General features: G+C 37.1%; 2 protein-coding genes across 3 annotated transcripts in view; both read right to left on the bottom strand.

Annotated features, from left to right (window-relative positions):
• Positions 1-27,001: 27,001 nt before the first annotated feature.
• IFI44 (interferon induced protein 44) lies at positions 27,002-54,579 on the bottom strand. The gene is given in 10 exon segments (XM_024565587.3): positions 27,002-27,075; positions 40,367-40,388; positions 40,390-40,545; positions 42,138-42,238; positions 43,358-43,529; positions 47,894-48,040; positions 48,202-48,397; positions 49,788-49,824; positions 53,777-54,243; positions 54,474-54,579. Coding segments are annotated over 9 exon segments (1,347 nt in total). The 5' UTR covers positions 54,234-54,243; positions 54,474-54,579; the 3' UTR covers positions 27,002-27,016.
• An 11,993-nt stretch (positions 54,580-66,572) lies between these two features.
• IFI44L (interferon induced protein 44 like) overlaps positions 66,573-72,089 on the bottom strand; it is a 15,392-nt gene continuing 9,875 nt past the window's right edge. For both annotated transcript variants that reach the window (XM_024565589.3, XM_053920905.1), the window contains exons 7-9: positions 68,093-68,193; positions 67,635-67,809; positions 66,573-67,471 (exon numbers count right to left, since the gene is read on the bottom strand). In XM_024565589.3, coding sequence (XP_024421357.2) covers positions 67,431-67,471; positions 67,635-67,809; positions 68,093-68,193 — 317 coding nt within the window. In that variant the 3' untranslated portion in view covers positions 66,573-67,430. The remainder of the gene's footprint in view (positions 67,472-67,634; positions 67,810-68,092; positions 68,194-72,089) is intronic.

Genomic DNA, 72,089 nt, shown 5'->3' with positions numbered 1-72,089 from the left:
ATGTCCCAATGAAAATCATTGACAGAATCACAGAACCGGAATCTCTGGATTTTTTCACCTGGGATTATTTTATTATTCATCCAAAATCATTGATTAAATACAAATACCTGATATTATGTATAAGACACTACACTGAGGTCTAGAAATACCACTATGCTGCCTTTTATCTTATTGTTAGTTACATATAAATACATCAACATGTAATGTAGAAATATTACATATATAAATTAAAATACATTACCACACCAAGTCAAAATAATTTAAATGAAACTGAAACTAGCAAGGTTATCAACCCATTTTCATTATTATTTATCATTATTATTGAATAAATTTACCAATATAATTAATTCAATTTTAATTATACTTCTAGATTGTCAGCTCCAGCTTCTCAAAAAATGTGCAGCAAATAGCAGGCACTTAAATAATTAATTTCAAGAGCATAAAGTAATAGCTTTTCTTTAATCACTACAAACTTGTTCATTTGTACACCAAATGAACTGTTCCAATCAGAGCTGACACTCAGCACAATGAGAAAATAGACAAAAACGCCTGGCCGCACAGCTCAGTTGGTTGGGCACCGTCCCACAGATCGAAGGTTCTCAGGTTTGATTCCCCATCGGGGCACGTGCCTGGATTGCAGGCCTGGTCTCTGGTTGGGGGCATGTTGCAAGAGGCAACTGATGAATGTTTCTCTCACACCAATGTTTGTCTCCCTTTTCTTTCTCTCTACCTTCCCCTCTCTCTAAAATAAATAAATAAAATTTTTTAAAAATAGGTAAAAGTTGTCACTGGCATCATCCTTCTCCAACATCTCACTCAGCCCCTTCAGGTTCTACACCAAGCCCTGTGTTTATAAGATCCATTTCCTAAGACAAGTCTTAAATGATACATACTAGTGTTTATAGTACAGGATTATTTACATTGTGTTTTATTGTGTGACTCTTAAAAAGTTCCAAGATTGGTGAAGTAAATCCCTACATTAAGTATTTCAAACAGAATTTGAGAATAAATGTCTGAGAAAAGAACACCCCTCCTCCCCATTAAATTCAAATCACAATTTACAAGATACTGTCTCTTCGTGAACCTGACTTTGGTCCTCATTTGGAAATCAATGCTGCACTTACTCAAAAATTAAATACTCCCATAAAAAAATAAGAAAGACTTTTAAAAGAAAAAATCCTTTCAAAATACATGGTAACTTAGAAGTCTTCATCAGATTGTTTTATATTTTTAAAAAGTCATAAATGTAAGAACTTAACAAATTTGCTTGAAATGAAAAGCCATCACTTCAGCATCTATAAAGGCTGTTTTCAAACAGAAAAATTTAAAGGATAATCAGAGATTGAAGTTTTCCTCCCACTGCGCAGGGCTGTTACTGGGAAATGCCACCCAACAAACAGCCTTTCCCAGCCCCCTTGGGTGTCACCAAAACTGTGGGATGGGTCCTGCCAGCAGTGTCAGCAGAATTAATGTGCAACGCTTACTAGCCAGAGTGGTGAAGAAGTGAGGGGGCCTTCTCCGCCCTCTCCTTACCAATCTGTGAATGACACTCAAGGGGGATCCATGCCTCTGAAGGAGGACAGAACCCAAGAAGAAAGAAACTCAAGTCTTTAAATGTGGGAAGCTGTGTGCCAATCAGGAACACCAAATTTGGATTTTATGTGAGAGAAAAATAAACTTCTATTTTTTAATCCACTGAGATTTTGATCCAATCCACTACAGCAGGTAGCCTTAAGTGATAAAATGTTCCACTATAAAACAAAATCGAGAAAGACATTCACTTGTTCATTATGTCTCTTAGTCTCTTCAGGCTGCTGTAATATAACATCATAGGCTAGGTGGCAGAAATCTATTTTTCTCAGTTCTGGTGGCTGGGTGAGGGCTTCTTTCTGGTTCGTAGGTATTCATCTTTTTGCTGTCTTCACTTAGCTGAAGAAGGGAGGGACTCTCTGGCATCAATTTTATAGCAGCATTAATCCCATTCATATCAGCTACCCAATGCTCCCTCCTCCTAATGCCATCACACTAGGGAAAGAATTTTAACATATGAATTTGCAGGGGAGGTGACACAAAAATTCAGCCTATGCCACTAGTGTTACTGAGCAAGGAGGTTCACCCACTTGATGCACAGCAGAGCCAGACACTGAACACTGAGTTATGCAGTGAAAAAAATCAAAGCAATTCATTGGCAGAGTGCCAAGCCAGAAGAAGGGTGAGCGAGGCTTCGAAATCTAACTTCCCCAGTGGTTTTGATCAAGGGTTTTTAAATACAGGGATTGAGAGTTAAGGGTTAGAGGTCAGGTGTAGAGCTGATTGGTTAGTTCTTAGGTAAGTTTCACTGGTTTTCCTTACCTGATTCACTCAGTTCCTAACATCATCTTGTCTGGTTCTTCTTCACAGGTTGGATGATATCTAAGCAGGTTGAAGGGCCAAGATTCTACAAAATATCTCATCATTGTGTGTCAGCAATGTTATCTTTAAAGTACAAGGCAGACATTAACATGTGACCATTGTTGCTGCTTAAGCTATCACTGTTTTGTGCTTAACAAGCCAACATTTTTATTATCTCAAACAAAGTATATTTTCAAACATTCTTGAGGGAACTTGCTTTACAGGCAGGCTTTCAGGACATGACTAACCTACTTTATAGCCTTTGACTCTAAGTGGCTAACATATTTTCTTAATCTTTGACTATAAACTATGTGAAAACCAAGGCAATTAAAACATAAAGCCTATGTCTTAGAGGCTATGATCTAATACCAAAACATGTTCACTATGAACTGCTGTTTTCACTAGGGAAGCAGGTAGAGTAGGGGTCAGTGTATGGTATATTTTTTCATCTGTGTTGTCCTTTGTAACTTTAACAATGCTCAGTCTGTTCTTTGAACATGAATATAACAGGAAATGTTACAGAGAAAATACATAAATGGAATTCTCCGAGAAACCATGTTGTGGTAGTCTGAAGTAGCTCCAGGATGTCAAATCGAGCACCAAAAGTTTTGTGGAGATGCCTGCATTAGTTTGTCTCCTAGTTTCTTTGGGTTCCGAGGAGTTAAAAACCCAAGTCATAAATGATGCTTTCAGGGAATCTAGAATTTTCAAATACATTGACCGTCCTCAAGAATGAAGATAAGCCACATTGTCACTGGACCTCTCCCTTTGTGCCTCCAAAATGGGCTACACTTTTAAGCCGTCATCTCTACAGAACATTCATTGCATGAGGTCAAATGAGCTTTAGTTGTTAAAAATGTACTGGCCATAAAGGCACAATGAAAACAAGGCTAGTGTACACGATGCAGGCCAAAAGGTGTTTGAAATGTCAATAACCTTCCTGGACTGAATCACGAAGAACTGGAAGATCTAAATAGACAAACCAGCAGTGGAGAAATTGAAACAACCATGAAAAACCTCCTAAAAAATAGAAGTCCAGGACCAGATGGCTTCACTAGTGAATTCTACCAAACATTCAAAGACAATTTTAAACTGCCCCTTCTCAAATTCTCCCAAAAGACTAAAGAAGAAGCAATACTCCCTAACACATTTTATGAGGCTAACATAATCCTGATACAAAAACCTGGCAAGGATAACACACAATAAAAGGAAATTGCAGACCAATATCTCATGAATACAGATTAAAAATCTTGAAAAGTTACTAGCAAATCGCATACAATACACTAAAAATAATACATTATGATCAAGTGGGGTTCATTCCAGGGCACGAGGATGGTTCACCATCCACAAATTAATCAATGGCACATACCACATTAACAAAAGAAAGGATAAAATATATGAGTTTATTAATAGATGCTGAAAAAGCATTGAATAAGATACAATATCCGTTTATGATTAAAATACTCAATAAAGTAAGTATAGGAGGAAAGGATCTCAAAACATAGTAAAGCCCATGTATTACAACCCCTCAGTCATTATCATATTCAATGGTGAAAAACTAAAAACTTTTCTTCTAAAATTAGGAACAAGACAAGGATGTCCACTCTCACCACTCATATTCAATATAGTTCTGGAAGTCCTAGCCAGAGCAGTTAAATAAGAGAAAGAAAGAAAAAGCATTTAAATTGGGAATGAGATCCTGGCTGGTGTGGCTCAGTGGACTAAGAAAAAGAAGGTGGTCAAAAATATGAACAATAGAATGACAACAAGCTCACAACTATCAACAACCGAACCTACAAAAACAAAAACAAAAATGTACTAAGCAAACAACTAGAACAGAAACAGATTCACAGAAATGGAGATCACAGGGAGGGTTATCAGTGGGGAGGGAGAGTGGGGAGAATTGGGGGAAAGGTACAGGGAATAAGAAGTTTAATTGGTAGGTACAAAATAGACAGGGAGAGGTTAAGAATAGTATAGGAAATGGAGAAGCCAAAGAACTTATATGTACGACCCATGGACATGAACTAGGGTGGGGGAATGCTGGTGGGAGGGGGTGCAGGGCATAGGGGAATAAAGGGGAGAAAAAAGTGGGACAACCATAATAGCATAATCAATAAAATATATTTTTAAAAATAAATAAATAAATTGGGAGTGAAGAAGTAAAAGTGTCACTTCTGCAGATGATGTGCTTCTGTATATTGAAAACTCTAAAAACTCCACCAAAAAAACTTAGAAACAATTAAAAAATACAGTAAAGTCGCAAGATCTGAAACAATAAAGTACATAGAATAAAACATAGGCACTAAACTATGGACCCTGTTCAAAGAGGACATTTGAGGAATTTGACCCCAAAGGCAAAGTAAGTAAAGGCAAAACTAAATAAATGGGACTAAAAACCGTCTCAAACTAAAAACTAAAAACCTTCTTCACAGCAAAAAAAAAAAATGGACAACAAAACAAAAAGCTAACTGACTGAATGGGAGATAATAATTGCAAACAACAGCCCAGCAAAGGGTTAATATCCAAAATATAAAAGAACTCATAAAACTCAACACCAAACAAACAAGTTAATTAAAAATGGGCAGAGGACCTGAACACACACTCTCCCAAGAAGACATACAAATGGCCAACAGATATATAAAAAGATGTTCAACTCCAATTAAAACATTCAAGTCTCATTTAATGAGATGTTCAAGTCTCATTAAAACTGCAATGAGCTCCTTCTTTCTCTTTGTTGTTGTTCCTCCAGTTCCATATGATCTCACCTTTCACTGGAACATAATCAATAGAAGAAAAAAGCAAACAAAATGTAACCAGAGACATTGAAGTTAAGAACAATCTAACAATAGCCAGGGCGGGGACAGTGGGAAGAGGGGATTACAGGAACTACTATAAAGAACACATGGACAGAACCAGGGGGGAGGGTGGAGGTGGGTGAGGGAGGTGGGTTCATCTGGGGTGGGGTGGAGGGATGGGTGGAGAGGGCATACAACTGTAATTGAATAACAATAAAAATTAAAAAAAAAAAAAGACCTCCAAAAAAAAACCCTGCAATGAGATACAACCTCACATCTGTTAGAATGGCCACTCTCAACACAACAAATAATTAGTAAGTGTTGGAGAGGTTATGGAGAAAAGAGAACCCTTATTCACTGCTGGTGGGAATGGGGACTGGTACAGCCACTATAGAAAACAGTCTGGCAGTTCCTCAAAAAATTAAGAATAGCATTACCATATGATCCCGCAATCCCTCTCCTGGGTATCTACCCAAAAAACTTGAAAACATGTCTTAGCAAAGACATGCAAATGTTTATTGCAGCATTAGTCAGGGTGGCCAAGACATGGAGGCAACCAAAGTGTCCCTCCATAAAAAATTAGATGAAGAAGATGTAGTAGGTATACACAATGGAATACAACTCAGCCATAAGAAAAGATACAGTGCTGCCATTTGAGACATGGATAAACCTTGAGAATATTATGAACCATATGATTAAAGTTAAGAACCATATGATTTTACTCATATGTGGGATATAAAACTGAAACTCATGGACACAGACAAAAGTGTGGTGATTGCCAGAGGGGCGGGGGTGAGAGAGTGATAGGGGGTGGAGGGAGTCTAATATACGTTGATAGAAGATGGTTTGACTTTGGATGGTGGCCGCATAGTGCAACACAGGTCTTGTATCATAGAAATGCACACCTGGTCCTATTAATGAATGCCACCCCAATAAATTTAATAATAAAAAAGAAAATCAAGTTATAATTCACAAGACAACTCCAGGATTAAAGTGAATTCAGCTAAAGATTTAGCAGAATCACAACAAACCTCTAAATGTGGACCTAGAATTTGGATTTGAGTTGCAAATATGAGTTAATATTTCTTCGATCTAGGAGAAGCAATGAGCTGTATTTCTTTTAATTATGTACTATAAAATATGAAACAAATTTTGTAGATAATACGACGGTGGTATATAAAATGTAAAATGTTGTGAAAGTGTTATATGCATAAATATACTTTTTTAAATAAACAAGCTCTTGTATACTGCTTAATATACACTGAACTCTGTTCTATTCATCTTTACAAATATTAATTCATTTAAGTCCTGTTTTACAGATGAGGAAACTGAGTCAGAGAGGTCACACAGAATTAGTAAGTAGTTGAGCTGGAATTTAAATCCAAAAAGCCTGATTTCAGAAACTGTGCTAACCTAAATTTGCATATGGTCTTTGAGCACAGAAAAGTCAGCTTTGTTGACAAGCACCTAGACCTTTTGGCTTGCATTTAGGAATGACTTTCTTGAGTTATTATTTTGCTTTAGCATGGTCTAAGTATGCCATCACTGTACTAGGAAGGGATGGAAGAGAAAGGGAAATACACAGGAACCAAAGTCTGGAGTCAAATTATTGTGAACTCAGTTTTAAAACATAGTATTTACCAGGTCCATCCATGCTGATGCAAAGGGTAAAATTTTCTTCTTCTTTACTACCAAGTAGTATTCCACTGTGTAAATGTCCCACAGCTGTTTTATCTACTCATCTACTGATGGAAACTTGGGCTGCTTCCAAATCTTGGCTATTGTAAATAATGCTGCAATGAACATAGGGTTGTATATATGTTTTGAATTAGAAATGTCCATCAGAGAAAAACAAATGCCATATGGTTTCACTCATATTTGGACTATAATGAATAAACTTAACTAACAAATGATACAGAGGCAGACTCAGAGAGGGAGAGCAGGCTGACAGCTCTGGAGTTGGGGGGCTGGTTGGGAATGGAGGGATTGAACAACAAAAAAAAGAACTCATGGACACGGACAACAGTGTGGTGACTGTGGCGGGGGAGTTGATGGGTGAAGGTGGAAGAGGGTATAAGCAAGATAATGGTAATGGAAAAATATGATAAAAATAAACTACTAAAAATAAAAAATAAAAAGGTAGCATTTATAATGGATTACTTGGATACCATGCAGACATCTATTACAATAAATTAATAATTTGCAAAGTTTGTCCTGAGGTCCATTGTTGGCTACAGTGGCCTTCTGAAGAGCCACAGATTGATGTAAACATCCAAGTCCTTTCTTTAATTGTCAGTAGTGAAAGACAAAAAGTTCCAAAGTTTCTAAATTTGGGATTTGTAAACCAAATTAAGTATATTTTTAAATTTATTAAGCATTATTATTTTATGGTTTTAGTAAGAAATCTGAGTAAACTCTTATTGTGCCTACACCCATGCTCATATTTAGAATCCCACAGGCCATTAAGACTGGGCAAGATACATGGGCTCCAGGGTCTTTTGCGCCATTGAACTATGTCATGATTAGAAAGTTTGAGATCCAGACATTTCAAACTAGGATATATAAAAATCTCTACAGAGTAACATGCATAGAAAGATTGAAGTGAATCAATTTTACATCTTTAATTTCTATATACATTGTTCCCTCCTAAAAATGATCTTCCTGAGTTTTGGCCCAAATTTTTCTTTCTTTTCCCCCTTTCACAATTGTCCTCCTTTCATTTTATAAAAGAACAGGATATCTTTCACTCATAATAATTGGGAAAAAGCCCCACTCAACTTATTAAGAAATGTATTTTATGTTTATGCTTAATTATGCATATTATTTGTTACATGGAAGGCTCCCATGTACATACAAAAATTTAATAAAACTTGTATGCTTTTCTCCTATTAATCTGTTTGTCATTTCAATTCTTAGACCTGGCCACAGACACGAAGAGGGTCAAGGAAAACTGTTTCTTTCCTTACAATACAAATGCTAAAACTCTCTGTTGATCCGGTACCCTCCTTGTATCTAGCCTCATTCTAACAGAAATTACAAGAGAATACTTTGATTTGACAAGAAAGGCATCAATTCCCTGTGGTAAACTTCATTCATACTGTTCCAGTGGTCTCATCTCCAGGTGCCTACACTCATACCTCTGCCTGTGCTGTGCCCATTGCCATGAATGGCCTCTGCCCCCTGCTTAGATAGCCTCATCTCTTGGGACACGCAAAGCAGTATCCTTTTTACCTTCCAGCCAGTCTGGTCAATAGCAACACACTCTGTAGGATCCAGCTTAAATATCATCTCCTTGTCAGATCTTCACCTTTCTGAGGCAGGGTTGTTAAATATTGCTGTTGTTAAATTCTTTGTATTTTTTAAACTCCTCAAGCTACTAATCCTTTAGTTTCTTAAAGAAGGAGTCTACAACTTACTCATACCTTATCATTAGGGCTTGAAAATTTTAGAAAATTATTCATTTGTTGAGAGATTAAAATATGAGTGAAAGAAACAGTAGGAAAACAACTAGGTTTAAAACAGAGGGCCCAATATACCTATTTATTGATTAATCATAAATGTTAAGCTAGTTTAATCATGGTAAAAAACGTACTTGTCAATGACCATAAACTTACTTTTATTACCAGAGCTGCAAAATTCATAACATGAACACAAGCATATATAATAGTAGAATGCAAATCAACCGTGTTGCACCAATCAGAAGCTAAAGACTCAGTTTTGCATTAGTGAGCTATAATACTTTATTTGTTACTTTTTGAGTTAATTATAAGGGGTAAGTTTGGTTCTATATCATGTGGCCTATACACTGGACCAGTTCCTGAAAACTGTAGAATACTTTCATCAGAATATTGATTTTATTCAGTATCTTGACTATAAAAGTAAGCCCACTTACAAAATGTTTCTAAATATTAAAAGTATAATTACAGCTATTTAATTTGTTGAGAATATTACTGTCTATGAACTAAAATTAGATCTTCTTCTCATTCCAGAAAATAAGAATATATTTTGCATCATTAAATCACTCTTTAACTTTCAATGTTGCACTAATATTTCAGATGATTCTGAATATGATAGTTTATGTATTTTATTATTTCTTCTATAAAAAAGGACTTTGAATCCAGCTATTTTTTTACTATGTACTTGAATATTAACAATGAAAATAGAAAAATAGTAGAGATTTCAACATGGATTCTGAGGAGTGATCAGACAGGCATGCTTTTACGTCATTTCCTCATTTTGAATTTTATTTTATTTTTATTGTATTAAATTTATTGGGGTGACATTGGCTAAAAAGATGCTACAGGTTTCGAGTGTACGTTTCTATGGCACATGCTCTGTGTATTGCCTTGTGTGCCCACCATGCACAGTCAGATCTCCGTCACATGTTCCCCTTCACCCCACTAGCTAATCAAACCGTGCACTACTGTAATTTGTAAGAGTGAGATTCTCTTAGAATATTATAGCTTTATTTTTTATAAAATACTTTTCTCTTGAAGATGAAAGTTCACTTTTAATCTGTAATAGTTTATTTTCAAGTGCGTTTTCACACATTAACCTGCACAACGCCATATGTAATGCTGTGAAACTCAAGAGACTTTTTCCTTAGGATACATCAGCTTCCTATTAACATGTTAATGTGTAATAAAAGGACAGTATCTGTCCCTATCAACCTGAATTATAGTACCAGATAATATCTATTTAAAATTTTAATGCACCTTAAGCTTCTCAAGTGTATCTATTCTAACTGGCACTGTTCATCTGTTTGTTCATCAATGTCAAAAAAAGAAAAATCTAAATTTTTTTATGACTCTGATTTTTAACCATCTGCTAAATCTCAAGAAGAAAAAACAAGTAGGGATAAGCTCTATAAATAAGGTGGGAAAAGCTATTGTAGCTCAGTTGTTCTTAACAAGGGGAAATCATGAGGAGAATCTCTGACCTTTTTTAAAAAAAATACAGATGTCTGCGTCAACCTCTGAAATTTAGACACAGTTACTCAGATGTGAGCTCACAGTTGAGAGTAAGTTTCATGCAGAGATAATGGCAAATGCTAACATAGGTATGAAAAAATAAAGTATGACTATAAATATGCAAAAGTAATCACAAAAAATATATATTACTTACACAATGTCAACTACTTAAGATGTAAAGTGATACACAAATAAATAATTATTTAAAATTTACTTCTTCCTGATATTTATGTTACTCTTATGTATCCTTAGTGTTTATGCAAATGAATTTTATCTTTAATTCAACAAGAACACATTAGGTTCTGGGGATGTAAGGAAAAATAAGACAAGGCTCCTCTATCAATAGGAGACATAATTTTTACTTGAAAAACATACATAAAAATCATTCTTATTTTAAACTCCATACTTGTATGATGTAACTGACATAATAATTTGTCCAAAGTCTCTGTAGTTTTGAAATTCATGTATTTTTCTTAACAAACTCGTAGACATTAGGCCCCATCCATTACAATTGTCTCAGCTTCCTAATCTCTACTGTCTTTTCTTACCTCTCAGCACCATTCATCAGATAGCTCTCTATTCTAGTTTTGACTTTAATGTTGCCATTTCACTTTTTTCATCCTTTGTTATGGTTCTGGCCATAATGCCATGGGATTTATTTCATCTCACTTTACATAATACCTTAGCTTGCAAAGAAACTAACCTCCTCCTTGCAGTAGTAATTGTGATGGTGTCTGTTATTGTTTCTCCTTTTTTTGGCGGGGGGGGGGTGGTTTCTGGAAATTTAACTTGTCAAGAATCTAAGAGGTGAGTCCTCGGGAAAACGAGACAAAGTGAACAAGCTGAGTTTCTGTTCATCAGCACAGGATCTCAGTAAACCCCAGACCCAGGACTGGACAAAAGTGAAAATCTCTGACAAAATGCAGTAACAGTTGTGATTGCTCCGGCACTGTGCATATACAGATTAGTAAATATTCATTATCTAAGTAGCCAACATTTATTTTTAAATGGGTTGCTATAAGGAAAGTTCTTAACACAGTACCTGGCACAAAATAAGTGGCCAAAAAATGTTAGCTGAAAGGGAAAGGAAGGAAAGATGGGGGGACAGAGGAAGGGAGGAAAGGAGCAAGGGGGGGGAGAAAGGAGGGAGGGAGGGAAGAAGGGAGGAAGAAAAGGAAGCAGGCAGGCTGAACAGCACTGGGAAAGGTAGAGAATAAAATTCTCTTGGGACAGAACTTAACTTCTATTACGCCTTGAAATGGAATACTGTGAACCCTCCTCACCATCTTCACTTCACCAAACCAAAGCCCTGCTACCTTGGAAAACAATTCTTTCTGGCTCTTGTCGGGTTTCATGTCCCACCAAAGAGTCTTGTCAAAGTAATGTATTTCCTTCATCTACATTGACTGTCTTTATGAGAAATACATATAAATGCAGTTTTCTTATTTTTATTTTACTTCAACTAAGGTTCTAGCCCCTTCGCTATGTTTGTGAATCTCTTCCAGATCAGAACCTGTGAGCTTCCTTTCTGGCCTGCTCATTAACAAACAATCCTTTCATCTACTCATCTAGCCATCTATTCAGCTAGTCTGAAAATCAGGTTCACAAGAGGTCGATCATTTGCCCGGCTTGCAGAGTTGGTGGTTTGACAGGGGCTTAAGCTTAACTTTCTGCCATAAATTGAGTATCTTTGCCTTTTGTGTTAATTTCTTACTTCAAATTCAATTTGGAGAACTTTTTATACTTTATATCTCAAATGTGAAAATTAAAATTGATTAAAAATGAACCTTCTAAAACTATAAAAACTTACAGAAAATACATAGGCAGCCTTTAAAAATGTTTTTTTTTTACTTTACTGCTGTGAGTGTCATTGGACTCATTATGAACATTATATGATCTTCTGTGAGGAGCACATGAGTTTAACAAATGTTGTTTACATTAAGACCTGACAGATGCTAGTCTAAACTCTATAGTCGAGGTAAAGAAGTTGTTTTTCTCACCAGAGACAATAGAACAGGATTTGAGCTGTATAAAGCCCAAGAGTTTTTATAAAGCCCGTAGCTAGTAATAAGACATACTAGCTATGACATATTTTCAAGGATTGGGCTGAAACTCAGTTATAATATGTTTCTGAAGTTTGCCATCAAATGTTCTTCAGATAATATTGTACTTCATGTTCTTCAGAAAATAAGAAAGTAGATTGAGAATGCTTTTGTTCCATTGTCTCTACTCTTAGAAATACTGGAATTTACCAAAAATTACATATTAAAAATTTTCACATTAGTAAAATGGAAATCATTTTGCATCTTTCTAGAAACATAAAATGAGGAATTCACATTGAACAATGTCCTGATGGTCTTGAGAATATAATATCATAATTCACTAAATCTTTTCATTTTTAGAAAAAGGGATATGTGAATTCCTGATTAAGAATCTTCTTGTACTCTTCATGTAAAATAGCACAAGGTTGAGCACTGTAACAGATAATATTTTACAACAATTCCTGCATCCCTGTGTAACCCGTTCCACATGGCAGTCTTACAATATGGTGTTCACACCCCTCCATCAAGAGGTGAGATCTGTGTGTCTTTCCCTTTACCTGGGTGCACTTTGTAACTAGCTTCACCAACAGACAGTAGAAATGATGCTATGTAACTTCCCAAGCCAAGCTACAAATGACAATTCAACTTTATCTTTTTGAGAGGTACCTATTTGAAACTCCAAGCCACTCCATAAGAGTCTAGCTATAATGAAGCTTTGATTCAGCAGAGACGATATTGAGAGAGAGAGAGAGAGAGAGAGAGAGAGAGAGAGAGAGAGAGAGAGAAATGCCCAATCAAGGAGCCCCAGTTGTTTTAGCCCTGAGCGGTCTGAGTCTTTTCAGCACAGCCTTCAGTCACGTGAGTAGAAGTCTTTGGATGAACTCAGCCCCAACACTGGATTGCTGCAGCCATGCTGAGTAGAAAGGAAATGAGTTGTCCTCACGGGGCCCTGCTCAGACTGCTAATTCTTGTCATGGAAGCAAACTCAATGTTGTTTTAAATCACTAAGCTTTGGGTTTGTTACATAATCATAGTAACTGCAACAGAGATGTTCTCTCTATGCAGTTACCTTGAGTGGAACAAATATGGCAAAGAACAGCTGAATAGTTCATTCACTTACTCATGCATTTCCATAAACACATTTTAAGTACCTAACATGTGCCAGTCCCTGGGCCACCTGCTAAGCTATGTCGTGGCAAGCCAAATAGGCAGCGTTGGCCTCATGGAATTAAAAGTACTGGAGGTGTGCTGACCACAGGCAGGTTTATGAACTATCTTATGTCCCATCACAGTGGGCATTATTAGAAGGATCTAGAAAGAAACAAGCATTACAGAAATGGTAATGGAAATTGTTGATATCTTTCCTTTCTCAGTGGTGACATGTACTCCCCTACAATCAATTCTCTCTGTGTACAGGAAGAACTTACACCAAAGGAGAACGGGGACAAAGAGCAGATGAATGAGAAAACTCAGAATCTTGCAGTCAGATCTAGTGTTTTCTAGACATCTCTTTCTTTATGTTTAATTGTGTGATAACAGACACTATAATGGGATAATAGGGCATTTTATGGTGTTTTGAAATCTTTGGGTCATATTGGTCAGAAAAGTGTAATTCTACATTCTTACTATTGCCTGATTCAGTAAATAGATGATAGATACTGAGAGTCCCAACTCAAGTCTACAGTGTAATTTGGATTGTTTTAAACTTTCTTCATATGCAATATGCTTCTCATAAATAACAAAGCCAGGAAAAAAATTAGGGAAGCTTTGCACGGTCTAGTTATGCAAACTTAATCCAAATGAAAGCCTTAATACTCATCTCTATACCATGATAAACCTCCAAACAGCTGAGAATTTTTATTGAGAGAATGAATCACATTATTCCATTTAGATTATTTCAGCATTAAAGGATATGGCTTATCCACGCTGCAGATGATAAAGTCGTGCGATCGGGTTAATGCTAAAACTGACAAATGCTATGCCATATTTGCGAATATATGAGAAATTTTAATTAGAATCTTATAAAACTCAGAAAAATCTCCAAAGGGTTTATCCTTATGAATGAACTTAAAACAAATTTGGAGCTAATATATTAGCTAATATGCAGACAGTGATTAAGGGAAAACAGGTGGCTGGTGCGGAATTTCCACAATGGTCTCCTTCTTGAGAATGGCTGTGCGAGCCAACTCTCTTTGCCTGCAGGAGAGAACAATTAGGAGTTTGCTTCACTTTGTCAGAGAACATGACACACTCTCAATCTTTATGCTACTTTTCTCAGACTGAGCCATTTGACTCAGTCTGAGAAAAGAGATGTTTTTAGACATGTTTATTTCTCCTATTAATTTAGAATTGTTCTTTCATCACAGATTTGTCAGTGAACTTGACTCACTAGAAGATTACAGGAGAAAAAATAGCATTGGTCAAAGAAAAGGAGGAAATGTGAATGAACACTGGAGAGATGTTGATTGTTTGTGTGCATGCCTGTGTGACCTTTCTTCCCTTGAATAGCACTTACAAGATGCTCTAAGATGCTAAACCATTATTACCGTGGAGTAACACCCCAATTTTGAAGGGATGATAATAGATGCAGTAAAATATTTTTAAATATGCTCTAAAAGAAAGATAAATCCAATGTAATTCAAATACAGCTTAATTCATTATATACACCCTGTGCTTAATAAATGCATTACTCATAAAATATACATTCACATGTCCTCCTTTCTTTATTGATAAATTAAGCAATCAATCTGAGTATAAGATTACCCAGAAATTCTACTCCCTCCTATACACACTACAACCACAATGTCTCCTTTTTAAGCCATGCTCAGATTAAAAGAAACAAGAAATGGCTCCCTTTAATATTTCATCATATAAAGTATTTCATATTTAGCCTACAAAAATACTGCATGCATTTTTGTCATTCCTGTTTCAGAGAAGAGGAAAAAAATGCAGTTATTATATTAGCTGCATATTAGCTAACATATTAGCTCCAAATTTGTTGTAAGTTCATTCATAAGGATAAACCCTTTGGAGATTTTTCTGAGTTTTATAAAATTCTAATTAAAATTTCTCATATATTTGCAAATATGGCACAGCATTTGTCAGTTTTTTCTCAATCTTAAAGTATAATACAGATCAGTAATTGACACTGGTTAGAGTTACCCTGAAGCATTTATAGACTTTCTGTGCTACAAAAGCCATATATTGGTTATCAGTAAATGGACATAATGCTAGTTCCTGATTTCTAAAGGAATTTGACTTTGTTTCTTTTAATATTATTCTCCAATTGTCAGATTGAACAATGCATATCAACTATTTGCAATATTCAGTATCCAAATCACATTTCTCCAACAGTTTGCCCAGAGCATTTCTTAAACTAAGATCAAGACTCCATCTTCAGAATGAGGATTAAATTGGGTGTTGAAAATGTGGTCCCTTCTGCTCTACTATTTTTCATCTGGACAAATGACCCCTTAATTGCTGGGTATCTTCATACACCTGTATTCTCAAAGCCTCCTTCTATTAGGAATGATAATAATTGATAACCAATTAATTATCACATTAATTTGGCTGTGGTTCATTCCAGTATATAGGGAGACAGATTCCCCAGAATGCCTGAAATGTTGGTAGCATTCTCACAGTCAAAATTATGGTTGATTATATGGTAATCAGGGAGTCTTTAGAAGGACAAAACAATGCACAACAGCTTGTACTTCCTCCAGCCCCCAAATTCAGGCTTTTTTATGAGTACTTGCAGCACACCAGAAGACCTTACAGCTCTCTGCTACGTGCTAATGCATCTTTGTATACTTTACTAGAAAACATGTCATTTGGAAAGGCAAGTATCAGTTTACATGAGGCAAAACTTTGTATATCTTTCACATTCCTTTTTCTCCCTGACAGGCAAGAAACCATAGGCCTCATTTTCCAATCCTTATTAAAAAGTGTGATTCTGGTTGTTTGGAAGACTCATTAGAACCATTGCTGTGTAACGGACTGCACATCTTTATAAGAAAGACAGATTGCATGAATGCATCAGTACACGGGCCAGAGTGAAACCCAAGTGCATCCCCCACAAGGCTCAGAATTTAGATCTTCATTTGCTTTTGGGAAAATGAGAGCCAAGACCATGAACATTTGAAAACACAGCTAGAATCTTGTCTTCCCAGGAATAGGAGTGCCCCACTATTGCACATATGACCCTCAGGGAAAGCAAAAGAAGAAGCAGTTAGCCGTGTGATGCTTTGCAACTGGAGTGCAAGACCAGACAAGAAGCGTGCTCAGCAGAAGGTCATCAGCAATGGTTTGAGAATGTATACAGGACTAAGTTCAGAGACTTACTGTCTCATTCTTGGTGAAGCACCGGTCTCTTAGGTGATGGTGTCAAAGGCTTTTAATTTTCTTTAGTCTTTGACATCCCTTTCCAAAAAGATTCATCATATGGTGTTTTTATCTAGGTCACAAATTGTCTAAAGTAAAATTAAATAAAAGATTATTTTTTCAAAATAATGAAAATAAAAGCCAGAGATATCATACTCCCAGACTTCAAATTACACTACAAAGTGACAATAATCAAAATAATGGAAATAACCTTATCAACAATAGAACAATTACAGTAGTTCTGAGCTTGAGACAAATGAAGCAAGCTAGGTGTTGCTATGGAGTGAGTGACCAAGGCTCTTCTGATTTTTTCAATTAATGTGTTTCTGTACCTCTAATGAGGTATGTGTGGTTGTTTCCCATTCCTAGAGTCCCTCCCCAGGGAGGACTCCATGGGGTGAAAGCACACTGGTCCTGTAGTCCTAAACCCTTATTTTGCCTCAGAGTCCGTCATTTACTCACTGGATGAACCATTTAACCCCGCTAGGACACAGGCCTTACCTGTCCTGCCTCATGGAGTTGCTACTTAAAATACATATACCAAACTCAATCATAGGTAGGGAATTTCTGGAATTAATTGTACCTGTGAGACCATCCAAATCAATCTCTTTATTTTTGTGACAAATTTAAGCAACAAAAAATTTAAGCCACTTTACCAAGGTCACCCAGTATTTAAGTACCAAAAATTAAATTAATGCCAAGTTATGATCTTATAAAATCATTTATATATTATTTGTAGTATTCATGACCTTAGGTAAATATAAATAACAGTAGCATTTATCCCAATTACTGAAACCCAAACACTGAAATAACCATATATAATTTATATCATATCTATCTGAAAGTTACCTTAAATGATCCTGGCTTAGAACTTGTCAAAGGTCAGGGCCAAGCAATAGACACACTACTTTGTAATTAATCCTTTCCTCTTATTGTTTTATCCTATTCTATTTTTCTGTCTCTGCCACTCCTGCCAATGGGTTTGAAGACATTTCTTTCTCAGAGCTGCCTGCTCTACCTCATACCAGCTAATGCAAAACCAAGCCAAGCAGTCATGGGCCAACATGTCAGCTATCCAGTAAATCCCAGTCGAGGTTTATGCTAAGCTGTGACACCCACCCCACTTTGTAAGCTAATACTATGGTGGGCAAGCATAAAGTAAAAAAAACCCTTAAACCTGAAAACTTAAATAGCTATACCTTTAATGCTGAATCCTTGAATTGTTCTGTGAGGCTAAATATCCATGAATAGAACCATCTTTTTGTACATCTGGCAGAGCCTCAACAAATATCTACCGTTATTTAGCAATGTCAAATTTACAAATAAAAAAGCAATTATGTTTATGTTAGAAAAGGTGCAGCATTCTCCCCAAGGTGGTTCCAGCTGCATGGATACCTGCATTTTCTAACCCTGCTAAAAAGCAACAGTCTCAGGAGACACAGCTCATTAAGTGATAAAATATATCCACACTTCCACAGCTGCAAATGAGCTCAACCCCAGAGGGCCGTTGTGAGAATTAAATGAGATGATGCTGTGAAAATATTTGAAAACACTGAGGACGCTTACCATTGTAAACCATTATTGTTCTTAAAGTATGATTTTCTCATCTCCTAAAACTGCTGAGATAGGATGATATGATGAGATATTAACTGGCATATTTTTCTTTTCCTTCCTTTTTGCTCTGTGGTCATTTTTCCTTGGAGTCACTCATCACCACTTGGCAAGTAGTATATTAAAGAAGAGAGCTGTTAAGTTCTTGGCTTCATAGATCAAAAACCTCATTCCTTTGGTAAATCCATGGGTAAGAGTATAAGTATTTAATATAATAGAAGGAAACACTTTTTCATCTCTTTTTATGGTCCACTTAATAAAGATCATTCAAACTTCAAAGAAAGAATTGGAGAGGAAAGGGCCTTAGTCACTGTTCCAAGTGGCCTATGCCATGCCTACAGCCTAAGAGCCCTTGGGGAGAATAAATTGAGGGAACCTTTGGACAGAAGGGTATGTGCCTCATTACCCTTCTGGAGTCATGGGGGAGTACAATGGGGGAGACCAGCAACAGAGAAATGCCCAAGAAGAACGCCCAAGGCATTCTTACAGAGCTTCAGCATGCCCCAACAAGATGCTGAGAATTGCCCCAAAATTTTTGATTGCCCTTCTTTTTCCCTGTATGGCATGCTGTTTGTGGAAATGAGCTGCACCACCCCGAGGGTCCTCAGAGTTGAGATGAGAGAATTTACCTGAAGACCAACATTGCGTGCTCAAGTTCCGAGCTCAGGGGCTGTAAAGGGATGCCATCATCTGAAGACTGTTGGGACACCTTACGTGTGCCAGCACAGGGTGGGTGCCTCTGCCCAGTGACACCGCAGCAGTGGGCCACGAGCCCAGGACTGAGAGTTGTGGTCAAAGAAAAGAAAGAGCAGGGGGAAAGTCTTGATTTCCCTTTAGTTTAAACTTGATATCCCTCTAAGCACCCCCCAAAAATCCCTGAAATTGACTGAATTTACCTGAAAGTATAAGAGGGGAAAAAAAAATCCTTCTTGCCTTCAGTTGGGAATACTGGTTTGAAAGAAAAATTAAGATCAGTTATAGGAAAAGGCAGTTACTTTTCACACAAATAATTATATATTCTGTGAAAATTATTATCTGCTATGCTTCTATTTCTGATAAGACAACACCACATAAAATAAGAGAGTAATGTTTTGCTCAGAGGTTCTACTCCAAAATTCTTGCACACATTTACCTGCTCTGGACCCCAACAGCACTGCTTGTAATGTTTAACCGAGTCTGTAAAGATTATCAATCAAGTGAGGAAATTAAAAAAACAATTAAAATCAATGTAGGAAATTTTTCCATAGTGTTTCCTTAACTAATATTTTGAAAGCTTGTTTTTCCTTTATTCCCAGAACCTCATCTCCACAATTTTAAAAAGTTGTCAAAGATATATTTTATTGAAGCCCTCCTTTCTGGAGTCACCAAAATGTAAGATGGAAACAAATATCTAGAAAAAAATTAATTCTGATTTTAATCTTAGTTTTTCACAAGTAATTTCTCTTCTTCTGTTCCCCACCTCGATGGAAGAGTGGAAGAGATATACTTCCCCTCTACACCATCACTTCAGGATAAGTCACACTACTGTTTTGACCAAGGAAATGCTAGCAGATGTGATGCAAAGTGAAGCTTGGCAGATGCTTGGGAAGTTGTTTGACTCTCTTATGCCTAGACCTGGAATAATACACCTGGAACAGGTCTGAGCTCAACTCTCAAAGAGGAGCCAATGCCAGCTGGACGGCCGTTCAAGGCAGAGCCTCCCAGATGCACTCACCCTAGATCTGCTTACCCCCAGGCTACCCGTGGGCACATAGGCAGAAATTAGTTATTGTTTGACACATACATTTTGTACTTTTTTAAAAAGAAGCAGCAATGATGATGCAGGACCTTAGTGTCACTTGATGGCTAACTCTCAGCTTGTAATAGTAACTTTGCTCACAGTGGTTGGGGAACTAACTTGTCCACATGTACCTGGTGAGAGTGGCAGAGCTGAACTTCCTATGCACATGAAGATTGGTGCTTGCTCGTGAAACCACGTTTATCTTGAACTGCTTGGTCATGTTTTTCTCTAGAAAATTATCAGCAAGGGAGAACCATGGTTTTTTTCCCCCAACATAGGACAAGGCTTGGAGCCAGCTCCACTCCTAGAGGTGGAATCCACAGCCAACCATAATCCCCAGGATTTTCTTACACAGTGCTCAGTAAGTACTTGGAATTGTGTGCTCCCTTCCACAATAAAGATTACTCATGCCTTTGCTTTAACAAGATGGGAATGTCCAATCCTCTCAACAGAGAGGATCATTCTTTGGGGGGGCGGGGGAGAGAGAGGATGAAGAGGAGGAGGAGAGGAAGGGAGGGAAGGAGAGAGGGAGAGTGAAAGATGTAAGGAGGGAGGGAGGAAATGAGGAATACTCACAAGAGATCAAGTTACCGTTCTCCAGCTCTGCTCCTTTGATGGCAAGTAAAAAAGACCAAAAGCATGATGGTCATTATGATATTTTTGGTACCATGCTTTCTTGAAAATACCTGTGGCTGTGCCTGTGTAACAGAAGGCATCTAGGTGTAAAGGTCTGTGTTTGGAAGGGGAATATGGATGTGCAGAGTGTGGAAGAATTATGTGATATGTGGCTGGAATGGTAAGTGGATGGTTGGAAGGAGAATAGAATTTGCTTCCTTTCCAGCACATGTCATATCTCATGTGAACATATTCCAGAGAGTTCACAGGCTTCAGACATTATTAAAACACACATACATAAACAAACAAAGCAACAATAAAACAGTGCAAATGTGGCATGAAATGTGAGAAAAGGGGTTCTGTAGATTCCACAAAGATTGTTCTTTTGAACTTAAATTTATCTTCAAGCAGACACAATCTGTGTTATAGTTCTCTTGGGAATATGATTCTATAACAACCTTTTACAAAAACAATAAACATTCTAAGCAGAATTACAGTAACTTTATATATGTTTTCTAACAAAAAAACAAAACTTAAGGAATAAAATAAAATTTGAGTGCTATAGTACCCAAGCATACTGTAAGGAATACAAGTTTAAATGTTTTAGAAACATTCAAGAAAATATCAAAGGCCATATTTTCCTTACTAAAAATAAGGAATTTCCATTAAAATCAAGCTTTTGCATAAAAATCAATGGCAAATTATGGCCCTTAATGAGAGAGGAAATTATAATTATAGCACGGCTGGTAGCTTCACTACAGTTAAGGCTGTGCAGTCTTTTCCATTATCATTTATCAGGATTTAATAACTCAGCTGTTTTGAGTCCTACTTGGCTGAAATGTGATATACAACCCTTCAAGCTGCATTGTAATTAGTTATTATTGTTATTACATAAACAAATGTTTTCATCAGTAAAGCATTTTTAATTATGAACCTTAAAGAGACTATTTTTTTCTATTAAGAGGCACAGAGATGGGGAAGGAGAAATAAGGAGACATGCTTCAAAGAAGGAAAATTGAATGTGGCAGCTCTTGCAGTTGGAATAGCTGCCATTCCTCTGACTGCGGGTGCCAGTGTGGCTGGCTCGGACACAAAATCTCCTGGGGGAACAACAGTGTAGAAGATGCAGGGAAGGCCACTCACTGGCTCCTCACAAACCTTTTTATGGAGATAAGTGCATGCGCAAAGCAAATAGGAACACACTGGAGGGTTTCTAGAAGTTGTCAGCACTCACTTCGCAATGCCAATCATGCTTTCCTGTGTGAAAGTGCGTCATCCTTGGATTATACATGTTCTACTGTCACTCACAGTCTAGAGCAGTGTAGATCTTAGAGGTGGATGGACCTTAGATCAAAACTTGTCATATATTCCAAGGAGAATTTTCAGGACAGACTGCAAATATCCTTTTGTTGCCCATGGGGTGGCCTCCAGAGATCAAGATACAGGCTTTTATGCTTATTCCGTATGGTTCACAGATGAAGAAACTAGAACAGCAAAGTCTTTTTTTAAGCAGTTTTTATAGTCACAACGCCAGAGTTTCCTGGCCCTTGGACCGGCCACAGTAAAGGTTCACTACCTGGAGCAGGGGATGCATCGAGCGAATAGAATGTGAGAAGAAAAAGTAAATGATACTTGCAAAGTGTCCATTATGCTCATTTTGCACTTTACATACACCATTTAATTTACTTCTCATAACAACCCTTGTGTGTGGTATTTTATTCTCAATTTACAGAGAAGAACATGAGGTTCAAAGAAATTAAGTGATTTTCCCAGAAAGTTCAGTTAGTAAGTGGCAGAGATCAACTTTAGTCTCAGGCGTTATGAAGTAAGTTCAGTGCGCATCCTATTTTCCTTCTTAACCTCCAAACTCATACCTTCAATCTCTCCTCCACGCTGTCCATTAGAGTTTCTATCCCCTTCTATTAGAGAATCTTCTCTTGTCAAGTCCACTGAGAACCTCCATTGCCAAATCCAATAGTCGTGGCTCCACTTTCATCCTTCGCAATCTCTCAGCGAAGTGGTTCAAAATAATTGTCCAAAATAATTGGCCTCTTTTTTTTTCTGGAAATGGTAGCTGCTCTTCATTGTCATAATTACTACCATCCTGAGGTAAGTGTTCTTCCTATGTCCCTGGAATCCTCTTGGTACCATTCGATGGCCCTCTTCCTTCTCTTCTTTCTCCTCCCCCTGCTCCTCCTCCTCTCAGCCTCTGAATGTCCCAAATCTACTCAATCTTGGGCCCTCTCTTTCCTTTCCTTTTCCTTTTCCTTTTATTTTTTCTTTTCTTTTCTTTTCTTTTTCTTTTTTCTCTGTTCACTCTTGCCCTAGGGAATCCATTCAGTCCATTGGCTTTTTTCCCATCTCTATGCTGAAGACCAGACACCAACCCACATTTTCTACTGAGATGTGAACTTGTACCTATAACTACCTATTTAGTATTTCCATGGATTTTTAATAGGCATCTTATATGCAACATTCCCAAAATAAACACTTGCTTCCTTGTCCTTAGAAAAAAACTCTATTCTTTCCCTTTTCCCTATCTTAGTGAATTGTACCATCCCTCTTATAGTTGTTGAAACCCAAAATGATGTGTTATCACTATGTTTCTCTTGCTTTCCAGTTACAATCCATCAACAAATCCTGGTGGTTCTGAATCCAAATAATACCTGAAATCTACCCATTCTTTCCAGCATCAGTGATCCGGGTTTACAATTGCCTCCTATCTGGGCTGCCAGCTTCTACTTCATTTGGTAACCAAAGTGACTTAAATGATAAAAAAACACAAATCATATCAAGTTACTTCCGGCTTTAAAGTGATCCAAAACATAAAAAGTTAAACACACACACATGCACACACACACAATCCAAATTCTTCCCAGTATTTAGGATAAATGAAGATTTCTTTTATATTCTCACCCTAACCTCGCCTTCCTCAGTCTCCATCCATATTCCCTGTGCCTCACACTCTCACACTCTCAGTCAGACACATCTGGCCCATTGTCGCCCTGAGCATCTCCCCCTCCCTCCCACCCCCACGAGCTGGATGCCACATTTACCACCTTGAGGCCTTTGCACTTTCTGTTTCCTCTCCCAGGAACACCTTGAGTTTTGCATAATTGGATCCCACTGGTGATTGATTTCTCAGCCAAACTGTCACCTTCTTATAAAGACTTTCCAAAATAATCCTGTTAATGCTGGTCCTAAACCGTGTACTATCCAGGACTTTGCATTAGTCAGCCCAGGCTACCATAGCAAAATACCGTGGACTGGGTGGCTTAAACAACAGAAGGTTATTATCTCACAGTTCTGGAGGCTGCAAGTATGATGTCAGGGTGGTGGCAGACCAGTTCTGGTGAGAGCTCCTGTTGGCTTCCAGAAAGCCGCCTCCCAGCTATGTCCTCACATAGCAGAGAGAGCGCTCTGGCATCTCTACCTCTTCTTCTTATGGCACCAGTTCTGTGGAATCAGGGCTCCACCTGCATAACCTCATTTAACTTTAATCACCTCACTAACGCCCTGTTCCCAAATACAGTCACCTGGGCAGTTAGGGTTGCAACATGAATGTTGAAGAGGCACATTTTGGTCCATAGCAGCCCTAATAGAAAAAGTTCCCCATCCCCCATCTATACCAAAGAATGTGATATTTCTACTTCACCATATTGCCTATCTATCTAGCACATATTTTCCTGGTGTTTAATGTTCATTTTTTCATAAAAATTATTACATATGTGGAGAGGAGTCAGATTAAATATAGTCATGATTTTTGATTATAAAACATCACCCAGTTATTTTAATTTTATAACGTTCGTACTTTTGTTCTCTTTTCAAAATACATTGTTAGAACAGAGAATATAAATCTAAGATGAATGTGAACATTGCCTTGATTTTTATACTTATGTATGTTAAAATGTAAAGATTAGTAATAATGAGCATCAGAAAGCCCTTCTAGAAGCCTCAAAAGAACAAAGCAGCTCTGTTGTAGAGGACTAAGAATACTTTTCCCAGTACACATATACCTCATTTTCTCCGTCTTATTCACTGTTTATTATATTTTTAGAAACCATTTTACAAAATGTATCTTTTACTAAAGTCTGACCTTACCCTAAGAAAAGGAAAAGAAGTAGGTAATTAGCCCCAAGTAACCTAAACCTACTTTTGTCCACCACTAAAGGAATAGCAAATTAAAAATATAATAGGTTCATATTATGGAATAGTAATAGCAGTTTGGAGTAACAGCAACTTGAATATTTCTTGGAAACCTAGGGTTGAGTGAAAAAAATAATTAACAATATAACACTGTGTAAAAATTAAAAATATGTACATACACAAAACACCACATATTTTACAAATGTACAGACAATGCAAAGTGAGATATCAAATACCTGAGCCTGAATGTCTAGGGGGAGATTACTTTGGAAGTCCAGGAAAAGAAGGAAAGAAAATTTTTAAATAACAGAAAGGTTTGCAACCAGTGACGATGGTAAGCAGAGTATAAGTGGCTCAGATATTTGCACCTGAGGTACAGAGAAGGGGAAGGAGGGAGGGAGGGAAATAAGCATGGGGATGGAAGTGGGAATATAATGATAGTAAATGTAACTCTCTTCTAGCCTTATCATTTTATTGAGAGTTTGGTCCTAATTCCTTGAAGATGTGCTCATAGGACCCTTCTTGAACGTGGACTAATGTTGCCATAGTAGCTCAGCATGTTAAGATCAGAGAAGCAAATAGTACAAGCTTGGACAGAAGGGTTAGGCATAAAACTAAGGAGCGGTCACGTTGTCTTTTTTTCTTTCCTTGAGCTTCTGAGTCAATCCTGACTTACTGATGCCATCTACTGGTCCTTTCAATTAACTGCCTTTGCAAAACTCACTTGGTTCTTGACTTGGACAACTTCACAGTTATTTGGGAGCCATTACTGACAGTCTTTTCACTCAAATACTCCACTCCTTCCTAACGATATCTTCTCTAAAGCAACCTCGTGCCCCCATACTGATGTGTATATTCTCTTTTTTGTTACTAAAATTCTGCAGAATTAATTTCTCTGTTTAGAAAGATTTTTTCAGGGAAACCTGGATGCAGTTTCCAACAAAAACAAGAAAACCATTTTCTAAACTTGCTATAAACATCAGCTTAAATTTTCCTTTTCCAAAGCTGAAAACTTGATTTGGGAAGAGGTGTCCTTATACCCACTGAAAATGCATTTAAAATACTTTCCCATTTGAATTTTTAAAATTTGTAAAACTGATTCGAATCTTGGGGATAGATTTCTAGAGTTTTTTTTACTTTAATATGAATTTCTGGGCTAAAACAATCTTATTCACAGTTGGATGTGTATTATCACATGCCCTTATTATCTTATTGCCATATCCCACGTCTTTCTTTTTTAATATCCTTACTTATAGATTATATTATCTGTCTCAGCTCATCAAGAGAGGATAAATGTCAGTATTTTTAATGCTCTTTCTGCCAGACAACTAGTCACTTACTTCATTGCTGATGGTCCCCCTGGACATGTGCAGGATTCTAGTCAAGGCTTACACCTGTTAATAAACAGAAGTCATCCATTAACCAATGTAAAATCTCAACAACAACAAAATACCCTGTCTCAGTCCACATGTTCTTAGTGACAGAACAGTGTGTCAAAGTGAATCATTTCTTATTCATGTTTAGTGTCTGCTACTCTGCATGCCAAAAAAAATCAAGCAAGTTATTTCTAAAGGAAATATAGCGAATTAACCACTAAACTAAGAAGCCTTCTTCTCTCCCTTGATGAGGTGATTATTAAGCAGCTGACGTTCATTCCAGAAACAGATTGTCCTCAGAATGGTTCTCCCAAATCCCGTACGACCGTAATTCTGGCGTTACATGGAAAGAGAATTACATCTCCTGAGGATCCTGGGTATCAGGGAGGAGTTGAGGCCCTAAGACAGGGATCCGGAGACTACAGCCAGGGGACAAATCCACCCACCACCTTCTTTGTATAGTCTGTGAGCAAAGAATGTTTTTTATATTTTTAATAATAGAATATTTTATTATTTTTAAAAATAGATGGGGAAATCAAAAGAATATTTTATAATGCATGAAAATTATAGAAAATTTAAATTTTAGTGTCCATAAAGAACTTTTTATTGGAACACTGCCATTCCCATTTATTTACTTTTTGTCTCTGTCATATTATAGCACCAGAGTCGTGTAGTCACAACAGAGACTACATGGCCAAAACGTTGAAAATATTTACTAACTGGCCTCTACAGAAAATGTTTGCTCACCCTTGTCCTAAGGTCAAAACTAGTGAAAGAGGGGTGAGGTGCTACAAAGTCACTGATAAGGTCTGCTGTAGCCCGAGACATCAATGAATGGATTTCCAGGAAAAACATGAGAACCAATGGAGCAAGCCACTCACCCCTCAAAACCATTGCTCTTTCTTCTTCATATATTTAATCCTTCCATCATCAGATGCTGCTCTAAAGAATCCCGAGGTTCCCTTACTGAAACAAAAGCGGAAATACACAAGTGGGACTACATCAAACTAAAAAGCTTCTGCGCCACAGAGGAAACCATCGACAAAATGAGAAGGCAACCTGAATGGGAGAAAAATACTTGAAAATCATTTATCTGATTAGGGGCTAATATCCAAAATGTATAAAGAACTCAAACAACTCAGTAACAAAAAAATCACACCACTTAATATTTAAAAATGGGCCGAAGATCTGAGCAGACATTCCAAAGGAGATACGAAAGTGGCCAACAAGCACATGAAAAGATGCTGTACATAATTAGCCATCAGGGAAATGCAAATCAAAGCCACTCACACCTGTTAAAATGGCAATTATCAAAAAGACTAGAAATAACAAATATTGGAAAGGATGCGGAGAAAAGGGAAAGCATATGTACTCTTGCTGTGGGAGAAATCATGCTACCTAGTATGAAACTAGTCTATAAAGCCATAGTGATCAAAACAGCATGGTACTGGCAAAGAAAAAAAAAGACACATAGATCAATGGAACAGAATAGAGAGCCCAGGAATCAACCCACACCTTTATAGTCAATTAATATTTGCTGGAGGAAGCAAACACATACAATGGGCTATAGATAGTTTATTCAATAAATGGTATTGGGAAAACTGGAAAAATACATAGAGAAAAATAAAACCACCTTCTTATACCACACACAAGAATACATTCAAAATAGATTAAATACTTAAATGTTAGATCTGAAATTATAAAAATCCTACAAAAAAACATAGGCAGTAAAATCTCAGACATTGCTTGTAGCAATATTTTACTTGATATATCTCCTCAGGCAAGGGAAACAAAAGAAAAAAGTAAACAAATGGGACTGCACCAAACTAAAACATTTTTGTACAGCAAAGGAAAACATCAACAAATAAAAGGACAACCCAGTGAATAGGGGAACATATTTGCCAATATATCTGATAAGGGGTTAATACCCAAAATTTATAAAGAACTTATAAAACTCAACACCAAAAAACAAATAATCCAATTAAAAAATGGGAAAAGGACCTGAATGGACACATCTCCAAAGAGGACATACAGATGACAAGTAGATATGTGAAAAGGTGCAAAAACATTGCTAATCATCTGAGAAATGCAAATTAAAACCACAATGAGATATCACCTCACACCAGTCAGAATGGCTGTCATCAATAAAACAACCAACAAGTGCTGGCGAGGATGTGGAGAAAGGGGAACACTTTTGCACTTTTGGTGGGAACGTAGATTGGGGCAGCCACTGTGGAAAGCAGTATGGAGATACCTCAAAAAATTAAAAATGGAACTGCCTTATGAACAAGCAATTCCACTCCTGGGAATTTATCCAAAGAAACCCAAAACACTAAATCAAAAGAACATGAGCACCCCTATGTCCACTGCAGCGTTAGTTACAATCTCCAAGACATGGAAGCAGCACAAGTGTCCATCAATAGATGTGTGGGTAAAACCACTAGGGGGCATTTGTACAATGGAATACTAAAAGGATAATAAAAAAGAAGAAAACTTTTCCCTTTGCGACAGTATGGATGGACCTGGATAGCATTATGCTAAGTGAAATAAGCCAGTCAGAGAAAGACAAATACCATATGATTTCACTCATATGTGGAATCCAATGAACAAACTGAACTAACAAGCAAAATAGAAACAGACTCATAGATGGAGAGCAGGCTGACAGCTCTGGACCGGGAGTGGTTAAGGGGTTGAGTGATTGATCTAAAAGGAGAAAGGACTCATGGACATGGACAACAGTGTGATGTTTGTGGGAGGTGTATAAAGGGGACAAATGGTAATGGAAAAATACAATAAAAATATGAACTGAAAAGAAAAGAAATGTTTGTCTAATCCAACACCATAAAAGACTTTTCCTTAAGCGTTCTAGATGTTTAATAATTTCAGTGTTTATATTTAACTTCATAATCCATTTTGGGTTAATTTTGTGTATGGGGTAAGGTAAGGGTTGGACTTTTTTCCCCCCAGCTTGTATTTATCTATTTGTTCCAGTCCTATTTTAAAAAGATGTGTTTTCCTGTTTAATGACTTTGGATGTTTGGAAATCCATTGAATATTAAATGCCTTTTCTGATGCGTTTTTACAGGGCCAGTGAGGAAGCACCACATTAGAAGAGCAAGTTACCCATCTGAGCCTAAACCTCTCTGAATGAGTCATTTTCAGGAATGTCTCTCAGAGATGGAGGCAGTTTTCCTCAGTGACTTGCACAGTCAAGAGTGTACCTGATTCTCCACCTATTTTCACATCCAGGTACCTTTTGGCAAGCACCTGGGAAAAATTAAGTAAACAACATATTTTTCAAAGATATTTTAAACTTAGTTTGACTGTGCATTGGTGATTCTATCTTTGATTTTGGTGAGGGGGTTTGATTACTCAGAAGTGTCATAGAAATTCATAAATGATTATTTAAAAGAGTGTGTGGTTTACAATTAGCCCTTGTGAGTCATTGTCTCATAATCCTGTATATTATTCTAAATTTCTGCAATGTATTTATAATAACTGGCATTAAGGGAAAACAACAATAATAAATGTTGTGAAGGGAAATAACATAATTAATATATTGTGGTTTTATGACTTATACTTAATGCAGTCAAATCATTCTGTGACTATTAGCAAAAAAGAGAAAACGTGAAGTTAGCAGCTGAACAGAGCCACCTAGCCACCATTCCGATTAACGATCCCTGCAGAAGCTTGGAGGCTGCATTAAGATGACTCTCTTCTCAGTGCAGTTTTGTTCCCAGCCATCCAGTCCGCTCTCCCATGGCTCTTCCTTTTCACACTATCTGCTTGGTCTGTCATTTTCCTCCCCACTGCCCAAGTCTCAGTGCTGATTATGATCTTATCTCTTCTTGGTCACACAGACTTAACCTGGCTGAAGTAATGAAATGATATTTTCACTTCTCTGGGCATATAGTTTTGTCATTTGAGCCCATAAGTGATGAACTGGGACCAATTATAGATATTTCATATATCATTTGATAATTTTAAAGGATGAATGAAGACAGAATAAACATGGACTGATTGTATATGCCACCTTGATTCTATTTGGCTGCAAATTGTGACAAAACTTGTTTTGAATAGAAAACTAGGGAAAGGTGAGATGAAAGTCACAGAAAAAGTTTGTAACTTACAGGTGCCAATGTCTTTGTGTAAGTACTTCTCCCACCACACTTGCTCGCAGGATACTTTTAAAATCAAATTATATCACTTATAACCCTATCTGTATGAGATACATTTTATAGAGCTTTAACTTCCTGTCCCCTGTATGCAAAGATTTATATTAGGATTTTTATAGTTATAACACCATACAATTTTAGACCTGGAAAAGAGCTTAGAGTTAATCTTGTGAAGTCCAAGCTCCTAATTTTACTAATAAAAAATCTACATGTTACAGAAGTAAAGAAATTAATTTCAAATCACAAAGCCACTTAACAATCCCACAAAATGTTGAATCTATGCTTCCAGAGTCCCATGTTAGCGCTACCCCCCAGACTCTAGGATCTGGTACAAAACCCTGCATAGTGGAGATTCATAGGGATAAGGATCATGAAAGATGAAGGAAATCAATTCTCTGGAATACAAGCAGGAGTCCATCCTTATAAATTAAAATTCACATGGTTTTCCGGATAAACATTTTCCATGTATATTGAATGCATAGAAATGTAGCCCAGATGAGTGCTAATTGTTTTAAAAACAAAATATGCCTGGAAAAGGAGCACAGTTAGAACAGTAAAGGAGTGGATCCCAAAACCCACAGTCTGAGACATTTGAAGAATATCCCAACTTTGTGGAGATTGCAGAAAAGATGCAAGTTTCTAGATACTGAGATCGTATACTGACTAATGAGGCATGTATGTTAAAATGCCTGTCCTTGACACTGCTGTGATGTGGTTAGACTGTGTCACTTTAATCCACGCTGGGCCCTCGATAACCCCAACTCACATCCCTAAAGAAACTGCCCCACCACCCCCGCAATCACTGTGACCAAACTTCGTGCACTGACCTTTCTGAAAAACTTGAAAAGTTCATGGCACCTGAATGCTCAATAAAGATTGTTGTTGAACAGCTGAGGTATCTTTTCCCAGAATACTGGTAGGTTTGTAATTTGATACACTGGGAAATATATCCTTTGAAGCTACAGATACTGCAGATAATGACCAACCCCAACATTTGTGTCAATGAATCAGGTCCATACTAGTTGTTAAGGAAAAGCACATTGCTCATAACTTTACCACCTCCTGTAGCCTTATCTTGAAATAGAGATGGAAACTTTCTCTGTAATGGAAGAAAATGATCTTTAAAACATTTTCATATATTTTATCTTCTTTTTCTTAGATAAGTCCCTTTAACATTTCATATAATAATGGCTTGGTGATGATGAACTCCTTTAACTTGACCTTATCTGGGAAGCACTTTATCTGCCCTTCCATTCTAAATGAAAGCTTTGCTGGATAGAGTAATCTTGGATGTAGGTCCTTGCTTTTCATGACTTCAAATACTTCTTTCCAGCCCTTTCTTGCCTGCAAGGTTTCTTTTGACAAATCAGCTGATAGTCTAATGGGAACTCCTTTGTAGGTAAAATGACAACAGACTCACAACTATCAACAAATGAACCTAAAAGAAAAGAAAAACAACGAAAACAAAAACTAAGCAAACAACCAGAACAGGAACAGAATCAGAAAAATGGACATCACACGGAGGGATTTCAGTGGGGAGGGGGAAGGAAGGAATAGGGGGGAAAAGGTACAGGGAAGAAGAAGCATAATTAGTAGGCATAAATTAGACGGGGAGAGATAAAAATGGTATAGGAAACAGAGGACTCAAAGAACTTACATGTACAACCCATGGGTGTGAACTAAGCGGGGGAATGGTGGAGGGTTTGCAGGTACAGGGCAGAAGGGAGATAGAGGGGGAAAACTGGGAAAACTGTAATAGCATAATCAATAAAAATATTTTTTTTAATTTTGATGCACTTATTTTTTTTTAATAAAGTGCACTCATGCCAGCAATGATGAATTCTCCAAAAAGACTAAACTCTTGATATCCATTGTAGTTCCAAGCTCCCCATGCCTCAAGGAGAAAGTTCTTTTCAGTCCATATCTCCGAGTTTATAGAAGTGCTCCCTGGTGTCCAGACAGAGAGAGTGTATGGGTGTTCGGGCCTGGGCTGGGAGTGGAGGCAGACCCCGTTAGGTAGTGCTTTAGGGAAGCAACTCAGGGTCCACACATCTTGACACTAAAGAGAGTATTGAATCTCTGGCCATTTGTAGTCAAGCAATAACCAAAAACGTTGTTAATAGTAGAAGAGAAGGACACATACATAAATCATTATATGGTAAAGCAAAAATTACTACTACAAGAGAGGTATAAAGTATTATAAAGTATTGACAGAATTTTTTATTTAACTTACAGTGTGAGGAAAGTTATATAATGGTGTGACATTTTAATTGAGCTTTGAAGAATTTGTGGAATTCTAATAGGAAGAAAACCATAGAGGTTGCATCTTATGCCGCAGGAGTAGTAAAAGCATGACCATTTATCCTGTGTTTAGGAATGAAGAGGAGGCCAGAGATTGGAATGTAAATTGTGGGGAAGAAGAGGGGTTATAGGATGGGGTTAAAAGCTGAACTTTTGCCTCCAGATTTGTTCTTCAGGTAGGCACCCAATTCCACTGCATGTCACAGAACATCCCTCCCCTGCAGACTGCTTAGCCAAGGCTAGCCACCTCAGCTGCTTTAAGGCTGGGTTTGGCCAGCAGGAGATGCCAGCTAGAGATGGAGGGCAGGAGTGTGCAGACCCTGGGGTGTGTCTGCTCCTGTCTCACTCCTCAGCATGACCTCCAGCAGCAACTGTGCCTTCCTCCAGGCTGCAACTTCCACGGGGCAGCCCCACCCTGTGCAGTTTTTCTTCTCACGAGGAAGTCCCCACCATGGTTAGAGTGGCTCTTGGGACTGGTAACACCCTGTCGTCACATTCTCTCTGCCTGTGGGTGAGAGCGGCTTCATGTTTTTGTTGAAGGAAATCAGAATATGTCACCCAAAATCTGCCTCTTTGACATAAAAACTATTTTGAGCTAAAAGCACCTAAGAAGCAAGAAAAGCTTTCTCTACTCTCTCCCTTTGCCTAAAGGCAGGACATACATTCTTTTGCTGGAGACAGACGATCAGCCCAGGCATAGCCCCCAAGCAATCTGCAAACAAACCTTACTGCGTTAGTTCCCTTCCATATATTTACCCTCCCCCAATTTGCCATCCTTGAAAGCCTGAAACTGCTTTTCTCTGTGCTAACATTTCTCTACAAATGTATTGTTCTCTGTTGAAGATGCTATATAAGCTGCAGGTCCAAGACACGGCTTTCAGTTACTTTTCGCTGAGGTTTTGCCCACACGGTGCACAGTATATGTTTCATAAACTCTTTTTCTCTTGTTAATCTGCATTTCCGTTAAAGAGCCCCAGTTGAAAATTTAGGGTTGGTAGAGAAAAAATTTTGCCTCCCCTGCATGGCTAACCTATGACTTGCTTCTCTACCCTGCATTTTATTTCTCATTATTCCCATCACTTGTGTAGCCATCTTCCTCCATGAAATGACTTGCTTGAAAGACCTGGATTTGTTTCTGTTTTCTGCCTGGAGTCTGACGGAAGCAGGTGGCCATTAAAACTGACTAATAAGAGGAGCAGTAGCTTCAGCTTCACCTTTCTTTGCCTTTTCCTACTTTAGTTGTCTACTTTTGATAACAGTTGGTTTTGTGGTTGCGCTCAGTTGGCTTTTAATGAATCAGGTTCACATCCTATCAGCCTTCACTACTTTCTCAACACTTCATTTGTGCTCCCAAAACATTATTGAACATCTACGAGGGATTACGTGCATAAACCGTACTAACTGTACTCCTGCCCACAAAAAGCAGTGTGCCACATACACCACCATATAGCCCAATAATCTGCACACGGTATGACAACGTTTGAGCAGTATCTACAGAGAGGCAGCAGAATATAATGCACAGAGAAACCAATTCTTGGTTAGCAGTTAATAAAAGGCTATAAGGGGAGGAATAGTACAGAAGGAAGATCAAGGCAAGATGAATAATGATAATCGGCATTTATTTAGTGCTTACAGTATTTCCGACACGTTTTAAAAAGTACTTTATATATAGACGCTCATTTAATCCTCCTAACAGCTCTCCAAGGTAAGTACTATAATTATCCCCACTAACCAGGTGAGAAAACAAGGTAAATAGAAATTAAGTAACTGCCCCAAAGTATGAACAAAAGCATGAAGATAGGAGGCTACGGAAAATAAGAAGCAGGAGTCACTCAGTGGAGTTCTCGTTTTATTGCTCGAGATTAATTATATTGCAGAGGAGGAAAACCATCCTAAGGAATTTGGACTTAATACTATGTAACTGAAAGGAATCCATTTTAAATCTCTGTGAAGGAAGTACTGGCAAGGAAGCAGGGCATCTTGTCATGATTTTTACCAACTTACTATAGGAACTAATTTGCAAACTCTTGGTTCATGGAGAATAATCCTAAATAAAATGTAAATTAAAATTGAAGAAACATGATACTAAAAGCAAAATGTTCCTCCTGTTCCACAGATTGTAACCGGCCTGCACAAATTAACTTATGTATAGAAGTAGGTTCAACATTTCATGATTCAGAAATAATGTAATTGGGGGTCACATTTATAAAAGCAAAAGTACCCACTTTATGTGTTCACTGATTACCACAAATCTTGGTTATAATACATTAAAATTCCTACTCTGCATGTTGATAAACTTACTACAACAGCATACACTCACGTAAGCTTGAAATGCAAGTATTTATAAGTCCCATACATATAATGTCAGAAATATTTTTAAATGTAATAAAGAACACAGCATTTCCAAATACTATCACATACTCAACACAAGGAATACGTTATTTTTCCACTTAAATATTGTATAATATTTACAAAATTATGCATTAAAAAATGTTCTGTTGTTACAGCCCTTTTAAGAATTAGAAGCCTCAGCAGCTTTATTTTCCACTGTTTTAACCCCGGCATCCTCTCCATTTAGTAAAGCACTGGCCACTAGAGGGCAGCCTTGACCAAGCCATTTAATAGGCTTAGGTTTGCTATTTTGCATTTTGAATTTGAGATACAGTATGCTGTTGAACCCAAAGGTGTATTTTCTTTAAAAGTGAATATCAAACAAGAAAAAAACAACTTTGATACTTCAACCATCAGCATCTTTTGTTTTCTTATGAGCTACCAAGTCCCAGTCTTATCTTTGTTTTCAACCACAATAAAATTAAGTTTACAATAGGTATAGTAAGTTTTTAGTTCGTCGTTATATAGGATTAGCAATGTTTATCAGCACCTCAGTTTATGTTTATCATTATCTACACTGCAAATCTAGCTATGTATATAATCTAATTTAATTCTTATAACATATCTATGAATAAAGTGTTATCACCCTCATCCATAAAATGAAGACATTAAATATTTTTTAAAAATCAGACACAGTTTTGTATAATTCCAAATTTTGGGTATGATATGACTTTTCATTTTTTCTCTTTTAATTATGAAATGTAAGATGCATGCAGAAAAACCCATAATATACAAAGGTACAACTTACATATAATGTATAGCAAACACCCATTTCACCACCACTCTGTTCAAAAAAGCGGGCGTTTTTAGCTCCTGCCGAAGCACCAGGCGAGGTGCTCACTTTTCACAAACCCTTCCTCTCCAAAGCTAATTATCACCTTCACTGTTGAAGTCATCATTCCTTTTTTTTAGAACTATTGTGAGACTTACATAAACCTACTTATAACATACAGATTCATCCATGGCTTTCTCCTGTTAATCAATGTTATATTCGTAATGTACTGTTGTACACAGTTATAGTTCTTTAATTTTCATTGCTACACGGAATGAAATGCTGTATGTAATATACCATATATTTTGACGCACATATAAAAAGTGTCTTTAAGATGTATAACTGAGAGTGAAATTGCTAGGTCATAGAGTCTATCGGCATATCTTCAACTTTATCGGAAACAGTTCAAAAGTCTCTTGCAGGGAAGGGAAAAAGAAATGTGGTACATCCACACAGAGGAGCCCTACTCAGCAACAACGACAAAGAAGAACTGATACATGGAGCAACATCAGTGAATCTCAGTCTTCATGCTGAGTAAAAGAAACTGAACATAAAGAGGGTACACTGTGTAACTTCCATCTGTGTAAATGCTAAAACTGAAAGCTAACTTAGATTGATTAGAATGCAGGCCAGTTGTGTTCGAGGACCAGGGCGGGAGGGGAAATAAAGATAATGGGCCGCACGGGCATCCTGCAAGTTGCCGGGAGGGGCGATGAAAATGACTGTTACCTTGATTGCCAAGATGGTCTTACAGTTGGATTCACGTGTTAAAACTCATTCAATGTTATACCTTTAATATGTGCAGTGTGTGACGATATGTCAATGAAATCTCAAAAGAGATTTCAAAGAATCAAATTATTTTAATTTCGGTAGTTTTTACTGCTAATGATTAGAACATTTTTCCTCTGTTACTGGAATTTGAATTGACTCTGTTATTTAAATTTCCTTTTTCTATAGAGTGCCTTCTTAAGTCTTTTGTCCAGTCTTTTTTTTTAGTTCTCTTCCCCCCCCCCCCCCCCCCCCCCCGTTGAGTTTATTGGGCTGACACTGGATAACAAAGCTACACAGGTTTCAGGTGCACAATTCCACAACACAACACCTGTACACTGTGTTGTGTGTTCGCCACCCCAAGTCTGTCTCCCCCCATCACCGTTTCTCCCCCTGTACCCTCCTCCATCTCCCTGACCTACCCTCCCCCAACAATCACCACACTGTTGTCCTCGTCCATGAGTTTTTTCTCTTTTTCTTTCTTTTTTGCTCAAACCCTCCATCCACCCCCGACCTTGTCCTTTCCCACCCCTTGCTGACAGCTGTCACAATTTACTTTTCCACTAGATCTGTAAATGAAGGAACCACCCTACTTCTCAGCAGCAGGGCCGTCCTGTGACTGACACATGAGATGAGCCATTCTCAACTCCATTGTTTTCTTACCCGTATGTCAGTCAAATCCAGAAGGATTAAAATCAGTTCCTGAGTATCAATGCCTCCCTCTACTGGGGCATGCTATTGTAGTGCCAGATGTGACACAACTGAACTCAGAAAAACAGGAGAAAATTTCTGTTGGAAAGAGAGTTGTGTGATTACATCATCATTGTTCTCCTTACCCTTACAGCCATACACCCAGAAACTCCCCAATGGTTTTCCTACTTTATATTTACTTAAGGAAGCCAGTCCTTCTTGTCCCTATCATCACCAGTTGCCATGAACAGATATTTTAATTGTGATGTTCTTAATCAAACTGTTACTAATATGAATAATATGGAATTTGTTAAGTCCATATGGTATGTCTTTTAGCTCATTTTTGTGCAGAGGCCACAGTGGGATGTAGACTTTGATCCGATAAAATATAACCTATGAGACAGCTTATTCACTTTGTGTTGTCCCAGATCTCTAACAGTGTCTTCAGCCTTTGCTACATCCAACAGATAAGCAAGTCAAAGTCTAATACGTGGTTATCCTTGTCAGGACCCAGTGGAAGCCACTCGGGGCCTGCATTAAGGGTACTTCATTGATTAGCTGCCATTCCTTGACCTCAGGGAATCTTATCCAAAGTCATGTTTTGGAAGTTATTTTCCTAATAGCATTCTGGAGAGTGTATTGCCACATTAGCAATTTCCATAAAGGAGTATGCCATAGCTTGAGTAACAATGCCCCTGTTTATTTCATGTACCCCAGCAGATACTTCCAAGGAATGGACCAGAGCATCAGACTTTGCATTCTAACCCCCATATGAGCCAGATTTTATCTGGTTGTCATTAACCTGGCCAATTTTAATTCTTCCGCAGAATTCCCACACATTTCCATGATTTAATTCTCTTCATAGTGGTTCTCTTCAATTGTTAATTGTCTGATCCCATCTGCAATAAATGCAAGGTCATTGACCACAGCATAAGTCTGTAAACATAAATGTTACGCCAGATGAGAATTCAAATTTTCCTGCACTACCAGATATACTGCCAAAGGGGGATAGGATCGAGGGTGGGAGGTGGGGGTGGGTGAGGCAGAGGGGAGGGGTTTGCCTCGCTGTTTGCCTCCATAATGACCAGCTGCCTCCTCTTTCCCCAGCAACAGCAATGAGCCCACTACCAGCCGGCAATAAGAGACCACCACAATCTCTTCCCCAATGTTTTCCTGAAACCCAGTAAAAGCTGACCTCTCTTTTGTCTCCTCAGACTTGCCTATGGTTTGCCATAGTTTGCATATCCTCAGTTATTCTCAAATAAACTCAGTTGCTCCTTGAATAATCTTTGCTCTTTAATTTTTAACTTAGAGAATAGCTTTTGAATCCCTGGGTTCGACCATCTCTGAGGCCAGTTCAATTTAATCCCAGCCTTGTCTGTGGTTTGATTACTTGATCCAACACTATACTTCTTTTTTAAATTTTTTATTCATGTAATTCAGGTTGGGTTTTGTTATGTATAACTAAAATAGTTATAATTGACAGATTACAGCTTCTTTCCATTTTAGTTTTATGGATCTCATTAATATTAATAGCCACATCCTGCAAGAGGGATTCAGATATTAAACAAAAAATGGCTGCAGGTTGAAAAATAAAATATTAATTGGGGACCAAAAGAAAACAAAATCAAGTACTTTAGAAATAAAAAGAGAAGGAAAAATTAAGACGACATGGGTAAAACTCAAAAGATGCTGACAAGTCATATTACAATAAACTTTTTCCAAAATCACACACACACACACAGTTGAGCCAGGTATATAAGAAGAAACTTTAATTTTCCATAGGTATACAACATATATTCAAAACATTATGATTTTTTTACAATCTTTAAATCCTGCTGTTCCAAGCTATTTATACTTATTAAATTTTTTGTGCATTTTCATCCCAGCCTTAAGTAAAATACACCCCTTCAGTTTCAGCTACTTCTCTTTTTCCTGTTCTCTCACTTCTCAGTTTTGACTGTTCTCTGATGAGATAAAAATGATTAATATGTGAAGTGTTCTCAAATTTTTTTTTTGCAATTTGACAAGATTATTATTTATTCACAACAGATCAGTTGCAATAATTGGCTTATTTTCAATCTCATAAATTTACTATTAAAAATAAATATTACATGTATAGAAAACCACAGATGAAGTACAGAGAGAAAGTTTACAAACATTAGGATTTATATCCCATGCTTAACCTGCTTTTTTAGAATTTTGAGTGTCTATTATTTCTTAATTCTAAGGTGTTCTCAAATTTAATTTTTCTTTTGCACACTTGGTAAGTGCTTTCCTCTGATATCTGAGAAAAGAGAAACAAAATATTCTTAGTGGATTATTTAAGGAAAAGCAACCAGCAGGAAGAATAACATTGGGCTACTGGAGGTCTAAGCCAATCCTGACTTTGGGAGTTCTTGCACCCTAAAGAGAGAAGTAGAGGAACCAAGACAGCACAGTCAGGATGGGGGAAGTTAGTAGTTTGAGGGTTTCCCAGTAGTTTTTAAGAGAACTAGAGAAGATAAGACATTCTGATTTGATTTTCCAGGAACTAAAATGGGATTTGAGCATACATGAAACTCCTGTCTGACCTTCGATTGGAGCAGCATGGTGTGTACTGTACCCAGGTTGGTAACAGAGAATACATATGATGCTCAGATCTGAGGCATGCGTATGAAAGGCACACACCTAGCGCCAGCCACACTGCATTGGGAGGGACTCAGAAAAGGAAGTTTTCAAAACAATCAAGTCAAAAAGACAGAAGCATAAGGCCTCAAGGACGTGCCAAGTAACCAAAGATTACATCTTATCAGGAACAATGCTGATCCAGTCCAGTTCTGGGTCCCAAACAAAGAAGCACATTTTCATAGATGAGGGCAAAGACACAGCATGAGATGTTCAAACAACGGGAATAACAGAAGTACATCATTTCAAAAATCTCATCTTAAAACAAGACAAAGGGAAGAGAAGTGGTACAAATCCTTGTAACCTGGGTGGGGGTAGGGAGATCAGGGAATGTGAGGGGGGAAAATCGCATCCTGCCAATGGGTTAAAGGGCAGGATTACTCACAGGGCAGCAACACACAGAGACGCAGAGATCTGTCGTGTACTCAACAGATCCAAGCAAGAAGTAGCCACAAAACTGACATCAAGTGTCTATACTACCAAATGCATCTACCTGTTTCCTCAAAAGGCAAGCAAATCCTCTAAGAAGTCATCTGCAGCCAGCAGCATCTGTCTCAGTGCAGAGAGGTTCAGGACGTCCTTTATAGGGTCCAGATCCCACTCTGAGGTGTAATTACTGACCACCAAGATGTCAGAAACTGCAAATCCAAGTTTTCTGTGGACTTCCTCTAGCTGTGATACAGAAATTAAAACTCAGAAATCTCAAAACAGTGAAAAATACTATTTAATGTTAATATAAATTAAGAAAGCAATAACAAAGGTAGGTATTGGGCAATATTTTTTCCTGTTCTGGAAAATGGACACAGAGATCTGGCCCCTAAAGAACTTTTTTAACTTCACAAGTCGAGCTCTAACATCACTGCTAATTTTCACTTACAGTACACATAACAGATTCAATATGAACTAAAAGGGAAGGTAACTATAGCAGTTCTTGAAATTAAAGCATTTTTAATATCCTTACATTAAAGTCCATAATTTCCTTCAGTTTCCTTTGAAAAGTTGTTCTTAGGATAAGTCAATTGTGCTAGTTTAATGCTGATGTTCAATTCTTTTTTTTAATTTTTCAATTACAAGTGACAGTCAATATTATTTTATATTAGTTTCAGTTGTAGAGTGCTGATGTTTAATTCTTGCTTAGGCTAGTTTATCTGTGCAACCAGACTGCCTGGGATAAATACAGGGCTCTGTCACTTCTTAGCACTGTCAATAAACATTAACAAATGCTTTACTCCATGTACTTTTCTCATCTATAAAATACGGTAATAACAATTCCCAACTCATAAGGTTGTAACAAGTATTGAACAAGAAAACTGATCATATATTCAGAGCTCAACAAATATTAGCTATCATTACATTCTCCCAACCTGTTCCCACCTCCATATTCCTTTGACTCTAATCTGTTCTGCACATAGGTGCCAGATTAATTTTTATGAAGCTGAATTTGGTAACATCACTACTCTTTCAAATAGTTGCTATGATTACCCATAATGCACCTGATTAAGTAAAATCACCTCATGCAAATGTTACTTTCTCCTTTAATCTTTCCCTACAAGGATCCAGTAAGCTGTGGAAAATGGGGACAACTGTAATTGGACAACAATTTAAAAAAAAAACTGAAGAGCTCCATTCTTCCTGAAATGCTGCTTTTTCCTGCATTGACGTAATCACTTATGCTGTCTCCACAGAGTGAGTTTTTCCACTTTTGTGTCTCTTCACTTCCCGAAATACTCCTCAGCCTTAAAAGCTATTTCTCATGCCACCCTAGTATTGAAATCTTCCCCCATGCCCTTTAGCACAATATTTTCCTCCTCTAGACTTTCAAAGCATTTTATTTTTAATCATTTCATGATATTTATTATACTTAATCATATCATATTCTTTTGTCAGTGTGTTCTCATTTAGTTCCCCTATCTCCTCATTTCTACTCATAAAGTTGTAAGAATTTTAGTACAGGGAACTTATTTTAATTATCTGTGTATCTGATTAGAGACTATCATGCTGGCTCAATCATTAAAGGTAATCAACAAATATTTTTTGAATTGAACTTAATTGAATTAAATTGTAGTAAGTGAAATTATCTGTGTCAATGTAAAGATAAATAAATATTTCATATTTAAAACTTAGGAAATAAGTCTGAATTATCCAAACAACTGTTTCAAATATTCTTAAACTCCATAGTGTTATTTTTTATTTGTATATACAGTAGTAGCATGTGATTATAGTGACATAGCAGAAACGTGTTTACGAAGGACATCGTTCATTACCTTGAGCTTCACAGGCACGCATCTGTATATGTCTATAAGGTCTCCTCTCACAATCAGATCCATGCTATCCACACAAGTGAGCAAAACCAAATATACCACACCTATGCCAAACAGATTTGTATTGTTTTTTTAATATAGGCAGCATCAATGTCTTTTTCAGATAATCAGCTATCAATTATGCAATAGACTATGAAACAATTTCAGAAATTCAGAAAGGTCCTCTTCCTCCCACAAAAAAAAATCCCCCTAAACTATTCATTAGTAGCTGAAATTTTTCTGCCATAAGAAGTCCCCTTCATTGCCTCCCATAGTAAGAAATCAGGCTTCAAATGAAACCACCTTTTGAAAGAGGTAACTAAAATTTATACTACAATATCACTGACTGATTTTCTTTTTTTTCCTTTTTATTGAATATATTAGGCTGACACTAGTTAACAAAATTATAAAGATTTCTGGTGCACAATCCCACAGCCGATTGATTTTACATACTATTAACAGTTGTGTTTTTATGGAGACTAAAGAAAATACCAAAGGACTCTAATAAACAAGATGAAGAAACCTGAAGGAAACAGAGTATGTCGAAATACTACAAATAAACTGTTCCTATGTCACAACGTTAGCAGGCACCTCCCTGCACAACCCTTACAAGCTTTTAAATTTCAATGAGCAAGTTAGTCAATCACTCCTCGCTTCTAAGTTTATCAAAGTTGTGATAAACTGGCTCTTTCCCAAACAGAATAGTGTGGGGCATCTTAAATCCCTAATCCTGTTTACCTTCTCCAAAACCTTTCTGCCACCTCTCTTTACCCAACATCTTTCCTGCCCTTGTTCTAAAATGTTCTTGTCCTCTTTCTAATCTTTAAAGGCCCAAGGGGAAGCCCAGGACTGCTGGGAAGTACATGCATGCTAAGACGCAGTGGCAGCCGGTGGTGAGGAACCAAACTCTTCCTATTTACTCATTTGTTTAATCCTGACAAAAAAATCTCTGAGGTATGTGCCATTATTATATTGCCCTTATAGATTAATAAATTGAGGTATAGACATTTTAAATTATTTGCCCAAAGATATGCAGCTAGTGAGTGCTTGATTTGAATGAAACATACTGATGGGGAAGGTAAGATTCAAACATGCAGTTTCTTAAGTTCTTCATCCTACTAAAAAAACATCCTACAATATAGTCTAATCGGTTGCCCGTAGAAGTAAAGTGGAATGAGGCTCACCACACTGTATCATCTGCCTTCGAGCTCTTTTGATCTTGGCTACCATGTCATCAGAGAGGTGTTCAATGGAGTTGGCATCCAACACAAACGCTGCACAATGGATCCTGTCCTTCAGCTGTGGGAAGTCAATGTAGTTACCACGGCCTGGGGTGATTGGTTTCATGAAATTAAACTGAGAGGTAAACATAAAGGAACATATTAATTGAGTAAATATTTGTAAGCATATACTAAGTAAGTACCAGGCAATGTGCAGTTGAAGAAACCAGTGAACAAAACAAACAAGTCTCTAATATTATGACGCTAACAAGTAGCTAGCAGTCCTTTCACATAAGAAAAGCTTCTGCAAAGAAGGGACTTATAATATGAAGCTAAACATAAAATAGGTGAGTTAATCTAAATAAGGGAATAAGAATATGGCAGAGAGTGTTCTAGATAGAAGCAGCAATGTGGACAAAGGTGGGAATGAGAACACTCAGAAAGAGATCTGGATGCCCTGGCTGGGGTGGCTCAGTGGACTGACTGCCAGCCTACAAACCAAAATCTTGACAGTCCGATTCCCAGTCAGGGCACATGACTGGGTTGCAGGCCAGGTCGCCAGTTGAGGGCATGTGAGAAGCAACCAATTGTCATATCTCTCATACATTGATGTTTCTCTCCTTCTCTTTCTCCCTTCCTTCCTCTCTCTCTAAAAAAATAAATAACATATTTTTTTTAAAAAGAAAGAAATTTGGTATCATCAGGCAGAATGCAAGGGGGAAAGTGGTACAAAATAAGATGCATTCACTCTTAAACTAGAAATTCCTCCGCTGGAAACCTGTCCCACAGATGTATGTACATGCCTATTAACTTCAGGACTATTTGTAGCACCAAAATTCTGTTACATCAATAACATAAGGTATTCTATCACTTCTCTAAAAAAAGAAACACAAATTTTTATTTTCTAATATGTTAAAAAGGGAAATAAATCATAAATTTTTAATGGTTATTCACAGGATGAGGGGAAAAATGTATTTGAAGGGGCAGAGAAAGAAGATCAATTATTTGAATATACCCTATTTTGTATATTTGACTCTAGAACCATATAAATTATAAATATAAATATTAAACAAAATTAAATTTAAAAAACAATAGTTAAATGGAATTAAACATGAATTTTTACATCCCATGGGGGTCACATCTACACTAAGGAAACTATTTCTGATTGACTTTAAAACCCAGTAATTTGTATACTCCTACTACATGGCATGTCCTAAACACAATATAAAAAATCTGCCAACATGTTTTAATCATTTCCAATTTTGATTGTGATTTTTTATTCTTTCAATATTAAATATTTATTATTAAATTATTCATGATAGTGTCACATAATTTCTTTTGAGATTACAGTGAGTATTATGTGAAGTAAAGCAAATGAGTCATGACATATTTTGTCATATCTGGTGTCCTTGAGACTAGAGATTCTCTGTTTGGCTAAAGCAGATATAGATGCAAGATAACAGAGATGAAGTAAAAACTGTTTAGTCCTGTGTTTTAATGAAAAATTTCTGTGCGGCCCTGGCTGGGTGGCTCAGTTAGTTGGAGCATTGTCTCCTACACCAAAAAAATCGTGGGTTCAATTCCTAGCCAGGGCACACACCTAGGTTGTGGGTTTCATCCCTGGTCAGGGCATATATGGGAGGAAATCAATTAATGTTTCCCTCTCATATTGATGTTTCTCTCTCTACCCCTCTCTCCCTCTGCCTCTCTCTCTACCCCTCTCTCCCTCTCTCTCTTCCTCTCTCTACCTTTCTCTCTCTCTAAAATCAATAAACGTATACTCAGGTGAGGATAAAAAAAGTTTCTGTATATATTTATAGTATGTATTATCATTAAAATATATATTTCTTAGGTCTATGCATTAAAAAAATCAAGAACCAACAATTAATCAAGTAGCAATGAACAGTTTTAATGACCCAAACCAATACTTAGAGAATGACTGATTCAAAATCGGGGCTGTAAATATACAAGATATGGTTCGGATTCATGATCATACTAGAAACGAAGGAATATAGCAGATTTTTACATTAAGAGGTTCCAGAATCCAAATTGTAGCAGCTCCCACTGGTCAAAGATGTTACATTTGACATCCGTATGAGGAGAAACAACATGCATTAAAATATATCTAATATGTGCAATTCATGCATTCATAATGATAATAAAATAATCACTGGTTAATACTGGCAGATGCAAATCAACCAACTTACTATTTCAGAAGCTTATAAAGAAGCTTAAAATCAAGCATACTTTGTACCTTTTCTATATTAAAGGTATCACTAAGTAATCAAATAGTAGATGAGAGGAAGCTTGTCTTTCATATGTGAAATGAAGATGGAATGACGCAGAATATCACCATTCACACCCTAATAAATAAAGGGATCTAGGTATTGAATGTTAATGAAACCAATTTTAGAAAAATGAGAAAATCCGAAATTGTGTGGCCTTAATGGAACACACAACAGCGTCTATGAAGTAGTCCTGAATCTGAATGTGTGTCTAGATTCATTCAATTTTCAGGATACATAGAAACTATTTTTTAAAAAACATGTAAGTAGTAAAACATACATGTTTTTTAAAACATATTAAGTAGTAAAACCAGCAAATTTCAGACTATGGGGAAGTCTACAGTATAATCAAACATTTCTTAAAAAACAAATTGCAAGTAAAAATATCAAAAGAAACAGAAGAAAATGTGCAGTTAAAAGAAGCTGAATCAATTTTTAGAATCATTTTTTTTAAATGTTTAAATGATGCATATTATTTATAAGGCAATTAGAAATTTGGACATTGGGTGATATTTGATAAATTAAGGAATAATTAAGAAATAATTTGTATGTGATAAGGGTATTTTGCTTATGTTTAATAAAAGATATTCATGTCCCTACATATATATAAATATATACTCATTTATGGATGAAATGTTATAATTTCTTAAATTTGCTTCCAAATAATCCAGCAGAGGAGAAAGTAGGTAGACATGGGTGAAATGAGCTTGGTTACAAGTCACTGTAATCGTTGAAGCTGAGTAAACGAGAATTCACTAAATTGTTTTGTCAACATTGGCATAAGTTTAAAGTTCTCTATAATAAAGATTTTTGTTAAAAAAAGAATACTTAAAAATAAACCTAACCACTTCTACAAGACAGCTCTATGCTAAATGTAAAATACAGTGTTCAGTGTTTCTGGGTAGAAACACTGGATATCTAAAGATGCAAAGAGACTTCAGTACAAAATTGTAACAAAATTTCAATCAAAGCACCAACAAATAAAACACAAACACAAACAATTAAATGAAATACAAACAAGTTCACTTGGGAAAGTACATGCGTGAATACAGTCAAGAAAAACAAATGTGAGAAATACTGATTATTATTTGTCCAGTGAGTCATCAAGATAATATTGTTATTGTAATTAAAATAACTAAACAATATGTTAATGAATATAATAAAGAAATTTATAAATATATCAGTAGAATAAACTAGAGGATACAAAAAGTAATACTTGTATTTGGTAGGGAAAAGATGCAAAAGAATTCCAATGAAAGATTCTGGCACAACTGACTAATCATTTGTAACAAGGTAAAGTAATGAATGACTCAAGATCTAAATACTTACAAAAAGGATTACAGAGTTTAAAGAAAAAGACAGACTGGTTATCTTTAATCTCCCCTTTCCTCTCGCCTGGAACCCGGGCAGTGTTCAGCATGAACATTTTGAGAGCAGGAGGATGAAAGTCACCTGTCTTAATCAACCTTGGCTGTTATTACAAATTATGACATTGCATGGTTTATACAACAAACACTTCTTTTTCATAGTTCTGGAGATTAAGAAGTCCAAGATCAAGGTGCTGCCAGATTTGGTGTCTAGTGAGAGCCCCCTTCCTAGTTTGTAGACAGCCGCCCTCTTACTGTGTCCTCATGAGGCAGAAAGAGATCATCTCTCTTGTGTCTTTTCTGATAAGGACACTCTTCATTCTTGAGGGCTTCACCTTCATGACCTAATCATATCCTAAAGACCTCATCTCCAAAGAACACCACATTGTGTAGTAAGGCAGCAACATGGCAATTTTGGAGTGACACAAACATTCAACCGATAGCACACCATGCTGAGGACCTCAGAACAGAGATCCGGAAGGACCCTTGAAATTAATAACCTCAGAGAGCTGACACACGGGCCCAAAGCTGCCTATCTCCAGACTTCCTGTTACATAAGAAAAATTACCTATGTAAGTTGATGTGTTAGATTTCTGTTTTGGCTGTTTTGCAGCCAAAAGCAATTGAATATATAACAGTTATTATGACAGCTATGACAGGAGAGACCTTTAGATGTTTTAATTCTTTGTAAAATAAAATATCAAAAAGAAACAAGAGATCTTGAACAAGCATAGTTTAAGAAAATAAATGCTGATGCACTAAACTAAAGTCTTAGGTTCTCAACAGTAGGCAAAAAATAAGCATTTTAAATATCAATTATAATTCCACAGTCATTAGCCAAATTATACCTGATATCTGTCAGGAATGTGGCCTTTTAAGATGTAGAATATGTCATCCATGCACAGCCCTTTTTCCTCACTCAGCCCCATTGAGTCACACAGAACAAATGGCAAGACGTTACCATCCTTCCCATCCTTAATGGAATATGTCCTGTACTGCAGAGGAGAAGAAAAGAAACTTTGAGTTCATTTTATTAAAAACATATAAATTGAGATAAAGTCTACATGTAATGAAGTTGTCAAAAAAAAAAAAAACCAACTTTTCAAATCTAACTTGAACAAAGAAGCAAATGCTGAGTGACCTAGAATGGACTCACCTGCTCAGATTTCCCAGTTTTGTCAGAACCCACCAAAGCTTGGTGGGTTACATGGCCTCGGAAAACAGACTTTACGGAGTTGAAAAAGCTAGACTTCCCAGCTCCAGTTGGACCCAGGAGCAGAATTCGTATTTGGTGAGTCAGGTCTCTGTATGGTTTGTAAGATCTTATGGCAGACAATAAGCTTTCCCTGAGCCTGTTTAGACAAGATAATTTTAATAGTAGACTAAGTTTAGATCATAAGACATCACCATAAATTTTCTTTGAATTCATTTTTTTCTTGTATATTATTTATTTTTGATTATCAGCTTGCCTTCTTGTACATGAAGACATGAAACTATCCTACTTCCAATCTTATTGTAAAAAGAGAAAGGTAAACATTACAGTGTAACTAAGGCCAATCAGACATAAAATCTTTCAGATTTAAGCAACCAGGCTATATAATCCTAGAAACAAATGTCAGCAGTGTTAAACATGAAGATAAGTTATCAAAAATAAAATTCAAAAACCACAATATATATATATATGTGTGTGACTTTTGAAGTTTAAGGGAGACCATTCCCCACATGTTCTTGAAGTTGATGACAGGTATTCCCAGCTGCCAGCCACTCCTTCCACCACAAGTATCTAAAATTGCTGCAACTGTAAATGCAAAAATTCTTAGCAAAAATATAGACATGCGAGCCATGTAATATGAAAAACAAGAGACATTTATTGAAAAAGATACAAGATACAAGAAACATTGTACATAGGACAATGATGCCTCAGTCCCGTTCAAAGTAGGCACCTTGGGACCTCACACTATTCTCCCAATCACCATCAGCTGCCCTGTCATATTTTCCTGAATCTCATTTACAGTCTGAAATCCCTTCCCTTTCAAAGGTGATGTCAGTTTGGGGAAAAGCCAGAAGTCACAGAGCACCAAATCTGGGCTGTAGAGGGGCTGAGTCATCTGAGTGATTTAATGTTTCACCAAAAACTCTCATGGATCTGTGATGCATGAGCAGGTGTGTTGTCCGGTGAAATTGTCGATCACCAGTTGCCCATAGTTGTGGCCTTCTAAATCATTCAAATAATTTCCATGGAGGAATAGTTAAGCTTAATGGAAAATTTGACACAGATTCATTGCTCTACTAGATCAGCCATTTTTAATGTGATGGCCACACAGTACACATGCTCACTCAAGGGTGTCTACCACCCCCATTGACTAGTACAGTGAGGTTGTCATTGCTCATGCACATTCCAGTCTACTCTCCTTGGCTGCCAGGTTACACTGATGTCTCACAAACCATTCTTGTTATATTAACAATGGCTGGACTTTTTCTGGACAGCCCTCATATAGCCAAATATTTCTTTTCCTTCAAGTGTATAAAAACATTAGAAATTTCTTCACTCTGGTCAGTGTTCATTCTGTTTTAACATTACTATTACCAAATAGTTTCGTGAATACAGATGTAGTTGTAGTTTGTTCTTGGTGATCCACAAGTTATCTATGGTAATTTGTGCTACAAATGTTAACGGAACCTGTAATAGAATAAGTCTAAGATAATGAACAGAATAATAGAACATTAAAAACATTGACTTACTCACTGACCCCTTTCATCTTCCTTGTGTCCAACAAACCTGAGGAAATAATCAAAGAATAATGAAGATTACAAGTTGTTGAATGACCGTCTGACTGAATGAATGTCGTTGAATTCACTAGGAAAAAAATACCAAAATAGCCTTTCTATAAGAACAGTGCCATATAGTGAAACGCACAAGAGATTATGGCAAATACCCTTAACGTCACCTCATTTGAAGAGACTAGAACAGAAGCAAGGTAAGCCGGGAAAGGCTGCGGTGTCAGCAGATCTTTTCTCATGTAATTACTCAGCAGTAGTGTTTGGCTCACTCCAACAAGGGAGATGAGGGCTTCCTGAATCAGAGAAGCAAGACCTAGAGGCACGGACAGGTGAGGGAAAACTGGGAATGCTCTCTTTTCTCCTCTAGAGTCCAATGTCTGAAAGGGATAATATGCAGGGACACACAATGGGGGGGGGAGAAAACAAGCACCAAAGTTTTCCCAAAAGTTACTGTCAATTATTTTATTGGGGGTTCTGGAATTCATAATCCAATTGGTGTTATTCCTGGCTTCAGAAGATTATGTAGGACTCTGCCTATCCAATCAGAGCACAGTGAGTGGTTCAGAGACAGGCTGAAGACTTCATTTGGACCAATGAGACTCAGGCCCAAAATTCTTTGTTGCTTAGGAAGGGAGACTATTTTATGGTGCATTTAAAGTTGAAAGAATTAGGTGTAATGATGATGGCAATTCTCTAAAAAAGAAGCGTATTGTGTGTAACGTTCATAAATGTAACCATATGTATGGTTACAAAGAAAACCTCTTTAAATTACCAGAAGTAGAAATAGTAAAGACTGCATTCAATGACCACAATATAATAAAACTAGAAAAGAATGGATGTAAACAAAACAAACAGAAAAGCAATCTCTTGGAAATTTAAGAAGCGTTATCTGAAATAACTCTAAAATCCAAAAGGAAACAAAAAACCACAATTGCAATTATATGTAAAAACCTAAAAATATAAACCTTTTTATATCAACTTTATGGCAAAAGTATATTACATTAATAACAATAAAGAAGGAAAATCTTGAAAATAGAAAGAGAATCATAAACTAATCTTAAAATATAAAAAGGAATTAACAAAAAACAAATACCAGTTTTAGAAATTAAAAAAGGATATATTAATACAGAAATTGGTTAAAGTGTAAATACATAAAGTGCTAACTAGTTTAATCAAAGAAAGACAAATTCACAAAATGTCACACTACTACTCATGCCAGATTGGCTACCTATCGTAAACCCAATAATACGTTGTATTGGAGAAGATTTAGAGTTACAAAAACCAATTTCCACTATCATAAGCAGTGCATATAGTAAGGGAAATTGGTACAACTACATTGGAAAACTTAGTCATTATCTACTGAAGCTGAACATTCACAAGCCCTTTGATCCAGCAACTTCATGCTTATATTCTCTGAAAAATATGTATATGCGTAAACCAAAGGTCATGTACAAGGATGTTTATAGCAATATTATTTGTAACAGCCCCAACTGAAAAATCCAAAGGTCTACCAACAGTAATTTGACTTTTTAAAAAACGGTGATGGAATCCTTACAATGGAATACTACGTGAAAACGAAAAAGAACAAAGTACTACTGCATACAACAATATGGGTGAATCACTAGAGAGGCAGGAGCTAACCTGTGACACATTCACTCACTTTACCAAGTAACACTCTGGGGGAAAGAAAGAAAAGTGACCCAGTCTAATATCTTTACAAATATGCTAATAATCTTACCTCATAATAAACAGGCAAATGTTATTTGCTACAAGAAAACTACTTATCTCTTAAGGTCCTTAACAGGATGCCCCTGGCTAAGAATTATAGTAAATAAATTCAGATTCTATGGCTCTATGAGCCATGTATTCCTCTCACATAAATTGGTTGTCTTAGTCTGTTCAGGCTGCCAAACAAAATACCATGGACTGAATGGCTGAACCAACGAATTTGTTGCTTGTAATTCTAGAGTCTGAAAAGTCCCAGAGTCTAGAGTCCACCAGCATAGGTTTCATTCTGGGACTCTTCACTTGGCTTGCAGGTGGCTGCCGTTTCACTGCCTGCTCACATGACCTGTTCCTGGGCATGTCTAGGGAGAGAGCTTCTGGTATCCCTTCTTATATGGACACTTATCCTATCAAATTAGTGCCCCCCTCTTATGACCTCATTTATTCTTAATTATTTCCTCAGAGGCCCTATCTCCAAGTATAGGCATACTGGGGATTAGTGTTTCAACATATAATTTTAGGAGGACATAATTCCATTCATAGTATTGGTATATCAATGGTTCATAACCTAACTACTGTCCAATATGTCAAGTGGTCCATAAACTTTATTTAAAAGCCCTGCCTGTTGTTCTTAGCGAGAAATCATATGTCTAACACGGGAAGGAATGATCTGGGAACCACAGATAATATTTTGCTGCTCTTTCTGCATTCTCTGAGATTTTTGATTGTCTTCTTCCCTGAAATTATTAGTAAAACTTGCTACCGGTAAGATATCTGATTGTTAGGGGTCTGATTTTATAATCCAATCTCTTGTATTTGTTTAATCTTTCAAACAAAATATTGAATGAAAGAGGAAAGACACAAAAGAGCATATACTGTGGTATGGTTCTATTTATACAAAATTAAAAAACAAAGTATTAAGTAATTTTGATGTGAGACAATATAGTTACCTTTGGTTAATAAGAAAAGGTATAAAGTAGTCTTCTGAAATGATGGTGATAATCTAGTTCTTCATCCAAGTAGCGGTTACGTAACAGTGTCCAATTTGTAGACATTTATCAATTGGTACACTGACCAGTTGTGCATTTCTGTTTATGTGTTATACTTCAACTAAAAGTTTACTTAAATGACACAGGGTGGTCCACATCACGACATATCCAAGTAAATTCACCAGACTTCAACAATTTTTTTAAAATATTTGAGCAGCCAGGAAAAAAGATCAAATCACCCAAAGAGAAACAATATAAATAAATAAATAAATCTGGCCTTAGGTTTTCCACAGCAACATCACTGCTGTGGAAAAATTACAATATTCCTAGAATAAAATGTGACCCCAGAATGATGTAATCTAATAAAAACATTCAAGTAAAAAGACCACAGATATTTAGTTTGGAACATACAAATACTCAGGGAATATTATTCCCAGGAGCCCTTCACTTAAATGAATAGATATAAACAAGTATTTAATAGAAAAAATAAAAATTGCCAATACACATAAACTCATTAGTGATCAGTTGTAAGAGAGAAAGAGGGAGGGAGGGAAAGAGAGAGAAATACTGCTTTTTCACCACTAAATTGGCAAATTTTCTGAAATTTTATAGTATCAAAGATTGGCAAGGATACAGGGAAATAGGCATTTCTATAACACTCTTGGCCATAATATAGACAACTGAAGTTTTTGAAAGGTGTCTATCAAAGTGTAAATGTACATAACTCTTAAACAGCAATTCCAATTCCAGGAAGTTTCCCTAAAGAAGTATTTTTGTCCACAGTTATATGCATAAAGATATTACAGGAGCATTGGTTACATCAGCAAATATTGGAAAGAATTTAAATGTCCTTAAATAGAAAAACAAATACATGAATTTTGTCTTTTGATATAATGGGAAACTGCATCAGAAAGGATCCAGTACCAATCAAGAGAAGTTCAACCTCTGGTTTCTTTTTAACAGAATATACAATATTTACATTTGCTTCTCACTCTTTTTCTGCCTTTCCTCCTTCTCCCCAACCCCTCTCCCACACAAATACACTCCAAAAAACTTGGTATATGCTACTTTTGACCATGGTTGTGTTTTAGCTAACAATTTGTTGCCAGGATTCAGTCTGAGTCACCTGGAAATACGGACAAGTGAAAATACCATTTTCCTTAAAGAGGTGGGTCAGTTTGAACCCCCCACACATGCAGAAGAGAACTCTATATGAGATTATCTAGATAAGCTTACCTTCACATCGAAAAACTTCACATTCTTGAAAGGAAACTGTCTGACATTGAGCTGGTGTTAATTTTTCAACTATTTTTGAATTCATGGTTACCTCTCTTTTGTCTAGGTTTATCTGGAAATCCGAATTTCCATAGTAACGCCGTCCAGTCCAGGAATTATAAACGTCCAATGGTAAATCTGGTTTTATTTTACATTTCAAAACTTCAGTCCCTTCAAAGATAAAAAGGATGATGGAATCACTTTCTTTGTCATAACCCTCGGACATGTATGCCACAATAACATGATCACTACTATAAATCACTGTTATAGTAGGTCCTTGATTACGACATCTCTGAAGCAAATCCGAAGCGCTGGATTCATGGACACTAGCCTTAAAGAGAAGGCTAAAGCACTTTCCTCCCAAGCAATTTTGCAACTTCTTTTCTTGCATCCACGTCAAACAAGTTGCCACTGCCATATTTCTCAACCTAATAGAAAATCAAATATATTTTCTATAAATACTGAAAAACAGATAATATGTACTGTCATACAAATCCTGTATTTATGCCTCTTATTTATTCTACATTCCACATGAAATGTGTAAACAGAGGGTGGACAGATAGCAAGAAAAAACATTCTATATTATTATTTTTTAAAGATTTCTTGAGACTATTGTTTACAAGTGGCTAGATAAAGTGGAAAGGAGCAGGTCTCTTACCTGTTGTAGGACCGGTGCAAGGGCTGAAGCTGAGAGCAGTTGCTCTGGCTGGACAGTGAGGCTAGCAGGAGGTGAGAGCCAGGCTCCGAGATTCAGAGAAAAGGAAACTGAAAGTCAGGGTGGCCCAGCCTAGTTGGCAGTGTGCCAGCTGTCCTCTAAGAGTTAGCATAAACTAATCCGGCTCATTTTCAATAATCAATTCGTATAAAAACAGCATTGGGTGAATTAAAGAATCAAAGTCAAATGAACAAAAACTAAAATCTCACCATATTTTTAAGTGACTTTTTAAAAACTTTTAAGAAAATCCAATCAATTTTTTGTATATAGACATACAAAAACGTACTGTCTTCTAACTCTAGGACAGGTCTCAAATTACCCACTTCTCTTGATCTCTTCTATTAATTTATTCTGAACCAACATATTTCCTTATGTAAATTGTGCAATAGCCTCCTCATCAGTTCCTTTACTTTAGTCTTTACACCATCTCCATTCAGTCCACTTTCCTTAGAACAGCCAGAATCAGCTCTGTAAAATGGAAATGAAACCCTGTCAATCTCTGACTAAAACCCCTTCCCTAACTTCACATTGTTGAGGGTCACAAACTTGTGTCTTACCGGCTAAATACAACCTGCAGATTTGTTCTGTAGGACCAACACAGCTTCTTTTCTTTTTTTAAAAAAAAAATTTTTAATTTCAATGTTTTATATCATGGGCATCCACTCTTCAGTTTCCATGTCCTCACAAATCCCCCATTTCTGGTTCTGACAAATTTATATTCCCTGCCTAGCCCAGAAAAGAACTTAAGTTTTTAGTCTATTAAAAAATCAACAGCAACTATAGAAAATGGTAGCCAAGTAGGTGGGAGCTAAGCCACTTGCTCTTGAACCCAACTCAGACTCTTAGCTGATCTCTGAAAAACAAAGGGAATAGTCAATGGATTCTTAGCTGATAGGAAGTTTGGAAGCCAAAGACTACAGAAGATGCTTCAAAACGGGTGGTAAGGAGGTTTTAAAGGTGGACAGAGAGTCCCCAGGCATGGCACCAGCAGCCCAGCTGCTACAGTGCCTTTAGCCAGCCACCAGACCAGCATCCATGGAGAGCCTGGTCAGAGACAGCAGCCTAGTGCATCCCTCCCCTCCCAGGGCAGGGAATCCCCAGGCCCAGCCTGGAGTGACTTGGATACCAAAGTCACAGGGGAGAACCAGGCTATACACACACCCAGCTAGTGGCACACCCCGGCTGCTGGGGCTTCCGGAGAGTACCAGAGAGTGAGAGAGATACTGTCTGTACCTGGAACGGCAGGCGGGTAAGGGCCATGGCTGGCCATGATGGAGATAGACTCTTGGCTTTTTGGAGAAGTGCAGCATGTGAAAAGCCGACAGTAGCTCTGTGCTGCAGCGGGAGAGCCCAGAGAGACTTTTTTTAAAAAGGGATCTGTAGCGTGCTGGGCAGAGAACTTGCACATGCAGCTGCCTGCCCTGCCAGCAGGAAGGGAGGCTTGTGGGCACGATTTGCTCCCACTCCTTACAACTGGGCATACTGATCAAAGAGGTGCAGAGCGAGGTGGTTTCTTGGCCCCAGCCCGGCAGCAGCTCAGCGTGGAGAGTACAGGCCGCAGTGTGCTGTGAGGGCGGTGGGCTGGGAACTGTGCACCTGAGATTATTTGAGGCCAGACTGGGCCCCCTCCTATGCCAGACTGGGCGCCCTCCTATGCCAGAACCTCTAGGAAGAGAAGTTTGAGCCCAGCCTCCACCTCCTGCTAGAGAGGGGGAAGATCTGCGAAAGTAGCTGGACAGGCTTAACGACACTGCAGGGGGCATTTCCACAAGAGTGAGACAACAAGACAAATGCCTAAAAGGGCCCATTTGAACTTCTCACAGGGAGGCAAAGTACACTGGGTCTTAGGGCCCTACTTCACTGAGGCCAACAAAGCAGGGCATCCAGAAAGTGTGCAGCAAGGAGGGTTCAGGGCACTGCCCAGCCTAGGCATACACACAAGAGCCGCTGTCTATACCAAGGAGGAGAGAGCTGACCTCTTAAACAGATTGTCCACCCCCCACTGAAACGGAGAGCTATTTAATCAGAAACTATACATTATCAGAAATAAACTGGGAAAGACTAAAATGGGCGGTTAAAGGGCAGGGGAAACACCCACAATATTCCCAGGAAACTAAACACTGCCTCCCAGGGGAGGCACAGAGGTCCTACCCTCTGGAGCACAACAGAAGCTCCCTCTAGAGGCAGGTGAAGGATGTACAGGCGGTGTTGCCAGAAGTCAGACAACCCACCCTGAGACACTGAGCTGTTAAAAAACCAAAGATGGATCCAGAAAGAAGTCAATGGGCAAACACCCAACAGTTGAGATGAATTTCACCTCGCTCTTCCTCAGAACTTGAATGTTTTTTCTTTATTATGTCTTTTATTTTGTCTTTTTTTCCTTTCACATAGGCTTTAAACATTTCTTCTTATACTTCAATCATATTCCAACTAATCCAATACTCTTGGTTTATATATTTTTATTCTTTTTATTCAGAGTATATATTTTTCATATTATTGTTATTTCAAATCCCCCACAGCACCATTCCCTGGTCTTACTCCATTTTGCCTTCTTCCTGACCTTTCTTACTGACATTGTCAACTTATTTTTCTCCCATGCTATGCCATGTGCCTATTCCTCACTCTTAATATTTATCCTCCATCTATCCTCACAAAAGCATTCTTCCTTCCTTAAGTCAGCTCACATTCTTTTTCCCCTCTTATAAAAGTCTTACTTCTTTTCCACCTTCATGAAGTACGGCTAATTGGTCAAGGATATCACAGTTACTGCTGTTCTTCTCCAGTGGAATTCCTATTTGTTCACCATGTTTGTACTTTAAATCCCAGGGGGTATTCTCCTCATTTTTTGTTCCATTTTGCCTTCCCCCTGCCCTTGATCGGATGAGTTAAGAATTTTATTTTAATTATTTTTTCCTTTCTTAGCCTGAGATCTTTACTTACTAGTTTTCTTCCCCATCCTATGAAAATCATTTTTCTTTACTGCAGACATCTCATATTCACTTGTCTCTTTGGTGTAATATTCTTATTCCATTTCCACCTTTATTAATCTTTGCTCAGCTGTCATTGTTATTGATCCTGCTATGGTTTTTTAGCAATTTTGTTCCCATTGGTTCAATACCTTTTTAATGTTACTTCAAACCTCATAGTATAATCTTCCCTTCTCTTACTCCATTTTTGCCACCAGCTTTCCCTGTTTTACTTAAGTTTCAAATTTTATTCTCTCCGTTTTTTTGCCTCATTTTCATTTTCTACTTTTATTATTTCTCCTCCCTCTTCCCACTCAAAATCACTTTTCCCTCTTAAGTCATTTGGTATTCCCTCTTTCCTATCTTACAATATCATTAATCTCTCTCCACCTTTATTAATCTTCACTCAATTGCTGTTTCTGTTGATGATGTGGTAGGTTTTTGGTTTTGTTTTTTGTTTTGTTTTGTTTTTTGCTGGTGTGGGTTTGTTTTTCTGGTAATATTGCTTTGTTGGCCAATACCCGTACAACAGCATAAGGGATGCAGCAGGAGCTGTGACCACCAGTCAGAAAGCTGGAGGGGAGAACCCACCATAAAAGGAGCTACCAACAAGCAAAGCCCAAATACAACAAGAGAGCTCACACAAAGTAAATAAAGGGCAAACCTAGAGCATCCAGATCAGAAAATCAAAGAGACTGCACCACTGAGTCCCACAGAACTCCTACCTCAGATGTCCACCTCACAAAGACAGGCAAGCAAAGCAGAGCATCCTGAGATGCAGAAACAAACAAAAAGAGTCACCTAAAATGGGGAGACAAAGAAAGAACCCCAATCAAAATGAATGGAGGAAGACAGAGTTAAATGAAATTGGGGCAAGTAATCTGTCAGACATAGGATTTTAAAAATGTTTATTAGGACGCTCAAGGAACTCAGTGACAAATACAAGGAACTGAATGGGAACTACAGCAGCATGAAAGAGAAAATAGAAACTATAATCAAGAACCAGGAACAAATGAAGAATATAATATCTGAAATAAAAAATACACTAGAAGGAATTAAGAGCAGGCTGGCTGAAACAGGACTAAATCAGTGAGTTTGAAGAAAAAGTAGAAAGAAATACCCAAGCAGAGAAACAAAAGAAAAAAAGACTCAAAAATTAGGAGGACAGTTTAAGGGAACTTAGGACAACATGAAACATAACAACATTAACATCATAGGAATATCAGAAGGAGAAGAAAAGGAGCAAGACAAAGAAAACCTATTTGAAAAAATAATGAGAGAAAACTTCCCTAACTTGGTCAGGGAAAAGTCACACAAGTTCAGGAAGCACAGAGGGTTCCAATCAAGAAGAACCCAAAGAGGCCTACTCCAAGACACATCATAATTAAAATGCCAAATCTTAAAGACAGAGAGAGAATCGTAAAGGCAGCAAGGGAGAAACAGATAGTAACATATAAGGGAGCTCCGATAAGGCTAGCAGCTGATTTCTCAACAGAAACACTATAAGCTAGAAGGGAATAGCAAAAAAATATTCCAGGTAATGAAAAGCAAATGCCTGCAGCCAAGACTACTCTACCCAGCAAGGCTCTCAATTAAGATGGAAGGCCAAATAAGGAGTTTCCCAGACAAAAGAAGGCTAAAAGAATGTACCTCCACCAAACCAGCATTGCAAGACATGCTAAAGGGACTACTTTAAGAAGAAGAAGGAAGAGAGTGAGAGAGAGAGGAACACAGCTACAAAAGGAAAAAATGGCAATGCATAAGTGTCTATCAATAATAACCTTAAGTGTAAATGCATTAAATGCTCCAATCAAAAGACACAGGGTAGCTGAATGGATAAGAAAGCAAGACCCTGCATATATGTTGTCTAAAAAAGGCCCACCTCAGAACAAAAGACCTACACAAACTGCAAGTGAAGGGTTGGAAAAAAGTATTCCAAGCAAATGGACAGGAAAAAAAGCTGGGGTAGAAATACTTGTACCAAAAAAAAAAAAATACCATTCAAAACAAAAGCCATAGAAAGAGACAGATCTCCCAACACCATTTATTGAGGAGGCTAATTTTACTCCATTTCTATGCTCCTGTGCCATTTGTCAAATATTAACTGACCAAATTTACATGGGTCTATTTCTGGGCTCTCTATTTTGTTTCACTGATCTATATGTCTGTTCTTATGCCAGTACCAGACTGTTTTGATTACAGTGACCTTGTAACATAGTTAGATATCAGGCATTATGATCCATCCTACTTTGTTCCTCTTTCTCAAAAATTGCTGAGGCTTTTCAGGTTGTTATGTTTCCATATAAATTTTTGAAATATTTGTTTTAAATCTGTGAAATATGTCATTGGTATTTTGATGTGGATTGCATTGAATCTATACATTACTTTGGGTAGTATGGTCATTTTAATGATGGCAATTTTTCTAATCCATGAACACAGTATATGCTTCCATTTATTTGTGTCTTCCTAAATTTCTTCAGCGTTCTATAGTTTTCTGAGTACAGGTCTTTTACCTCATTGGTTAAGTTTATTCCTAAGTATTTTATTTTTCTTGTTGCTATAATAAATGGGATTTTTTTCCTAATTTGTCTTTCTGATATTTCATTGTTGGTGTACAAAAATGCCTTTGATTTCTGAATGTTGACTTTGTATCCTGCCATTTTCCCAATTCATTTATTAGGTTGAGTGGTTTTTTCATGGAGTCTATAGGGTTTTCTATGTACACTATCATGTTGTCTGCAAACAATGACAGTTTTACTTTCTCCTTTCCAATTTGGATGCCTTTTATTTCTTTTTCTTTTTTGATCACTGTGGCTAGAAATTCCAATACTGTGTTGAACAGAAGTAGTGAAAGCAGACACCCTTGTCTTCTTCCTGATCTTAGAGGGAAAGCTTTTAGTTTTTGCCCATTGAGTGTGATGTTGGCTGTAGGTTTCTCATATATGGCCTTTATTATGTTGACATATGTTCTCTCTACTCCCACTTGCTGAGTGTTTCTATAATAAATGGGTGCTGTAATTTATCAAATGCTTTTTCAGCATCTATTGATAGGATCATGTGGTTTTGCCTTTCATTTTATTTATGTGATGTATTACATTTAGTGATTTACATATATTGTATCACCCTTGCATCCCTGGGATGAATCCCACTTGTTCATGTTGTATGATCTTTTTAATGTATTGCCGGTTCTGGTTTGCCAATATTTTGTTGAGAATTTTAGCATCTATGTTCATCAGCAATATTGGCCTGTAATTTTCTCTCTTCATTGTGTCTTTATCTAGCTTTGGAATTAGGATAATGCTGGCCTCATAAAAAGAGTTTGGGAGTCTTCCTTCTTGGATTTTTTGGAATAGTTTGAGAAGGACCAGGGTTAGCCCTTCCCTAAATGTTTGATAAAATTCTCCTGTGAAAATGTCCTGCCCAGGGTTTGTATGCCAGGAGTTTTTTAATTAGTGCTTCAATTTCACTAGCTGTTATCAGTCTGTTCAGACTTTCTGCTTCTTCTTGACTCAGTTTTAGAAGATTAAATGTTTCTAGAAATTTGCCCATTTCACCCAGGTTTTCAAATTTCTTGGCATATAGTTATTCATAGTAATTTCTTACATCCTTTGTATTTCTGTGGTATCAGTTGTAATTTTTCCTCTTTCATTTCATTTCTCCTCTTTTATTTTATTTATTTGAGTTCTTTTTTTCTTGATTAGTCTGATTAAAGGCTTGTCAATTTTGGTTATCTTTTTGAGGAACCAGCTCCTAGATTCATTGATCCTTTGGATTATTCTTTTAGTCCCTATGTTATTTAAATCCGCTCTGATTTTGATTATTTCCCTCCTCTTACTCACTCTGAGCTTTGTTTGTTGTTATTCCTCTAGTTCTTGTAGATGTGGGGTTAGGCTGCTTAAGCAGAATTAAATTTAATTAAATTTGAATGAGGACTCTGGACATGTTGACTTCCAGACAGTGTCCTAGCTCTGACCCCCTCACATGGTACCCCAAATCCCCCCTCATACTTCTACCATTTATGTTCAATTTCTCTTCCCTCTTCCTTCCCAGGATGGATTACTGTCTTATAGTTTTTATAGATATAGGAATGGTAGATAGCTTTTCCTTATTACCTGTTTGATATATAATAATTCTATAAGTTATCTGTTCAGATTCTTTCACAGCCTAGAATCCCAAGGGTCCGCCGTCAAAGTTAAAACATCTGAAAGTTGTTTTAGGATTTTTTTTCCTCTGGTTTACACAATCTGATTCTTAGGAGGATAAAGTGACCGACTAGGAAATGAGGAAAGAACTATATACAAAGAAGGACAGGAAAATATAAAAGTTGTTATTTTTATAAATTAGCTAGCTACACTAAGTGTTCATTTGAAATCACATCACACCAATGAATTACTTTTATTTTCTCTCCGTACTCCTCAGTTATGGGGATTTGAGAAGCCCTTCTCTATAAATCTAACACTGAGAACAGAACTACTGATTATCTACCAGGCAGAACAGGGTCTTATACTCTCAGAATACCACATATGCATTTATATTGGTATGCTTATTTAAATTGTAGTAATTCATTCACATTTGAATTACTTCCACAACACACCAAATGAAAGACAAATGAGTTCAAAGGCTTAAATGTATGTTAAATATGTTTTCCTGAATTTTTATTAATAGTAGACAGGCACTATTAAATGTGCAAAAGAAACCAATTGTTCAAAAAACTAAAAAGAAATTGTAATTATTTATGCACCATAGTTCAGTCTAGCTTATTAGCCTTCTTACCCTTCCCAATCCCCATTCCCACAACCTCTGCTTGAAGTTTTGCTTGCACTGTCATTTCTGACTCGAAGCCTGGAACATCTTGTATCTGTTTTTGTGAGCTGTGCTGGGGAAAGACATTGGGGCATGCAGCTGTATATCAGCTGTAATCCTAACTCCATGGTCAGACTGTCCCACAGGCCTGCATTTTCTTCAACACCAGAGAAAGATTTTGCAGAGGTTTACAAGTGTGCAAGTTTTTATATTGCTTAAACTGAGGGCAAAAAGCAGATTAACAATCTATTATCATCCATAAACTAGTCCAAAGACTCATCACATATAGGATGGGAATTCCTACAGCTTCTAGGTAACCAGGAAGACTTTGATCAGCTTTGCTGTCAAGTGGCTACTTTACCTTCAGATTGAGTTTACAAAACAATTACGCATCAACTTGTCTCTAAAGCACCTGAGACATACTTGACTCCTGCAACCAATTTTGTCATTTTAATTATGGACTTGCTATTTTTATGAAGAAAGAACATAATGTTTAGTTATTTTTTAAAAGAAGACAGGCTTACATATCACCCACTATCTTACATATCACCACCCATCTTGGCATTCAATTGAAGTGAATTCTGGGTGAATTTGTACAATGCTACAACTTCTCTTAGCCATTTCTGTTTTATTTTTTTCCTGCTTTATTAACATATAATTGATATATAACATGATGTAATTTAAAATGTCCAGTGTGATGATATGCATTGTGAAATGATTACCACAATAAGGTAAGTTAACACACCTATCACTTCAAATAATTACTTTTTTGTATGCGTGGTGAGAACATTTAAGATCTACTTTCTTAGCAACTTTCAATATAATACAATATTGTTAAGTAGTCACCATGCTGTAACATTAGATCCCAGAATGTATTCATCTTAAAATCTGTATACTTTGACCAACACCTCCCCATTTCCCCCAACCCTCAGCCCCTGGCAACACCATTCTGCTCTGTTTCTATGAGTTCAGCTGTTCTAGATTCAACATATGCATGAGATCATACAATAGTTTCTCTAACTTATTTTACTTAGCATGATATCATCAAGACCCATTCATGTTACCACCAATTAAAGATTTCATTCTTTTTTATGCTTGAATAACATTCCATTTGTGTGTGTGTGTATCACATCTTCTTTATCCCTTTCAAAGATGCTTAGATCATTTCCATATAATGATTATCGTAAATAATGCTGCAATGAACATTATTGTGAAGTGAGGATACATATTTTTGAGTTAGTGTTTTCATTTACTTCAAATTAATATGCCAAAATAGAATTGCTGGATCATATAGTAGCTGTTTTTAATTTTTGAGGAAACTTCATACTGTCTCCCATTGTGGCTGAACCAATTTATATTCCCACCAACAGTACACAAGATTTCCCATTTCTCTGCATTCTTGCCAACACTTAGTTTGTTTGTTTTTTATAATAGCCATCCTAACAAGGGTGAGATGCTATCTCATCATGATTTTGATTTTCATTTCCCTGATGATTAATGATGTAAAACATCTTTTTATATATATTTTTGGCCATCTGTATGTCTTTCTTAGAAAAATGTCTATTCAGATCTCCTGCTCATTTTTAATATATGTTCTTATTGAATTTATTGGTGTGACGTTGGTTAATAAAATTTCGTAGGTTACAGCTATACAGTTCTATAATATATTATCTGTATATTATACTATGTGCTTACCACCCCAAGTCAAGTGTCTTTCCATCACCATTTATCACTCCTGTGCCCCCTTCTACCTGCCCCTGCCCCTCTTCCCTCTCATAATCACCATTCTGATGTCTGTATTTTTATTTTTTGCTTAATCCTTTCACCTATTTGACCAAGCCCCCAACCAAAATCCCCACAACTGTCAGTCTTTTCTCTGTATCTATGATTCTGTATCTATTTTGTTTGTTGATTTGTTTTGTTTGTTAGATTCCATATATAAGTGAAGTCACATGGTATAGTGTTTCTCATAAGATCAGGAAAAAGGCAGGGATGTCCACTTTCATCACTCTTATTCAACACAGTACTGGAAATTCTAGCCATACTAATCAGACAAGAAGAAGAAATAAAAGGCACCCAAATTGAAAAGGAAGAAGCAAAACTGTCTTTATTTGCAGATGACATGATACTGTATATAGAAAACTGTAAAGACTCCACCAAAAAACTGATAACAAGAAACTAGAAACTAGAACTGAATAGAGAACTGATAAAACTGAAACTAGAACTGATAAATTAATTCAATCAGGTAGCAGGAAACAGGATTAATATTCAGAAATTGGCGGTATTTTTATACACCTATTGTTGGGAACCGCCCTGCCTGGTTTCAGAGGCTGTAACCCCTCATGGTTAAGGCTGAGTCAGAGTTGGGACCATAAGCCACTACGGAGACAAAGCTTGTCTCCCTGGCAGAAGTGCCACTTCTGCCCACTTCACCCTGCTTGGCCCTGAGCTTGGCCAGTTAGCCAATGACGGGTAAGAATCCTCAAGGGAGGATCAACCTAAGACACGTTCTGGTCACGAAAGAGGCCTGCAGGGAAGGACTCCGGGGGCTGTGGAAAAAGGGGGTGATGGACCCTCGCCCCTCGGCTTTGAAATAGCCTGAGTCCTCATTCTGTCTGCAAGAAGTCTCCTAATCTCTTGGCTGCCTTACTTCCCTTGCCTGACTTAAGCCTGGAGCAATAACAGAGGGCAGTGCAGTCCTGTGCTGGGAGGGGCGGATTCCCTGGGGAATCAGGCCTAACAAAAATACATACATTCCTGTGAAACCTACTTAATTTGTACCCTCAGTTTAAGAGATAAGGGTCCAGACCTGAGATGAGTCTGGCGCCTAAAGTTTTATGGCCCTCTAACTAATTGGCTGTAACTCAGAATAACCCCTCAGAGTTCTCTGTAAATCTTGTATTGTTTAACCCTTACTGACTGACAATGATCAATGAGCTTTATCTGTAGTCCTATGTGAATGAACCTAATAAAAGCCCCTGGAGAGAGAGGCTCTGGGCCCTTCTCCCCCTGAGAGAAACGGCCACCTTTCCTCCCCAAGCAGATCATGTCTTGGTAGTCTTTTTCTTCGGCCGTGGCGGAACCTGGGGGGCTGTGTTAAAGCCCCCCAACACCTATAATAAACTGTCTTGCTCATATTTTAATCAGATGGTTTGTTTTTCTGCTGTTGAGTTGCATGAGTTTTTACATGCTTTGTATACTAGCTCCTCATAAGATATATGATTTGCAAGTACTTTCTCCCGTTCAGCAGAGTCCCTTTTCATTTTGTTGATGGTTTCCTTTGCTGCACAGAAGCTTTCTAGTACAATATATTTCCACTTATTCATTTTCTTTCTTTTTGAGACCCCCTCCAGCCATCTTTTCCAACCTAATTTCCAAATATACACTTAACTCCATCAGATTTTTAAATGTTCCCAAAGTAGTATAGAGGCAGAGGATTAGAAATTATGACATCATTTATCTAACACTGCTCTTTTTACTACAAAAAGGGAAACTTTTGGTAGCCTCAATATTTATGCTTTCAAACAATGTTGGTTCACCTGGATAATCCCTTATTTTTTATCTCTTCATCTCTCCATTACTACTCTTCCTTTCAGAATAGTCATCTCCTCCGTAAGGGTACTCCCTGCTTCCCCTTCGAATGAGTGAAAAACCTTCCACCTTAAATCAAATTTTGCCTCTGGCAAAACTTGTTTCTGCCCATATTTTCTGCTGGCACCACTCTGGAAATGGATTTGTCATGGCCCCATAGTTGGTGAGCACAGCAACGGCTCTTCAATCACTTTCAATCTATACCAAAGAAAAATAGTTACGGCTTTCCCCCGCTGGGTTATGTGGAGACAAACACACCTTACTTTTTGGATCTATTGCTCCCTAGATCCACATCATAACCATCCTGGCTGCCACTTTACTTCCATTCCCAACATCTACTTCTGGCTCTACTCCTCAATATCTATGATGATTCTACTCCAAGATCTAAAGACCCCATTTATCATTTATCGTTTCCACTGAATCATGGCTGTTGAACATTCATTTGAGCACAGTTTCACCTGAAGCTTTGCTTTAGGAAATATTTTTTGATAACTATCTCTAAGCAATTCTTCCCCTCATAATACCCAGGACTGCCCAAAGAAGGCAATAATTCTGATTAAATATAAATTAAACCGCTTTAATATAAGTAACTATTGAAGCAAGCATATTCATTTGAAAAAGTCTCAGAAATTTAGAGAAAAGAGTGAAGATTGCTTTAGGAAAAAAAAAACTGAAATATATCTTCTTGAATTTATGTTTTCTTTATTTATAACCCTAACTTCTACAGCATCCTGAAGGATGTTAGAATCATTTGGAAGTACTTGAATAAGACAAACCTCTTATTGACATGCACTAGTAATCTTATTTTGATACTCTTCTTTGGACACATGGTTAGGATGGTTTGGAATTCAATTACTGAAAATCAGGCATTGGTTCCTTAGAGGAAGAAAATTTATTTTTTAATTAACTTAAATTCATATTTTTATTCAGAGATAAGTGAAACATTCTCTCTCCTTTATTTCCGTTTTCTCTCTCTAGCATTTCATTCTTTCCTAGTCTTCCTTTTTATAAGGAGAAAAATTTAAGTACATATTGCCATTCTGGGAAGGTCAAAGGGGATGCATAATGACTGGGATGCTTGCTTCCTGCCAGATACTATGTAAAGTTCTGTGAACACAAAAATAAGTAAAATCCAAACCTGGCTTCTTAAAGTATTCATGGCCTATTTAGGGAAGCAGATATCTGTGTAATCATTGTATAGTTATTATTCAATATGAATACTACTCACATAGAGTGTTAAATAAAGTGTTATAAGTTAATAGATAACAAAATAGTTAATTTGACTAGGGAGGTTTAAGAAGGTGTCACAGAAATTAAGTTGCAAATGGTGTAGAAATATGAAGGGTGGTTTACAGTAGGGATATTTTGGCCCACCACTGCTCAGGGTTGGCCTTTGACCTTGAGGTTTGACTGATCCTAGAATGAACTATCAGATGCTATCAGGGACAGAAGGCAAAGTATGATGAACGCTGGCAGCAGAGAACAACTCTGATCGAGGCTTGCCAATCCAGGTTTGGGCCAAGTGTCAGAATTAGGGCAACTAATCACACATATGGAGCTGGGACATTCCCACAGCTTCATCTGAAAACAAAACAAAAAAAGAGTAGAAATAAAGCACATATCTTAACATGGCTGTTAGGACTAGAGCAGGCAGATGGATGCTAGCCATCCAACTGAAGTATAGCTTAGGGTTTTTCAAAAAGAACCAGTGCTTAATGAGAAGAGCATAAAGGGGCCAGATTACCTGTTTCCTCAAGAGGCAAATCCTCTAAGTAGTCATCTACAGCTCGTAATATCTGCCTCAGCGCAGAGAGGATCAGAATGTCCTTTAAAGGGTCCAGTTCCACTTCTGAAGCATAATTTTCAACCATGAAAATATTAGAAGTAGGAATGTGTAGCATTTCTTGGATTTTCATTATCTGTAGAAAAATAAATTTAATAAAGATAAGTCATATCTAAAATTTGACTGAATTTAAATATAATTCAAAAATTTAAAAAAACAATGGCTAGATAAATTCTCTACATAATATAATTATAATTCAGATAGTTATACTTTTAAAGTGAGGTATCAACTTGATTTAACCACACAACTGATCCATTTCTTTATTTGCCTGTGAATATGTGGCGTGAGTGCCAGCATGCACACGAACACAGAATACAACACTGCTTCAACAACATCTGGCTACACACAGTGTTCTTTACCTCGCTTCCAGAAGTCACACACTTTTTCATGTTTAAAAAGTTATCTTGAAGAACTTCCTGGTAATTTGTCACTTTAGTGAGCAAGGCTACCTGTTGTATACCTATGTCAAATAGATAAATCAGTTATTTTCATTTCATAATCTGCAATGTGTCAACAAGGTAATTAAATAGGCACAAAATAAGTTCTTTGTAGGATATTCTAATATTTAGAGAATGAGATATCCACCACATCTCAATATGGAACCTGAAGTTCTTCTTTTAAGAGAAATAATCTTTTTCTTCCAACATGAGAGATTATTTCTAAATGAAACTAAATCTACACTATGTCGTAGTCAGCTGCTATTCCACACCAATAGTCTATTTTAAAGTGATTGGTGGAAGGAGTGGTTGTTGGGCCTTGAGAACTAAAAGGAACCCCAAAAAGAGAGAAAGTGCTGAGGGTTGTGTGTGTACATTTATAAAAGCAAAATGTACTGTTTTCTCATTTCTGAGGACCTCCTCCCTTCTCCCTCACACCACAGAGATGAGATGAATAAAGCTCACTCGGCTTCTAACATATCAAAGTTCTGCTTTAGTAACAGCTGCTTCTTAAGGGAAAAACATACTTTAAAATTGAGGTTTCCAGGATACCTCTGAGGCTCCTTTACCAGAGCTGTTTGGAGTTCCCTCTGACAGAAATCTTGTGTTTGGGATTTCTGTTACTAAATGATGGCCTTTGCTGTCTTCTTCTCATTTATGTCCCAGATGAATAAATAAAAAGTTGGCCAATTAAAACCTGGCCTCTAATAGAGGGCAGCATTTAACTGACAATTGACACATATGATTTATTTTCCAGCTTCTGTTACAAGGCAACTCTTCCCTTTCCAAATTAACGCAGTATCTTCCTAGAGGCTCTAAGTCAGCACAGTTATAAGCGTTGCCACCCGGGGTGGTACGCAGCCATATGTCCTTAGAAAACCCACCTCAAACCTGAGCACTTCTGTGACTCGGTCTTACCTCAGTGCACCATGACTTATATCTTTTAGACGTTTATACACTTACATTGAGCATATCTAATGCTCATTACAAGAGGAAAGTAAAGTTCATTGCACTTGCATTAACTTTCCAAGGATCAAAATTTATGACTGTTTAAAAAAATGTAGGTTTACTTAGCCACTGAGACCATGTCGTACACATTAAATTGCACAGACTTTTCTCGGAGCCTAAATATAAGTGGTCTTTCAATTGATATACTAAACAATGAGGCTGTGGAGTGTGAAAGCCCAAACAAGGCTTCACACTAAAATTTTTGGAAGTCCAATGAGAGGACTTCCAGCCAGTTCTGGACTGAATGGAAGAGATACACTCTTCTTCCTGCTAAGTACAGCTAAAAACACTGGATATTACATATAAATTAAATGCAAACATTGAAAGGTGAAGAGAAGAAGACGGATTGACTAGGGACCTTGGGATCCAAGAAACAATGTGGTGGGGAGTTCTTTAAGTTTTCTTCCTACTTCATATATCCTTTATTAGCTGCTGGAGAGGAAATGTTCTTTCCTCTCAAATACTATATTCTGAGCCTGCACCTAAGAAATGCCAATTGGATCTGGCAAAAGAAAAGAAAAACAAGGGAAAAGAGAAGGAAGGGGAGGGAAGGGAAGAGAAGGGAGTCTGTTCTTTCTAGCCAAACAATGAGAAAAGCCACAACCTAGCAAGACATAAAACTTTCAGACAACAGCTATTCTATCCCAGCCAAACACCACAGAAATAACCTCAGTCTGATTGATCTATAAACATATTTCTTCCTTTCTCCAACCTCCACCCTTTGCCAGGGTATTAACAGTGTCATAGAAGAAGAGCAAGTAGGGAGCCAGGGCCTTTATACCTGCAGTGTGCTAGGTCCCCCTCAATGATGTCAATGGAGTCCCCTTGGGAATCCTGGACTTCCACCTAAACCACAGTTATGAGGTGCTCCTCTCCTTCTCTACCAGTATCGGAGGGGGCCAAGTGAGAAACTGAAACTTTAACCACTATTCATTCACCCAGCCTTAATCAGACTCCTAGTTCCCCGTGGTATAAATGTAGGCCATATTGATCAAAAACAAAATGTTCTTACCTCTCAAATGTGTCAAATAAATCCTGGTGGGATAACTGTACTTTCACTCCCACCAGCTCGGTGTCAGAGGAGGTATGCTAAAACACAAGACTTAAGATCCAGAGTCTCATATTTTAGCACCCAAAATATCCACAATATAATCAAGAATTACTTGTCATACCAAAAAACAAGAAAATCGAATGTAATTGACATTTGTCAAACATGCCAAAAATCAACATCATACACATTATTTGCAAACACCTATGGAACATTTGTCAAGATAGACTATATCCTGAGCCACAAACCAACTTCAACATTATTAAATCAGAGTGTGTCCTTTGACCACAATAGAATAAACGTCAAAGTCATTAACAAAATGGAAACAGGAAAAACTTCAAGCACTTGAAAATTAAGCAATATACTCTAAATAATTTATAAGTCAAGAGAAAGTCTCAAGGAAAATAAAAAATGTATTAAGTTGGATAATAATGAAAATATAACATAAGTTTGTGGGACATAACTAATTTGCGGGCAAGCATTGAGTGCTGACAGGAAAATATGTAAGCATTCAATGCTTGTAACGGAAAGGAGGAAAAGTCCATAGTCAATACTCTAAGTTTCCATCTCAAGAAACTAGAAAAAAAAAGAGAGCAAATTATACCCAAATCAAGTAGATGAAAGAAATCATAAACTGCATAAATAATAAAATTTAATTTAAAAATAAATAAATAAATAAAATTAAAACAGCAGAAAAAGAAATCACAAAGAACACACATCAATAAGTGAATTGAAAACAGAAAAACAATTTAAAATGTCAAAGAAACAAAAACATCACCCCTTGAAAAGATCAATAAAATTGGCAAACCTCTGGAAATACTGACAAAGAAAAAGAAAAGAGAAGACACAAATCACCAGGATCAGGAGGAACACAGGGATATACCTACAGACCCTTCAGGCATAAAAAGAATAATGCTATGAATGATTTTACACACATAAATTTGACAATGTAGATGAAACAGACTCAAGTTAAAAACTACAACCTACCAAACTCACATAACAGGAAATAGGTCATTTTAATAGCTCTGTAACAATTTTTAAATTGAATTTTTGATTTTAAAATCTCCTGAAAAAGAAATCTCCAGGCCCAGATGGCTTCATTAGAGAACTCTATTAAATATTTAAAGAGAAATTAACATGAATTTTATAAAATCTCTTCCAGAAATAGAAGAGGAAGGTAAACTTCCCAATTCATTTTATAAAGCCAGTATTACCCCGATACAAAACCTGACTAAGGGAAAAAATAGAGAGAGGGACATCTACAGACCAATATCCCTCATAAATATAGATGCAAAAATTCTTAATAAACTATTATCAAATGGGACTCATCACCACATGAAAAAAATTATATGCAAAGAATACATGGGTTTCATTCAAAGGAGTCAAGGCTAATAATTCAAGTTTCAAAGAAAATCAGTGTAATCCATCATATTAAAAGCCTAAAGAAAAATCCCATGATCATGTCAATCTGTGGAGAAAAACTATTTGACAAAAATTCAATACCTTTTATTCTTGATAAAAAATAAAAACTCACAGATAATTAGGGATAAAGAACTTCCTCATCTTGATTTAAAAAAAAAAAAAAACGACTATGAAGAGCACATACACTAATGTCCATAGGAGTTTTATTTGCAATAGCCAAACACTGGAAATAATCAAAAATGTTAAATGAACTGTGGTATATCTATGCCATGGAATACCACTAAACCATAAAGAGGAATGAGTCTAGATACACACAACAACTACTATGGACCTCCATAGATAAGAAACTGAGTGAAAAGAGTCAAAAAGTGATATACTGTATAATTCCATGTATATAGCATTCTCAAAATGACAAACTTATAAATAGAGAGAAGACATTTG

The sequence above is a fragment of the Desmodus rotundus genome, chromosome 3, assembly GCF_022682495.2.
Source record: "Desmodus rotundus isolate HL8 chromosome 3, HLdesRot8A.1, whole genome shotgun sequence".
Lineage (NCBI taxonomy): Eukaryota > Metazoa > Chordata > Mammalia > Chiroptera > Phyllostomidae > Desmodus > Desmodus rotundus.
This window is presented reverse-complemented; position numbering and strand designations above follow the sequence as displayed.